Consider the following 72089-nt stretch of genomic DNA (forward strand, 5'->3'; position numbering starts at 1 on the left):
GGAAGTGTGGCGACATTCCGGAAATATTGTGCCCCTGCCGGAAGTGCGGCGAACATTCCTGAATTGTGGCAAGCTTGCCGAAAGTGTGGTGTCCTTGCCGGAAGTGTGGAGACTTTGCCGGAAGTTTTGCGAGATTGCCGGAAGTGCAGCGACCTTGCCGGAAGTGTGGCGAAATTTCCGGAAGTGTTGCATGCATTGCCGGACGTGTGGCGCCCTTGCCTGAAGTGCGGCGCCCTTTCCGGAAGTAAGGTGATCTTGACGGAAGCATGGGGCCCTTGCCAGAAGTATCGCGATCTTTCCGGAAGTATGGCGACCTTGCCGGAAGTATGGCGACATTGCCGGAATTATGGCGGCCTTGCCGGAAGTGCTGCGAACTTGCCGGTAGTGTGGCGACCTTGCCGGAGATGTTGCAGGCCTCGCCTGATATGTGGCGATTTTGCCGGAAGTGTGGCTACCTTGCCGGAAGTGTGTCATGCTTGCCGGAAGTGTGGCGAGCTTGCCGGAAGTGTGGTGGCCTTGCCGGAAGTGCGGCGACCTTGCCGAGAGACCTTGCCGGATGTGCGGCGACCTTGCCGGAAGTGTTGCATGCCTTGCATGATGTGTGTCGACCTTGCCGGAAGTGTGGCGACCTTGCCGGAAGTGCGGCGAACTTACCGGAAGTGTGGCGACCTTACCGGAAGTGATGCATGCCTTGCTTGATGTATGGCGATCCTACCGGAATTATGGCGACCTTGCCGGAAGTATGGCGCCCTTGCTGGAAGTATGGCGACCTTGCCGGAAGTGCGGCGACTTTGCCGGAAGTGTTGCATGCCTCGCATGATGTGTGTCAACCTTGCCGGAAGTGTGGCGACCTTGCCGGAAGTGCGGCGAATTTACCGGAAGTGTGGCGACCTTGCCGGAAGTGTTGCGACCTTGCCGGAAGTGTGGTGACTTTGCCAGAAGTATGGCGACCTCGCCGGAAGTGTGGCGAACTGGCCAGACGTGTGGCGCCCTTGTCGGAAGTGTGTCGCCCTTTCCGGAAGTGTTGCGACCTTGCCGGAAGTATGGCGACTTTGCCAGAATTATCGCGACCTTGCCGGAAGTGTGGCGACCTTTCCGGAAATATGGCGCCCCTGCCGGAAGTGCGGCGACATTGCCGGAAGGGCGGCGAACTTTCCGGAAGTGCGGCGACCTTGCCGGAAGTGTGGCGATGGAAGTGTGGCGACCTTGCCAGAAGTGTTGCATGCCTTGCTTGATGTATGGCGATCCTACCAGAATTATGGAGACCTTGCCGGAAGTATGGCGTCCTTGCCGGAAGCATGGCGACCTTGCCGGGAGTGTGGCGACATTGCCGGACGTGTGGCGCCCTTGCCGGAAGTGTGGCGCCCTTTCCGGAAGTGTTGCGACCTTGCCGGAAGTATGGCGACTTTGCCAGAAGTATCGCGACCTTGCCGGAAGTGTGGCGACCTTTCCAGAAAAATGGCGAACCTGCCGGAAGTGCGGCGACATTGCCGGAAGAGCGGCGAACTTTCCGGAAGTGCGGCGACCTTGCCGGAAGTGTGGCGACCTTGCCGGAAGTGTTGCATGCCTTGCGTGATGTGTGGCGACCGTGCCGGAAGTGTTGCGACCTTGCCGGAAGTGTGGAGACCTTGCCGGAAGTGCGGCGACCTTGCCGGAAGTATGGAGGCCTTGCCGGATGTGCGGCGACCGTGCCGGAAGTGTACCGACCTTGCCGGAAGTGCGGCGACCTTGCCGGGAGTATGGAGACCTTGCTGGATGTGCGGCGATCCTACCGGAATTATGGCGACCTTGCCGGAAGTATGGCATCCTTGCCGGAAGTATGGCGACCTCGCCGGAAGTGTGGCGACCTGGTCGGACGTGTGGCGTCCTTGTCGGAAGTGTGGCGCCCTTTCCGGAAGTGTTGCGACCTTGCCGGAAGTATGGCAACATTGCCAGAAGTATCGCGACCTTGCCGGAAGTGTGGCGACCTTTCCGGAAATATGGTGCCCCTGCCAGAAGTGCGGCGACATTGCCGGAAGGGCGGCGAACTTTCCGGAAGTGCGGCGACCTTGCCGGAAGTGTGGCGATGGAAGTGTTGCATGCTTTGCCTGATGTGTGGCGACCTTGCCGGAAGTGTGGCTACCTTGCCGGAAGTGTGGAGACTTTGCCTTGCCTGATGTGTGGCGACCTTGCCAGAAGTATCGCGACCTTGCCGGAAGTGTGGCGACATTTCCGGAAATATGGCGCCACTGCCGGAAGTGCGGCAACATTGCCAGAAGGGCGGCGAACTTTCCGGAAGTGAGGTGATCTTGACGGAAGCATGGGGCCCTTGCCGGAAGTATCGCGATCTTGCCGGAAGTATGACGACCTTGCCGGAAGTATGGCGACATTGCCGGAATTATGGCGACCTTGCCGGAAGTGCAGCGAACTTGCCGGTAGTGTGGCGACCTTGCCGGAGATGTTGCATGCCTCGCCTGATATGTGGCGATTTTGCTGGAAGTGTGGCTACCTTGCCGGAAGTGTGTCATGCTTGCCGGAAGTGTGGCGAGCTTGCTGGAAGTGTGGTGACCTTGCCGGAAGTGCGGCAACCTTGCCGGAAGTGCGGCGAACTTATCGGAAGTGTGGCGACCTTGCCGGAAGTGATGCATGCCTTGCTTGATGTATGGCGATCCTACCGGAATTATGGCGACCTTGCCGGAAGTATGGCGTCCTTGCCGGAAGTATGGCGACCTTGCCGGATGTGCGGCGACCTTGCCGGAAGTGTTGCATGCCTTGCATGATGTGTGTCGACCTTGCCGGAAGTGTGGCGACCTTGCCGGAAGTGCGGCGAATTTACCGGAAGTGTGGCGACCTTGCCGGAAGTGTTGCATGCCTTGCTTGATGTATGGCGATCCTACCGGAATTGTAGCGACCTTGCCGGAAGTATGGCGTCCTTGCCGGAAGTATGGCGACCTCGCCGGAAGTGTGGCGACCTTGCCGGACGTGTGGCGCCTTGCCGGAAGTGTGGCGCCCTTTCCGGAAGTGTTGCGACCTTGCCGGAAGTATGGCGACTTTGCCAGAAGTATCGCGACCTTGCCGGAAGTGTGGCGACCTTTCCGGAAATATGGCGCCCCTGCCGGAAGTGCGGCGAAATTACCGGATGTGCGGTGAACTTTCCGGAAGTGCGGCGACCTTGCCGGAAGTGTGGCGATGGAAGTGTTGCATGCCTTGCCTGATGTGTGGCGACCTTGCCGGAAGTGTGGCTACCTTGCCGGAAGTGTGGAGACTTTGCCTTGCCTGATGTGTGGCGACCTTGCCAGAAGTATCGCGACCTTGCCGGAAGTGTGGCGACCTTTCCGGAAATATGGCGCCCCTGCCGGAAGTGCGGCGACATTGCCGGAAGGGCGGCGAACTTTCCCGTAGTTGGCGAGCTTGCCGAAAGTGTGGTGTCCTTGCCGGAAGTGTGGAGACTTTGCCGGAAGTTTTGCGAGATTGCCGGAAGTGCAGCGACCTTGCCGGAAGTGTGGCGAAATTTCCGGAAGTGTTGCATGCATTGCATGATGTGTGGCGACCTTGCCGGAAGTGTGGCGACCTTGGCGGAGGTTTGACGACCTTTCCGGAAGTATCGCGACCTTGCCGGAAGTATGGCGACCTTGCCGGAAGTATGGCGACATTGACGGAAGTATGGCGGCATTGCCGGAAGTGCCGGAAGTGTGGCGCACTTGCTGGAATTGTGGCGCCCTTTCCGGAAATATGGAGACGTTGCCAGAAGTGCGGCGACCTTACTGGAAGTGTGGCGCCATTGCCGGACGTGTGGCGCCCTTGCCTGAAGTGCGGCGCCCTTTCCGGAAGTGAGGTGATCTTGACGGAAGCATGGGGCCCTTGCCGGAAGTATCGCGATCTTGCCGGAAGTATGGCGACCTTGCCGGAAGTATGGCGACATTGCCGGAATTATGGCGACCTTGCTGGAAGTGCAGCGAACTTGCCGGTAGTGTGGCGACCTTGCCGGAGATGTTGCATGCCTCGCCTGATATGTGGCGATTTTACCGGAAGTGTGGCTACCTTGCCGAAAGTGTGTCATGCTTGCCGGAAGTGTGGCGAGCTTGCCGGAAGTGCGGTGACCTTGCCGAGAGACCTTGCCGGATATGCGGCGACCTTGCCGGAAGTGTTGCATGCCTTGCATGATGTGTGTCGACCTTGCCGGAAGTGTGGCGACCTTGCCGGAAGTGCGGCGAACTTACCGGAAGTGTGGCGACCTTGCCGGAAGTGTTACATGCCTTGCTTGATGTATGGCGATCCTACCGGAATTATGGCGACCTTGCCGGAAGTATGGCGTCCTTGCCGGAAGTATGGCGACCTTGCCGGAAGTGCGGCGACTTTGCCGAGAGATCTTGCCGGATGTGCGGCGACCTTGCTGGAAGTGTTGCATGCCTTGCATGATGTGTGTCGACCATGCCGGAAGTGTGGCGACCTTGCCGGAAGTGCAGCGAATTTACCGGAAGTGTGGCGACCTTGCCGGAAGTGTTGCATGCCTTGCTTGATGTCTGGCGATCCTACCGGAATTATGGCGACCTTGCCGGAAGTATGGCGTCCTTGCCGGAAGCATGGCGACCTTGCCGGAAGTGTGGCGACCTTGCCGGACGTGTGGCGCCCTTACCGGAAGTGTGGCGCCCTTTCCGGAAGTATGGCGACCTCGCCGGATGTGTGGCGACCTGGCCGGACGTGTGGCGCCCTTGTCGGAAGTGTGGCGCCCTTTCCAGAAGTGTTGCGACCTTGCCGGAAGAATGGCGACTTTGCCAGAAGTATCGCGACCTTGCCGGAAGTGTGGCGACCTTTCCGGAAATATGGCGCCCCTGCCGGAAGTGCGGCGACATTGCCGGAAGGGCGTCGAACTTTCCGGAAGTGCGGCGACCTTGCCGGAAGTGTGGCGATGGAAGTGTTGCATGCCTTGCCTGATGTGTGGCGACCTTGCCAGAAGTATCGCGACCTTGCCGGAAGTGTGGCGAACTTTCTGGAAATATGGCACCCCTGCCGGAAGTGCGGCGACATTGCCGGAAGGGCGGCGAACTTTCCGGAAGTGTGGCGAGCTTGCCGAAAGTGTGGTGTCCTTGCCGGAAGTGTGGAGACTTTGCCGGAAGTTTTGCGAGATTGCCGGAAGTGCAGCGACCTTGCCGGAAGTGTGGCGAAATTTCCGGAAGTGTTGCATGCATTGCATGATGTGTGGCGACCTTGCCGGAAGTGTGGCGACCTTGCCGGAAATATGGCGACATTGACGGAAATATGGCGGCCTTGCCGGAAGTGCCGGAAGTGTGGCGCACTTGCTGGAATTGTGGCGCCCTTTCCGGAAATATGGAGACCTTGCCAGAAGTGCGGCGACCTTGCTGGAAGTGTGGCGCCATTGCCGGACGTGTGGCGCCCTTGCCTGAAGTGCGGCGCCCTTTCCGGAAGTAAGGTGATCTTGACGGAAGCATGGGGCCCTTGCCAGAAGTATCGCGATCTTTCCGGAAGTATGGCGACCTTGCCGGAAGTATGGCGACATTGCCGGAATTATGGCGGCCTTGCCGGAAGTGCTGCGAACTTGCCGGTAGTGTGGCGACCTTGCCGGAGATGTTGCAGGCCTCGCCTGATATGTGGCGATTTTGCCGGAAGTGTGGCTACCTTGCCGGAAGTGTGTCATGCTTGCCGGAAGTGTGGCGAGCTTGCCGGAAGTGTGGTGGCCTTGCCGGAAGTGCGGCGACCTTGCCGAGAGACCTTGCCGGATGTGCGGCGACCTTGCCGGAAGTGTTGCATGCCTTGCATGATGTGTGTCGACCTTGCCGGAAGTGTGGCGACCTTGCCGGAAGTGCGGCGAACTTACCGGAAGTGTGGCGACCTTACCGGAAGTGATGCATGCCTTGCTTGATGTATGGCGATCCTACCGGAATTATGGCGACCTTGCCGGAAGTATGGCGCCCTTGCCGGAAGTATGGCGACCTTGCCGGAAGTGCGGCGACTTTGCCGGAAGTGTTGCATGCCTCGCATGATGTGTGTCGACCTTGCCGGAAGTATGGCGACCTTGCCGGAAGTGCGGCGACTTTGCCGGAAGTGTTGCATGCCTCGCCTGATATGTGGCGATTTTGCCGGAAGTGTGGCTACCTTGCCGGAAGTGTGTCATGCTTGCCGGAAGTGTGGCGAGCTTGCTGGAAGTGTGGTGACCTTGCCGGAAGTGCGGCGACCTTGCCGAGAGACCTTGCCGGTTGTGCGGCGTCCTTGCCGGAAGCATGGCGACCTTGTCGGGAGTGTGGCGACATTGCCGGACGTGTGGCGCCCTTGCCGGAAGTGTGGCGCCCTTTCCGGAAGTGTTGCGACCTTGCCGGAAGTGCGGCGAATTTACCGGACGTGTGGCGACCTTGCCGGAAGTGTTGCGACCTTGCCGGAAGTGTGGTGACTTTGCCAGAAGTATGGCGACCTCGCCGGAAGTGTGGCGAACTAGCCAGACGTGTGGCGCCCTTGTCGGAAGTGTGTCGCCCTTTCCGGAAGTGTTGCGACCTTGCCGGAAGTATGGCGACTTTGCCAGAATTATCGCGACCTTGCCGGAAGTGTGGCGACCTTTCCGGAAATATGGCGCCCCTGCCGGAAGTGCGGCGACATTGCCGGAAGGGCGGCGAACTTTCCGGAAGTGCGGCGACCTTGCCGGAAGTGTGGCGATGGAAGTGTTGCATGCCTTGCCTGATGTGTGGCGACCTTGCCGGAAGTGTGGCTACCTTGCCAGAAGTGTGGAGACTTTGCCTTGCCTGATGTGTGGCGACCTTGCCAGAAGCATCGCGACCTTGCCGGAAGTGTGGCGACCTTTTCGGAAATATGGCGCCCCTGCCGGAAGTGCGGCGACATTGCCGGAAGGGCGGCGAACTTTCCGGAAGTGTGGCGAGCTTGCCGAAAGTGTGGTGTCCTTGCCGGAAGTGTGGAGACTTTTCCGGAAGTTTTGCGAGATTGCCGGAAGTGCAGCGACCTTGCTGGAAGTGTGGCGAAATTTCCGGAAGTGTTGCATGCATTGCATGATGTGTGGCGACCTTGCCGGAAATATGGAGACCTTGGCAGAAGTGCGGCGATGTTGCTGGAAGTGTGGCGCCATTGCCGGACGTGTGGCGCCCTTGCCGGAAGTGCGGCGCCCTTTCCGGAAGTGAGGTGATCTTGACGGGAGCATGGGGACCTTGCCGGAAGTATCGCGATCTTGCCGGAAGTATGGAGACCTTGCCGGAAGTGTGGCGACATTGCCGGAATTATGGCGACCTTGCCGGAAGTGCAGCGAACTTGCCGGTAGTGTGGCGACCTTGCCGGAGATGTTGCATGCCTCGCCTGATATGTGGCGATTTTGCCGGAAGTGTGGCTACCTTGCCGGAAGTGTGTCATGCTTGCCGGAAGTGTGGCGAGCTTGCTGGAAGTGTGGTGACCTTGCCGGAAGTGCGGCGACCTTGCCGAGAGACCTTGCCGGTTGTGCGGCGTCCTTGCCGGAAGCATTGCGACCTTGTCGGGAGTGTGGCGACATTGCCGGACGTGTGGCGCCCTTGCCGGAAGTGTGGCGCCCTTTCCGGAAGTGTTGCGACCTTGCCGGAAGTATGGCGACTTTGCCAGAAGAATCGCGACCTTGCCGGAAGTGTGGCGACCTTTCCGGAAAAATGGCGACCCTGTCGGAAGTGCGGCGACTTTGTCGGAAGTGCGGTGACCTTGCCGGAACTGCGGCGAATTTACCGGAAGTGTGGCGACCTTGCCAGAAGTGTTGCATGCCTTGCTTGATGTATGGCGATCCTACCAGAATTATGGAGACCTTGCCGGAAGTATGGCGTCCTTGCCGAAAGCATGGCGACCTTGCCGGGAGTGTGGCGACATTGCCGGACGTGTGGCGCCCTTGCCGGAAGTGTGGCGCCCTTTCCGGAAGTGTTGCGACCTTGCCGGAAGTATGGCGACTTTGCCAGAAGTATCGCGACCTTGCCGGAAGTGTGGCGACCTTTCCAGAAAAATGGCGAACCTGCCGGAAGTGCGGCGACATTGCCGGAAGAGCGGCGAACTTTCCGGAAGTGCGGCGACCTTGCCGGAAGTGTGGCGACCTTGCCGGAAGTGTTGCATGCCTTGCGTGATGTGTGGCGACCGTGCTGGAAGTGTGGCGACCTTGCCGGAAGTGTGGAGACCTTGCCGGAAGTGCGGCGACCTTGCCGGAAGTATGGAGGCCTTGCCGGATGTGCGGCGACCGTGCCGGAAGTGTACCGACCTTGCCGGAAGTGCGGCGACCTTGCCGGGAGTGTGGAGACCTTGCTGGATGTGCGGCGATCCTACCGGAATTATGGCGACCTTGCCGGAAGTATGGCGTCCTTGCCGGAAGTATGGCGACCTCGCCGGAAGTGTGGCGACCTGGTCGGACGTGTGGCGTCCTTGTCGGAAGTGTGGCGCCCTTTCCGGAAGTGTTGCGACCTTGCCGGAAGTATGGCAACATTGCCAGAAGTATCGCGACCTTGCCGGAAGTGTGGCGACCTTTCCGGAAATATGGCGCCCCTGCCAGAAGTGCGGCGACATTGCCGGAAGGGCGGCGAACTTTCCGGAAGTGCGGCGACCTTGCCGGAAGTGTGGCGATGGAAGTGTTGCATGCTTTGCCTGATGTGTGGCGACCTTGCCGGAAGTGTGGCTACCTTGCCGGAAGTGTGGAGACTTTGCCTTGCCTGATGTGTGGCGACCTTGCCAGAAGTATCGCGACCTTGCCGGAAGTGTGGCGACATTTCCGGAAATATGGCGCCACTGCCGGAAGTGCGGCAACATTGCCAGAAGGGCGGCGAACTTTCCGGAAGTGTGGCGAGCTTGCCGAAAGTGTGGTGTCCTTGCCGGAAGTGTGGAGACTTTTCCGGAAGTTTTGCGAGATTGCCGGAAGTGCAGCGACCTTGACGGAAGTGTGGCGAAATTTCCGGACGTGTTGCATGCATTGCCGGACGTGTGGCGCTCTTGCCTGAAGTGCGGCGCCCTTTCCGGAAGTGAGGTGATCTTGACGGAAGCATGGGTCCCTTGCCGGAAGTATCGCGATCTTGCCGGAAGTATGACGACCTTGCCGGAAGTATGGCGACATTGCCGGAATTATGGCGACCTTGCCGGAAGTGCAGCGAACTTGCCGGTAGTGTGGCGACCTTGCCGGAGATGTTGCATGTCTCGCCTGATATGTGGAAGTGTGGTGACCTTGCCGGAAGTGCGGCAACCTTGCCGGAAGTGCGGCGAACTTATCGGAAGTGTGGCGACCTTGCCGGAAGTGATGCATGCCTTGCTTGATGTATGGCGATCCTACCGGAATTATGGCGACCTTGCCGGAAGTATGGCGTCCTTGCCGGAAGTATGGCGACCTTGCCGGATGTGCGGCGACCTTGCCGGAAGTGTTGCATGCCTTGCATGATGTGTGTCGACCTTGCCGGAAGTGTGGCGACCTTGCCGGAAGTGCGGCGAATTTACCGGAAGTGTGGCGACCTTGCCGGAAGTGTTGCATGCCTTGCTTGATGTATGGCGATCCTACCGGAATTATAGCGACCTTGCCGGAAGTATGGCGTCCTTGCCGGAAGTATGGCGACCTCGCCGGAAGTGTGGCGACCTTGCCGGACGTGTGGCGCCTTGCCGGAAGTGTGGCGACTTTGCCAGAAGTATCGCGACCTTGCCGGAAGTGTGGCGACCTTTCCGGAAATATGGCGCCCCTGCCGGAAGTGCGGCGAAATTACCGGATGTGCGGTGAACTTTCCGGAAGTGCGGCGACCTTGCCGGAAGTGTGGCGATGGAAGTGTTGCATGCCTTGCCTGATGTGTGGCGACCTTGCCGGAAGTGTGGCTACCTTGCCGGAAGTGTGGAGACTTTGCCTTGCCTGATGTGTGGCGACCTTGCCAGAAGTATCGCGACCTTGCCGGAAGTGTGGCGACCTTTCCAGAAATATGGCGCCCCTGCCGGAAGTGCGGCGACATTGCCGGAAGGGCGGCGAACTTTCCCGTAGTGTGGCGAGCTTGCCGAAAGTGTGGTGTCCTTGCCGGAAGTGTGGAGACTTTGCCGGAAGTTTTGCGAGATTGCCGGAAGTGCAGCGACCTTGCCGGAAGTATGGCGAAATTTCCGGAAGTGTTGCATGCATTGCATGATGTGTGGCGACCTTGCCGGAAGTGTGGCGACCTTGGCGGAGGTTTGACGACCTTTCCGGAAGTATCGCGACCTTTCCGGAAGTATGGCGACCTTGCCGGAAGTATGGCGACATTGACGGAGGTATGGCGGCCTTGCCGGAAGTGCCGGAAGTGTGGCGCACTTGCTGGAATTGTGGCGCCCTTTCCGGAAATATGGAGACGTTGCCAGAAGTGCGGCGACCTTGCTGGAAGTGTGGCGCCATTGCCAGACGTGTGGCGCCCTTGCCTGAAGTGCGGCGCCCTTTCCGGAAGTGAGGTGATCTTGACGGAAGCATGGGGCCCTTGCCGGAAGTATCGCGAACTTGCCGGAAGTATGGCGACCTTGCCGGAAGTATGGCGACATTGCCGGAATTATGGCGACCTTGCTGGAAGTGCAGCGAACTTGCCGGTAGTGTGGCGACCTTGCCGGAGATGTTGCATGCCTCGCCTGATATGTGGCGATTTTACCGGAAGTGTGGCTACCTTGCCGAAAGTGTGTCATGCTTGCCGGAAGTGTGGCGAGCTTGCCGGAAGTGCGGTGACCTTGCCGAGAGACCTTGCCGGATATGCGGCGACCTTGCCGGAAGTGTTGCATGCCTTGCATGATGTGTGTCGACCTTGCCGGAAGTGTGGCGACCTTGCCGGAAGTGCGGCGAACTTACCGGAAGTGTGGCGACCTTGCCGGAAGTGTTACATGCCTTGCTTGATGTATGGCGATCCTACCGGAATTATGGCGACCTTGCCGGAAGTATGGCGTCCTTGCCGGAAGTATGGCGACCTTGCCGGAAGTGCGGCGACTTTGCCGAGAGACCTTGCCGGATGTGCGGCGACCTTGCTGGAAGTGTTGCATGCCTTGCATGATGTGTGTCGACCATGCCGGAAGTGTGGCGACCTTGCCGGAAGTGCAGCGAATTTACCGGAAGTGTGGCGACCTTGCCGGAAGTGTTGCATGCCTTGCTTGATGTCTGGCGATCCTACCGGAATTATGGCGACCTTGCCGGAAGTATGGCGTCCTTGCCGGAAGCATGGCGACCTTGCCGGAAGTATGGCGACCTCGCCGGATGTGTGGCGACCTGGCCGGACGTGTGGTGCCCTTGTCGGAAGTGTGGCGCCCTTTCCAGAAGTGTTGCGACCTTGCCGGAAGAATGGCGACTTTGCCAGAAGTATCGCGACCTTGCCGGAAGTGTGGCGACCTTTCCGGAAATATGGCGCCCCTGCCGGAAGTGCGGCGACATTGCCGGAAGGGCGTCGAACTTTCCGGAAGTGCGGCGACCTTGCCGGAAGTGTGGCGATGGAAGTGTTGCATGCCTTGCCTGATGTGTGGCGACCTTGCCAGAAGTATCGCGACCTTGCCGGAAGTGTGGCGAACTTTCTGGAAATATGGCACCCCTGCCGGAAGTGCGGCGACATTGCCGGAAGGGCGGCGAACTTTCCGGAAGTGTGGCGAGCTTGCCGAAAGTGTGGTGTCCTTGCCGGAAGTGTGGAGACTTTGCCGGAAGTTTTGCGAGATTGCCGGAAGTGCAGCGACCTTGCCAGAAGTGTGGCGAAATTTCCGGAAGTGTTGCATGCATTGCATGATGTGTGGCGACCTTGCCGGTAGTGTGGCGACCTTGCCGGAAATATGGCGACATTGACGGAAATATGGCGGCCTTGCCGGAAGTGCCGGAAGTGTGGCGCACTTGCTGGAATTGTGGCGCCCTTTCCGGAAATATGGAGACCTTGCCAGAAGTGCGGCGACCTTGCTGGAAGTGTGGCGCCATTGCCGGACGGGTGGCGCCCTTGCCTGAAGTGCGGCGCCCTTTCCGGAAGTGAGGTGATCTTGACGGAAGCATGGGGCCCTTGCCTGAAGTATCGCGATCTTGCCGGAAGTATGGCGACCTTGCCGGAAGTATGGCGACATTGCCGGAATTATGGCGACCTTGCCAGAAGTGCAGCAAACTTGCCGGTTGTGTGGCGACCTTGCCGGAGATGTTGCATGCCTCGCCTGATATGTGGCGATTTTGCCGGAAGTGTGGCTACCTTGCCGGAAGTGTGTCATGCTTGCCGGAAGTGTGGCGTGCTTGCCGGAAGTGTGGTGACCTTGCCGGAGGTGCGGCGACCTTGCCGAGAGACCTTGCCGGATGTGCGGCGACCTTGCCGGAAGTGTTGCATGCCTTGCATGATGTGTGTCGACCTTGCCGGAAGTGTGGCGACATTGCCGGAAGTGCGGCGTCCTTACCGGAAGTGTGGCGACCTTGCCGGAAGTGTTGCATGCCTTGCTTGATGTATGGCGATCCTATCGGAATTATGGCGACCTTGCCGGAAGTATGGCGTCCTTGCCGGAAGTATGGCGACCTTGCCGGAAGTGCGGCGACTTTGCCGAGAGACCTTGCCGGATGTGCGGCGACCTTGCCGGAAGTGTTGCATGCCTTGCATGATGTGTGTCGACCTTGCCGGAAGAGTGGTGACCTTGCCGGAAGTGTGGCGATGGAAGTGTTGCATGCCTTGCCTGATGTGTGACAACCCTGCCGGAAGTGTGGCTACCTTGCCGGATGTGTGGAGACTTTGCCGGAAGTGTGGCGAGCTTGCCGAAAGTGTGGTGTCCTTGCCAGAAGTGTGGAGACTTTGCCAGAAGTTTTGCGATATTGACGGAAGTGCAGGGACCTTGCCGGAAGTGTGGCGAAATTTCCGGAAGTGTTGCATGCATTGCATGATGTGTGGCGACCTTGCCCGAAGTGTGGCGACCTTGCCGGAGGTTTGACGACCTTGCCGGAAGTATCCCGACCTTGCCGGAAGTATGGCGTCCTTGCCGGAAGTATGGCGACATTGACGGAAGTATGGCGGCCTTGCTGGAAGTGCGGCGACCTTGCCGAGAGACCTTGCCGGATGTGCGGCGACCTTGCCGGAAGTGTTGCATGCCTTGCCGGAAGTGTGGCGACATTGCCGGAGATGTTGCATGCCTCGCCTGATATGTGGCGATTTTGCCGGAAGTGTGGCTACCTTGCCGGAAGTGTTGCATGCCTTGCTTGATGTATGGCGATCCTACCGGAATTATGGCGACCTTGCCGGAAGTATGGCGTCCTTGCCGGCAGCATGGCGACCTTGCCCTAAGTGTGGCGACCTTGCCGGACGTGTGGCGTCCTTGCCGGAAGTGTGGCGCCCTTTCCGGAAGTGTTGCGACCTTGCCGGAAGTATGGCGACTTTGCCAGAAGTATCGCGACCTTGCCGGAAGTGTGGCGACCTTTCCGGAAATATGGCGACCCTGTCGGAAGTGCGGCGACATTGCCGGAAGTGCGGCGAACATTCCGGAAGTGCAGCGACCTTGCTGGAAGTGTGGCGACCTTGCCGGAAGTGTTGCATGCCTTGCATGATGTGTGGCGATCCTACCGGAAGAATGGGGACCTTGCCGGAAGTGTGGCGACCTTGCCGGAAGTGTGGCGCCCTTGCGGGAAGTGTGGCCCCCTTTCCGGAAGTATGGCGACCTTGCCGGATGTGCGGCGACCGTGCCGGATGTATAGTGACCTTGCTGGAAGGGCGGCGACCTTGCCGGAAGTATCGCGACCTTGCCGGAAGTACCCTGCCCGAAGTATGGCGACCTTGCCGGAAGTGCGGCGAAATTGCCGGAAGTGCGGCGACCTTTCCGGAAGTGTGGCGTCCTTGCCGGAAGTGTTGCATGCCTTGCATGATGCCTGGCGACCTTGTCGGAAGTGTGGCGACCATGCCGGAAGTGTGGAGATTTTGCCGGAAGTGTGGCGAGCTTGCCGGAAGCATGGGGACCTTGCCGGAAGTATGGCGACATTGCCGGAAATATGGCGACCTTGCCGGAAATGTGGCGACCTTGCCGGAAGTGTGGCGAACTTGCCGGAAGCATGGGGACCTTGCCGGAAGTATGGCGACATTGCCGGAAATATGGCGACCTTGCCGGAAATGTGGCGACCTTGCCGGAAGTGTTGCATGCCTTGCATGATGTGTGGCGATCCTACCGGAAGAATGGCGACCTTGCCGGAAGTGTGGCGACCTTGCCGGAAGTGTGGCGCCCTTGCGGGAAGTGTGGCCCCCTTTCCGGAAGTATGGCGACCTTGCCGGATGTGCGGCGACCGGGCCGGAAGTATAGTGACCTTGCCGGAAGGGCGGCGACCTTGCCGGGAGTGTGGAGACCTTGCTGGATGTGCGGCGATCCTACCGGAATTATGGCGACCTTGCCGGAAGTATGGCGTCCTTGCCGGAAGTAAGGCGACCTCGCCGGAAGTGTGGCGACCTGGCCGGACGTGTGGCGCCCTTGCCGGAAGTGTGGCGCCCTTTCCGGAAGTGTTGCGACCTTGCCGGAGGTATGGCGACTTTGCCAGAAGTATCGCGACCTTGCCGGAAATGTGGCGACCTTTCCGGAAATATGGAGACCCTGCCGGAAGTGCGGCGACATTGCCGGAAGTGCGGCAAACATTCCGGAAGTGCAGCGACCTCGCTGGAAGTGTGGCGACCTTGCCGGAAGTGTTGCATGCCTTGCATGATGTGTGGCGACCGTGCCGGAAGTGTGGCGACCTTTGCCGGAAGTGTGGAGACCTTGTCGGAAGTGCGGCGACATTGCCGGAAGTATGGAGACCTTGCCGGATGTGCTGCGACCGTGAGGGGAGTATAGTGACCTTGCCGGAAGGGCGGCGACCTTGCCGGGAGTGTGGAGACCTTGCTGGATGTGCGGCGATCCTACCGGAATTATGGCGACCTTGCCGGAAGTATGGCGTCCTTGCCGGAAGTAAGGCGACCTCGCCGGAAGTGTGGCGACCTGGCCGGACGTGTGGCGCCCTTGTCGGAAGTGTGGTGCCCTTCCCGGAAGTGTTGCGACCTTGCCGGAGGTATGGCGACTTTGCCAGAAGTATCGCGACCTTTCCGGAAGTGTGGCGACCTTTCCGGAAATATGGTGCCCATCATTGCATGATGTGTGGCGACCTTGCCGGAAGTGTGGCGATCTTGCCGGAGGTTTGACGACCTTGCCGGAAGTATCGCAACCTTGCCGGAAGTATGGCGACCTTGCCGGAAGTATGGCGACATTGACGGAAGTATGGCGGCCTTGCCGGAAGTGTGGCGACCTTGCATGATGTGTGGCGATACTACCAGAAGTATGGCGACCTTGCCGGAAGTGTGGCAACCTTGCCGGAAGTGTGGCGCCCTTGCGGGAAGTGTGGCCCACTTTCCGGAAGTATGGCGACCTTGCCAGAAGTGCGGCGACCTTGCCAGAAGTGTGGCGACATTTCCGGACGTGTGGCGCCCTTGCCGTAAGTGTGGCGCCCTTTCCGGAAGTGAGGTGATCTTGCCGGAAGCATGGGGACCTTGCCGGAAGTAACGCGATCTTGCCGGAAGTATGACGACCTTGCCGGAAGTAGGGCGACATTGCCGGAATTATGGCGACATTGCCGGAATTATGGCGACCTTGCCGGAAGTGCGGCGAATTTGCCGGAAATGTGGCGCCCTTGCCGGAAGTGCAGCGCCCTTTCCGGAAGTGTTGCGACTTTGCTGGAAGTATGGCGACCTTGCCGGAAGTATCGTGACCTTGCCGGAAGTACCCTGCCCGAAGTATGGCGACCTTGCCGGAAGTGCGGCGACCTTTCCGGAAGTGTGGCGTCCTTGCCGGAAGTGTTGCATGCCTTGCATGATGCCTGGCGACCTTGTCGGAAGTGTGGCGACCATGCCGGAAGTGTGGAGACTTTGCCGGAAGTGTGGCGAGCTTGCTGGAAGTGTGGTGACCTTGCCGGAAGTGTGGCGAACTTCCCGGAAGCATGGGGACCTTGCCGGAAGTATCACGATCTTGCCGGAAGTATGGCGACCTTGCCGGAAGTGTGGCGAGTTTGCCGGAAGTGTGGTGACCTTGCCGGAAGTGTGGCGAACTTGCCGGAAGCATGGGGACCTTGCCGGAAGTATGGCGACATTGCCGGAAATATGGCGACCTTGCCGGAAGTGTTGCATGCCTTGCATGATGTGTGGCGATCCTACTGGAAGAATGGCGACCTTGCCGGAAGTGTGGCGACCTTGCCGGAAGTGTGGCGCCCTTGCGGGAAGTTTGGCCTCCTTTCCGGAAGTATGGCGACCTTGCCGGAAGTGTGGCGACCTTACCGGAAGTGTGGCGCCCTTGCGGGAAGTGTGGCCCCCTTTCCGGAAGTATGGCGACCTTGCCAGAAGTGCGGCGACCTTGCCGGAAGTGTGGCGACATTGCCGGACGTGTGGCGCCCTTGCCGTAAGTCTGGCGCCCTTGCCGGAAGTGAGGCGATCTTGCCGGAAGCATGGGGCCCTTGCCGGAAGTAACGCGATCTTGCCGGAAGAATGGCAACCTTGCCGGAAGTATGGCGATATTGCCGGAATTATGGCGACATTGCCGGAATTATGGCGACCTTGCCAGAAGTGCGGCGAACTTGCCGGAAGTGTGGCGCCCTTGCCGGAAGTGTAGCGACCTTGCAAGTGTTACGACTTTTGCTGGAAGTATGGCGACCTTGCCGGAAGTATTGCGACCTTGCCGGAAGTGTGGCGCCCTTGCCGGAAGTGTGGTGACCTTGCCGGAAGTTTGGCGAACTTGCCGGAAGCATGGGGACCTTGCCGGAAGTATGGCGACATTGCCGGAAGTGTGGCGACCTTGCCGGAAGTATGGCGACCTTGCTGGAAGGACCCTGCCTGAAGTATGGCGACCTTTCCGGAAGTGTTCCGACTTTTGCTGGAAGTATGGCGGCCTTGCCGGAAGTATCGCGACCTTGCCGGAAGTGTGGCGCCCTTGCCGGAAGTGTGGTGACCTTGCCGGAAGTGTGGTGACCTTGCCGGAAGCTTGGCGAACTTGCCGGAAGCATGGGGACCTTACCGGAAGTATAGCGACATTGCCGGAAGTGTGGCGACCTTGCCGGAACTTTTGCATGCCTTGCATGATGTGTGGCGATCCTACCGGAAGTATGGCGACATTTCCGGAAGTGTGGCGTCCTTGCCGGAAGTGTGGCCCCCTTTCCGGATGTAGGGTGACCTTGCCAGAAGTGCGGCGACCATGCCGGAAGTGTGACGACATTGCCGGACATGTGCCGCCCTTGCCGGAAGTGCTGCGACCTTGCCGGAAGTGTGGCGACCTTGCTGGAGGTGTTGCATGCCTTGCCTGGTATGCGGCGACTTTGCCGCAAGTGTCGCTACCTTGCCGGAAGTGTGTCATGCTTGCCGGAAGTGTGGTGAGCTTGCCGGAAGTGTGGTGACCTTGCCGGAAGTGCGGCTACCTTGCCAAGAGACCTTGCCGGATGTGCGGCGACCTTGCCGGAAGTGTTGCATGCCTTGCATGATGTGTGTCGACCTTACCGGAAGTCTGGCGACCTTGCCGGAAGTGTGGCGCCCTTGCCGGAAGTGTGGCCCCCTTTCCGGAAGTATGGCGACCTTGCCAGAAATGCGGCGACCATGCCGGAAGTGTGACGACCTTGCCGGACATGTGGCGCCCTTGCCGGAAGTGTGGCGCACTTTCTGGAAGTGAGGCGATCTTGCCGGAAGCATGGGGACCTTGCCGTAAGTAACGCGATCTTGCCAGAAGTATGGCGACCTTGCCGGAAGTATGGCGACATTGCCGGAATTATGGCGACCTTGCCGGAATTGCGGCGAACTTGCCGGAAGTGCTGCGACCTTGCCGGAAGTGTGGCGACCTTGCCGGAGGTGTTGCATGCCTTGCCTGATATGCGGCGACTTTGCCGCAAGTGTCGCTACCTTGCCGGAAGTGTGGCATGTTTGCCGGAAGTGTGGTGAGCTTGCCGGAAGTGTGGTGACCTTGCCGGAAGTGCGGATACCTTGCCGGAAGTGTTGCATGCCTTGCATGATGTGTGTCGACCTTACCGGAAGTCTGGCGACCTTGCCGGAAGTGTGGCGCCCTTGCCGGAAGTGTGTCCCCCTTTCCGGAAGTATGGCGACCTTGCCAGAAATGCGACGACCATGCCGGAAGTGTGACGACCTTGCCGGACATGTGGCACCCTTGCCGGAAGTGTGGCGCACTTTCCGGAAGTGAGGCGATCTTGCCGGAAGCATGGGGACCTTGCCGTAAGTAACGCGATCTTGCCAGAAGTATGGCGACCTTGCCGGAATTGCGGCGAACTTGCCGGAAGTGCTGCGACCTTGCCGGAAGTGTGGCGACCTTGCCGGAGGTGTTGCATGCCTTGCCTGATAAGCGGCGACTTTGCCGCAAGTGTCGCTACCTTGCCAGAAGTGTGGCATGTTTGCCGGAAGTGTGGTGAGCTTGCCAGAAGCATGGGGACCTTGCCGGAAGTATGGCGACATTGCCGGAAATATGGCGACCTTGCCGGAAGTGTGGCGACCTTGCCGGAAGTGTTGCATGCCTTGCATGATGTGTGGCGATACTACCAGAAGTATGGCGACCTTGCCGGAAATGTGGCGATCTTGCCGGAAGTGTGGCGCCCTTGCCGGAAGTATGGCGACATTGCTGGAATTATGGCGACCTTGCCGGAATTACGGCGAACTTGCCGTAAGTGCTGCGACCTTGCCGGAAGTGTGGCGACCTTGCCGGAGGTGTTGCATGCCTTGCCTGATATGCGGCGACTTTGCCGCAAGTGTCGCTACCTTGCCGGAAGTGTGGCATGTGTGGTGACCTTGCCGGAAGTGCGGATACCTTGCCTAGAGACCTTGCCGGATGTGCGGCGACCTTGCCGGAAGTGTTGCATGCCTTGCATGATGTGTGTCGACCTTACCGGAAGTCTGGCGACCTTGCCGGAAGTGTGGAGACTTTGCCGGAAGTGTAGCGAGCGTGCCGGAAGTGTGGCAACCTTGCCGGAAGTATGGCGACCTTTGCGGAAGTGCGGAGCCCTTGTCGGAAGTGTGGCGCCCTTACCGGAAGTGTGGCGATATTGTCGGAGGTATGACCACCTTGCCAGAAGTGTGACGACATTGCCGGAAGTGTGGCGCCTTTGTCGGAGGTTTGGCGACATTGCCGGATGTGTGGCGACCTTGCCGGAAGTGTGACGATATTGCCGGAAGTTTGGCGCCCTTTCCGGGAGTGAGGTGACATTGTCGGAAGCATGGCGACCTTGCCGGAAGTATCGCGACCTTGCCGGAGGTATGGCCACCTTGCCGGAGGTATGGCGACATTGCCAGAACTGTGGAGCCCTTGTCGGAAGTTTGGCACGCTTACCGGAAGTGTTGCATGCCTTGCCGGATGTGCGCGACCTTGCCGGAAGTGCGGCGACCTTGCCGGATGTGTGACAACTTTGCCGGATGTGTTGCATGCCTTGCATGATGTGTGGCGACCTTTCCGGAAGTGTGGCGACCTTGCCGGAAGTGTAGAGACTTTTCCGGAAGTGTGGCGAGCTTGCCGAAAGTGTGGTGACCTTGCTGGAAGTATCGCGACCTTGCCGGATGTGTGGCGACTTTGCCGGAAGTGTGGCGACCTTGCCGGATGTGTGGCGACCATGCCGGAAGTGAGCCGACCTTGCCGGAAGTGTGGCGACCTTGCCGGAAGTGTTGCATGCCTTGCCTGATGTGTGGCGACCTTGCCAGAAGTGTGGCTACCTTACCGGTAGTGTGGAGACTTTGCCGGAAGTGTGGCGACCTTGGCGGAAGTGTGGTGACCTTGCCGGAAGTGTGGCGACCTTGCCGGATGTGTGGCGACCATGCCGGAAGTGAGGCGACCTTGCCGGAAGTGTGGCGACCTTACCGGAAGTGTGGAGACTTTTTCCGGAAGTGTGGCGAGCTTGCCGAAAGTGTGGTGACCTTGCCGAAAGTGTGGTGACCTTGCCGGAAGTCTCGCGACCTTGCCGGATGTGTGGCGAACTTGCCGGAAGTGTGGCGACCTTGCCGGATGTGTGGCGACCATGCCGGAAGTGAGGCGACCTTGCCAGAAGTGTGGCTACCTTGCCGGAAGTGTGGAGCGTTTGCCGGAAGTGTGGCGACCTTTGCGGAAGTGTGGTGACCTTGCCGGAAGTGTGGCGACCTTGGCGGAAGTGTGGTGACCTTGCCGGAAGTGTGGCGACCTTGCCGGATGTGTGGCGACCATGCCGGAAGTGAGGCGACCTTGCCGGAAATGTGGCGCCCTTTCAAGTCAAGTCAAGTCAAGTCAAGTTTATTTGTCACATACACATACGAGATGTGCAGTGAAATGAAAGTGGCAATGCTCGCGGACTTTTGTGCAAAAAGACAAACAACCAAACAACCAAACAAACTAGAAACACAATCATAAACACACATATTCCGGAAGTGAGGCGACCTTGCCGGAAGCATGGGGACCTTGTCATAAGTATTGCGAACTTGCCGGAATTATGGCGACATTGCCGGAAGTATGGTGACCTTGCCAGAAGTGCGGCGAACTTGCGGAAGTGCGGCGACTTTGCCGGAAGTGTGGCTACCTTGCCGGAAGTGTGGCATGCCTTGCCGGAAGTGTGGCGGGCTTACCGGAAGTGTGGTGACCTTGTCGGAAGTGCGACGACCATGCCGAGAATCCTTGCCGGATGTGTTGCAAGCCTTGCATGATGTGTGTCGACCTGGCCGGAAGTGTGGTGACCTTGCCGGAAGTGTGGAGACTTTGCCGGAGGTGTAGTGAGAGTGCCGGAAGTGTGGTGACCTTGCCGGAAGTTTGGCGATATTGCCGGAAGTGTGGCGACCTTGCCGGAAGTATGGCGACTTTGCCGAATGTGTGGCGACCTTGCCGGAAGTGTGGAGACTTTGCCCGAAGTGTGGAGAGTTTGCCGGAAGTATCGCGACATTGCCGGAAGTACGCCGACTTTGCCGGAAGTATGGCTACATAGCTGGAAGTGTAGCGGCCTTGTCGGAAGTGTGGCGACCTGGCCGGAAATATGGCGACATTGCCGGATGTGTGGCGACCTTGCCGGAAGTATGGCGACATTTGCGGAAGTGTGGAGCCCTTGCCGGACGCGTGGCGCCCTTGTCGGAGGTTTGGCGACCTTGCCGGAGGTGTTGCATGCCTTGCCTGATATGTGGCGACTTTGCCGGAAGTGTGGCGACCTTGCAGGAAGTGTGGAGACTTTTCCGGAAGTGTGGCGTGCTTACCGTAAGTGTGGCGACCTTGCCGGAAGTATCGTGACATTGCCGGAAGTGTGGCGACCTTGCCAGAAGTGTGGAGACTTTGCCGGAAGTGTAGCGAGCGTGCCGGAAGTGTGGTGACGTTGCCGGAAGTGTTGCATGCCTTGCCTGTTGTGTGGCGACCTTGCCAGAAGTGTGGCTACCTTGCCGGAAGTGTGGAGACTTTGCCGGAAGTGTGGCGACCTTGGCGGAAGTGTGGTGACCTTGCCGGATTTGTGGCGACCTTGCCGGAAGTGTGACGACATTGCCGGATGTTTGGCGCCATTGCCGGAAGTGTGGCGCCATTTCTGGAAGTGAGTCGACCTTGTCGGAAGCATCGCGACCTTGCCGGAAGTATGGCGACCTTGCCGGAAGTGTGGCGACATTGCCGGAAGTATGGCGACCTTACCGGAAGTGTGGCAACCTTGCTGGCAGTGCAGCGACCTTGCCGGAATTGTGGCGACCATGCCGGAAGTGAGGCGACCTTGCCGGAAGTATAGCGACATTGCCGGAAGTATGGCGACCTTGCCGGGAGTGTGGCGACATTTGCGGAAGTGTGGAGCCCTTGCCGGAAGCGTGGCGCCCTTGTCGGAGGTTTGGAGACCTTACCGGAGGTTGCATGCCTTGCCTGTTATGTGGCGACTTTGCCGGAAGTGTGGCGACCTTTCCGGAAGTGTGGAGATATTTCCGGAAGTGTGGCGAGCTTGACGAAAGTGTGGCGACCTTGCCGGAAGTATCGCGACATTGCCGGAAGTGTGGCGACCTTGCGGGAAGTATGGCGACATTGCCCGAAGTATGGCGACCTTGCCGTAAGTGCGGCGAGCTTACCGGAAGTTTGGAGCACTTGTCGGAAGTGTGGCGTCTTTACCGGAAGTGTTGCATGCCCTGCATAATGTATGGCGACCTTTCCGGAAGTGTGGCGACCTTGCCGGAAGTGTTGCAGGCCTTACCGGAAGTATGGAGACCTTCCCGGAAATGTGGTGACCTTGCCGGAAGTATCGCGACATTGCCGGATGTGTGGCGAGCTTGCCGATAGTGTGGTGACCTTGCCGGAAGTGTGGCGAACTTGCCGGGAGTGTGGCGACCTGGCTGGAAGTGCGGCGACCTTGCCGGTAGTGCGGCGACCTTGCCGGAAGTATAGCGACATTGCCGGAAGTATGGCGACCTTGCCGGTAGTGTGGCAACCTTGCCGGATGTGTGACGACATTGCCGGAAGTGTGGCGCCCTTGCCGGAAGTGTGTCGCCCTTTCCGGAAGTGAGGCGACCTTGGCGGCAGCATGGCGACCTTGCCGGAAGTATCGCGACCTTGCAGGAAGTTTGGCGACCTTGCCGGAAGTATGGCGACATTGCCCGAAGTATGGCGACCTTGCCGGAAGTGCGGCGAGCCTACCGGAAGTTTGGAGCACTTGTCGGAAGTGTGGCGTCTTTACCGGAAGTGTTCCATGCCCTGCATGATGTATGGCGACCTTTCCGGAAGTGTGGCGACCTTGCCGGAAGTATGGAGGCCTTCCCGGAAGTGTGGTTACCTTGCCGGAAGAATCGCGACATTGCCGGATGTGTGGCGAGCTTGCCAGCAGTGTGGTGACCTTGCCGGATGTGTGGCGAATTTGCCGGGAGTGTGGCGACCTGGCCGGAAGTGCGGCGACCTTGCCGGATGTGCGGTGAGCTTACCGGAAGTTTGGAGCACTTGTCGGAAGTGTGGCCTCTTTACCGGAAGTGTTGCATGCCCTGCATGATGTATGGCGACCTTTCCGGAAGTGTGGCGAAATTGCTGGAAGTGCCGCGGCTTTGCCGGAAGTTTGGACACTTTGCCGGAAGTGTGGCGACCTTGCCGGAAGTGTGGAGACATTGCCGGAAGTGTGGCGACCTTGCCGGAAGTGTGGAGACTTTGCTGGAAGTGAGGCGAGCTTGCTGGAAGTATCGCGACATTGCCGGAAGTACGCCGACTTTGCCGGAAGTATGGCGACCTTGCCGGAAGTGCGGCGATCTTCCCGGAAGTGTGGCGACATTGCCAGATGTGTGGTGCCCTTGTCGGAAGTGTGGCGCCCTTGCCGGAAGTGTGGCGCCCTTTCAAGTCAAGTCAAGTCAAGTTTATATGTCACATACACATACGAGATGTGCAGTGAAATGAAAGTGGCAATGCTCACGGACTTTTGTGCAAAAAGACAAACAACCAAACAACCAAACAAACTAGAAACACAATCATAAACACACATATTCCGGAAGTGAGGCGACCTTGCAGGAAGCATGGGGACCTTGTCGGAAGTATCGCGATCTTGCCGGAAGTATGGCGACATTGCTGGAAGTATGGCGACCTTGCCAGAAGTGCGGAGAACTTAACGGAAGTGCGGCGACTTTGCCGAAAGTGTGGCGACCTTTCCGGAAGTATCGCGACATTGCCGGAAGTGTGGCGACCTTGCCAGAAGTGTGGAAACTTTGCCGGAAGTATAGCGAGCGTGCCGGAAGTGTGGTGACCTTGCCGGAAGTTTGGCGATATTGCCGGAAGTGTGGCGACCTTGTCGGAGGTTTGGCGACATTGCCGGATCTGTGGCGACCTTGCCGGAAGTGTGACGATATTGCCGGATGTTTGGCGCCCTTGCCGGATGTGTGGTGCCATTTCCGGAAGTGAGGCGACCTTGTCGTAAGCATGGCGACCTTGCCGGAAGTTTCGCAACCTTGCCGGAAGTATGGCGACCTTGCCGGAAGTATGGCGACATTGCCGGAAGTATGGCGACATTGCCGGAAGTATGGCGACCTTGCCGGAAGTGCGGCGACCTTGCTGGCAATGCAGCGACCTTGACGGAATTGTGGCGACCATGCCGGACGTGAGGCGACCTTGCCGGAAGTATAGCGACATTGCCGGAAGTATGGCGACCTTGCCGGAAGTGTGGCAACCTTGCCGGATGTGTGACGACATTGCCGGAAGTGTGGCGCCCTTGCCGGAAGTGTGGCGCCCTTTCCGGAAGTGAGGCGACCTTGGCGGAAGCATGGCGACCTTGCCGGAAGTATCGCGACCTTGCCGGAAGTTTGGCGACCTTGCCGGAAGTATGGCGACATTGCCCGAAGTATGGCGACCTTGCCGGAAGTGCGGTGAGCTTAGCGGATGTTTGGAGCACTTGTCGGAAGTGTGGCGTCTTTACCGGAAGTGTTACATGCCCTGCATGATGTATGGCGACCTTTCCGGAAGTGTGGCGACCTTGCCGGAAGTGTTGCATGCCTTGCATGATGTGTGGCGACCTTGCCGGAAGTATGGAAACCTTCCCGGAAGTATGATGACCTTGCCGGAAGTATCGCGACATTGCCGGATGTGTGGCGAGCTTGCCGGTAGTGTGGTGACCTTGCCGGAAGTGTGGCGAACTTGCCGGGAGTGTGGCGACCTTGCCGGAAGTGCGGCGAACTTGAAGGAAGTGCGGCGACATTGCCGGAAGTGCGGCGACCTTGCCGGAAGCGCGGCGAAATTGCTGGAAGTGCCGCGGCTTTGCTGGAAGTTTGGAGACCTTGCAGGAAGTATGGCGACCTTGCCGGAAGTATGGCGACATTGCCGGAAGTATGGCGACCTTGACAGAAGTGCGGCGACCTTGCTGGCAGTGCAGCGACCTTGCCGGTATTGTGGCGACCATGCCGGAAGTGAGGCGACCTTGCCGGAAGTATAGCGACATTGCCGGAAGTATGGCGACTTGCCGGAAGTGTGGCTACCTTGACGGATGTGTGACGACATTGCCGGAAGTGTGGCGCCCTTGCCGGAATTGTGGCGCTCTTTCCGGAAGTGAGGCGACCTTGGCGGAAGCATGGCGACCTTGCCGGAAGTGTGGAGACCATGCTGGAAGTGTGGTGACCTTGCCGAAAGTGTGGCGACCTTGCCGAAAGTGTGGAGACTTTGCTGGAAGTGTGGCGAGCTTGCCGGAAGTATTGCAACATTGCCGGAAGTACGCCGACTTTGCCGGAAGTATGGCAACCTTGCCAAAAGTGTGGCGACCTTGCCGGAAGTGTGGCGCCCTTGCCGGATGTGTGGCGCCATTTCTGGAAGTGAGGCGACCTTGTCGGAAGCATGGCGACCTTGCCGGAAGTATCGCGACCTTGCCGGAAGTATGGTGACCTTGCCGGAAGTATGGCGACATTGCCGGAAGTATGGCAACCTTGCCGGAAATGCAGCGACCTTGCCGGAAGTGTGGCGACCTTGCCGGAAATGGGGCCACCTTGTCGGAAGGGTGGCGACCTTGCCGGAAGTATAGCGACATTGCCGGAAGTATGGCGACCTTGCCGGAAGTGTGGCAACCTTGCCGGATGTGTGACGACATTGCCGGAAGTGTGGCGCCCTTGCCGGAAGTGTGGCGCCCTTTCCGGAAGTGAGGCGACCTTGGCGGAAGCATGGCGACCTTGCCGGAAGTGCGGCGAGCTTACCGGAAGTTTGGAGCACTTGTCGGAAGTGTGGCGTCTTTACCGGAAGTGTTGCATGCCCTGCATGATGTATGGCGACCTTTCCGGAAGTGTGGCGACCTTGCCGGAAGTGTTGCATGCATTGCATGATGTGTGGCGACCTTGCCAGAAGTGTGGCGACCTTGCCAGAAGTGTGGCGACCTTGCCGGAAGGATGGAGACCTTCCCGGAAGTGTGGTGACCTTGCCGGAAGTATCGCGACATTGCCGGATGTGTGGCGAGCTTGCCGGTAGTGTGGTGACCTTGCCGGAAGTGTGGCGAACTTGCCGGGAGTGTGGCGACCTTGCCGGAAGTGTGGCGAACTTGAAGGAAGTGCGGCGACATTGCCGGAAGTGCGGCGACCTTTCTGGAAGCGCGGCGAAATTGCTGGAAGTGCCGCGGCTTTGCCGGAAGTTTGGAGACCTTGCCGGAAGTATGGCGACCTTCCGTTTTTTTTTTCCCGTTTTGTGTTCAACTGGTAGTGGTCTCTGCGCTACTTGTACCTTAGAATGAAGATCTGGCAAGACATGGGTTAATTGCTGTGCATAATAATCAGTTAATTACTGGGGGCCTGTAGGTGAAACTTCCACACTTGAGTCGCACCACCAGTGGTCTGTGGTCACCCTCAGTTCATAGCATCCTTCCCACAGCTCGCAGTCACCCAGCCCTGCGTCACCTGCAAATCTGCCAATGCCACCATCGCCATCACATTGCATTACATCGACTTACTCAGTTTCTCGCAGATCTGATGGCTATCAATGTCCCAAGATAGGCGAACAATAGCGACATGTCCATCGTAATCTATCCTAGAAAGGGATTTCTTAAAAGAAAGAAGTTAACGTTTTATCTTTTAGGCACTATACTGACAATCTTACAGTGGTGAAAGTGAACCCACGCATGTCTCCCCTCCACCTTCTCTGCGGTAGGGGTTGTTCGAAGGACCTGGTAATGTCTTTCCCACCGAATGTCCTGTCCTCTTCCTCATCCAATTCCTGATTATTACACAAGTACCAGGTTTAATTTTAGAAATAGTGGTTCTATTGTACATCCTTCAATGCCCTGGTTAACGATATAATATAATTAGTCATTTCCATTGCCATGTGATGAAAGTGAACAGCCTTCGGAGTATTAACAAACAAAAGTTTGAACAATTTTTCGTTCCCTGCAGTCATAACAGCAAAAACAAAACACACAGACACACACAACATCCAGCACAGTGAATCTCCAAACACCTCCTTACTGTGATGGAAGGCAAAAGTCCTATCCCAGAAAGCTTGTCCCAAGAGAAATACAAGCCACATGACCTTGTGAAGTATCTCAGCAAGCAATGTAATAGCAATTAGCTCTTTCATGCCTTGTGATTCATTTTGGCCAAAAATTTCACACAAAACAATTAAATTCTCACAACACAAAATTTGCACATCAAAATAAATTCCACAATAGACCTACACAAAGCAGTATTTAGAACCACAGAAGTTAACAATGCAAAATACTCCAAATCTGAAGAATCTGAGTGCGCCCCTTTAATTGACAGCACTGAATCACATCAGAATTCTCAGTGGAATCAGTGGAATCAGTGGAGAAAAAAAAATGCTGTAAAAACAGTCAAACTGCTGCTTCGAGGCGATTGATGTTAAAGCCCCAGACATTGCCATTGTTTAAAGGAACATACACAACTATTGTTTCAAACACGAAGCTCTATAAACATTTATAACAAATAACACATTTGCACATTTTTCTCTTAATGATCCAAAAACACACATTCCACATGACTACAAGTTGCAACACAGTTATCAAAGACTTCAAACCTGATTCGTTTTTTATCATACAACAAGAATTAAAAAAAAAAACTATTTACACCAAGGGACCCCATGCATTTCAGTCTCTTAAAGGAACCCATACACATACACAAAATAATATACGAAAGCCATTTACAAAAGCAGTTCATACTATATTTACTTCAAAGACGTCTCTTTGTAATCTACTTTCCCTTTTTCTGACAAAACCCTTTTTTTCTCACCAAAAACTTGGTTTAAAAAAATCTACAAGAAAGATTTTACAAGCCACAATGTTTTATTAGCTCAGGCATTGCTCTGGGAGGACTGAGGTCTCAATTGTGGTTATACAGTCTTTAAATTGTGAAAGCCTGTTGAGACGAGAAAATTAAGTTGGAAATAAAACACGTTACAGCATTTTTCCTTCAACCATAAATCTTCACAATGATAGGCAGCGGGGTAGGATGGTCCAATTCCCTGTCAGGCTGTGATTGGACATGATCCAAATCGTGAATGGTCAGATTTCCCGTCACTCAAAGCCTGGCCACAACCACTGAAGGAGTGACCAATCAGACTCCTCTTTTTCAAAATCTGGCCACACCCAATAAGGTCTTCAAATTCCACAGACACAGACCCACATTCTCATTCTAGGCTTAGCAATGCAAGGTTGCCTGCCGTTCTGTTGCTCTGTGCCAAAAGCTATTCAAATCTGGAAGGCAGGTTTGTTTTAACTCTCAATGTTGAATTTAATACTGTTTCTCTTCTTCTTCTGCCTCAGTCCTTACTCCCTTCCTCTTCTTCGTCTGCCTTAATCAGGTAATGCTTAATTCTGTCCGAATTTCCCCGCCAATTTCCCTTATTTTGCTTTGTCAGGAAAAGGGATCCCAGGTATGGCGACCTGGCTGGAAGTGCGGCGACCTTGCCGGTAGTGCGGCGACCTTGCCGGAAGTATAGCGACATTGCCGGAAGTATGGCGACCTTGCCGGTAGTGTGGCAACCTTGCCGGATGTGTGACGACATTGCCGGAAGTGTGGCGCCCTTGCCGGAAGTGTGTCGCCCTTTCCGGAAGTGAGGCGACCTTGGCGGCAGCATGGCGACCTTGCCGGAAGTATCGCGACCTTGCAGGAAGTTTGGCGACCTTGCCGGTAGTATGGCGACATTGCCCGAAGTATGGCGACCTTGCCGGAAGTGCGGCGAGCTTACCGGAAGTTTGGAGCACTTGTCGGAAGTGTGGCGTCTTTACCGGAAGTGTTGCATGCCCTGCATGATGTATGGCGACCTTTCCGGAAGTGTGGCGACCTTGCCGGAAGTATGGAGGCCTTCCCGGAAGTGTGGTTACCTTGCCGGAAGTATCGCGACATTGCCGGATGTGTGGCGAGCTTGCCAGTAGTGTGGTGACCTTGCCGGAAGTGTGGCGAATTTGCCGGGAGTGTTGCATGCCCTGCATGATGTATGGCGACCTTTCCGGAAGTGTGGTGAAATTGCTGGAAGTGCCGCGGCTTTGCCGGAAGTTTGGACACTTTGCCGGAAGTGTGGCGACCTTGCCGGATGTGTGGAGACATTGCCGGAAGTGTGGCGACCTTGCCGGAAGTGTGGAGACTTTGCTGGAAGTGAGGCGAGCTTGCTGGAAGTATCGCGACATTGCCGGAAGTACGCCGACTTTGCCGGAAGTATGGCGACCTTGCCGGAAGTGCGGCGATCTTCCCGGAAGTGTGGCGACATTGCCGGATGTGTGGCGCCCTTGCCGGAAGTGTGGTGCCCTTGCCGGAAGTGTGGCGCCCTTTCAAGTCAAGTCAAGTCAAGTTTATATGTCACATACACATACGAGATGTGCAGTGAAATGAAAGTGGCAATGCTCACGGACTTTTGTGCAAAAAGACAAACAACCAAACAACCAAACAAACTAGAAACACAATCATAAACACACATATTCCGGAAGTGAGGCGACCTTGCAGGAAGCATGGGGACCTTGTCGGAAGTATCGCGATCTTGCCGGAAGTATGGCGACATTGCTGGAAGTATGGCGACCTTGCCAGAAGTGCGGAGAACTTGACGGAAGTGCGGCGACTTTGCCGAAAGTGTGGCGACCTTTCCGGAAGTATCGCGACATTGCCGGAAGTGTGGCGACCTTTCCAGAAGTGTGGAGACTTTGCCGGAAGTATAGCGAGCGTGCCGGAAGTGTGGTGACCTTGCCGGAAGTTTGGCGATATTGCCGGAAGTGTGGCGACCTTGTCGGAGGTTTGGCGACATTGCCAGATCTGTGGCGACCTTGCCGGAAGTGTGACGATATTGCCGGATGTTTGGCGCCCTTGCCGGATGTGTGGCGCCATTTCCGGAAGTGAGGCGACCTTGTCGTAAGCATGGCGACCTTGCCGGAAGTATCGCAACCTTGCCGGAAGTATGGCGACCTTGCCGGAAGTATGGCGACATTGCCGGAAGTATGGCGACATTGCCGGAAGTATGGCGACCTTGCCGGAAGTGCGGCGACCTTGCTGGCAATGCAGCGACCTTGACGGAATTGTGGCGACCATGCCGGATGTGAGGCGACCTTGCCGGAAGTATAGCGACATTGCCGGAAGTATGGCGACCTTGCCGGAAGTGTGGCAACCTTGCCGGATGTGTGACGACATTGCCGGAAGTGTGGCGCCCTTGCCGGAAGTCTGGCGCCCTTTCCGGAAGTGAGGCGACCTTGGCGGAAGCATGGCGACCTTGCCGGAAGTATCGCGACCTTGCCGGAAGTTTGGCGACCTTGCCGGAAGTATGGCGACATTGCCCGAAGTATGGCGACCTTGCCGGAAGTGCGGTGAGCTTAGCGGATGTTTGGAGCACTTGTCGGAAGTGTGGTGTCTTTACCGGAAGTGTTACATGCCCTGCATGATGTATGGCGACCTTTCCGGAAGTGTGGCGACCTTGCCGGAAGTGTTGCATGCCTTGCATGATGTGTGGCGACCTTGCCGGAAGTATGGAGACCTTCCCGGAAGTATGGTGACCTTGCCGGAAGTATCGCGACATTGCCGGATGTGTGGCGAGCTTGCCGGTAGTGTGGTGACCTTGCCGGAAGTGTGGTGAACTTGCCGGGAGTGTGGCGACCTTGCCGGAAGTGCGGCGAACTTGAAGGAAGTGCGGCGACATTGCCGGAAGTGCGGCGACCTTGCCGGAAGCGCGGCGAAATTGCTGGAAGTGCCGCGGCTTTGCTGGAAGTTTGGAGAACTTGCCGGAAGTATGGCGACCTTGCCGGAAGTATGGCGACATTGCCGGAAGTATGGCGACCTTGACAGAAGTGCGGCGACCTTGCTGGCAGTGCAGCGACCTTGCCGGTATTGTGGCGACCATGCCGGAAGTGAGGCGACCTTGCCGGAAGTATAGCGACATTGCCGGAAGTATGGCGACTTGCCGGAAGTGTGGCTACCTTGCCGGATGTGTGACGACATTGCCGGAAGTGTGGCGCCCTTGCCGGAATTGTGGCGCCCTTTCCGGAAGTGAGGCGACCTTGGCGGAAGCATGGCGACCTTGCCGGAAGTGTGGAGACCATGCTGGAAGTGTGGTGACCTTGCCGAAAGTGTGGTGACCTTGCCGGAAGTGTGGAGACTTTGCTGGAAGTGTGGCGAGCTTGCCGGAAGTATTGCAACATTGCCGGAAGTACGCCGACTTTGCCGGAAGTATGGCAACCTTGCCAAAAGTGTGGCGACCTTGCCGGAAGTGTGGCGCCCTTGCCGGATGTGTGGCGCCATTTCCGGAAGTGAGGCGACCTTGTCGGAAGCATGGCGACCTTGCCGGAAGTATCGAGACCTTGCCGGAAGTATGGTGACCTTTCCGGAAGTATGGCGACATTGCCGGAAGTATGGCAACCTTGCCGGAAATGCAGCGACCTTGCCGGAAGTGTGGCGACCTTGCCGGAAATGGGGCCACCTTGTCGGAAGGGTGGCGACCTTGCCGGAAGTATAGCGACATTGCCGGAAGTATGGCGACCTTGCCGGAAGTGTGGCAACCTTGCCGGATGTGTGACGACATTGCCGGAAGTGTGGCGCCCTTGCCGGAAGTGTGGCGCCCTTTCCGGAAGTGAGCCGACCTTGGCGGAAGCATGGCGACCTTGCCGGAAGTGCGGCGAGCTTACCGGAAGTTTGGAGCACTTGTCGGAAGTGTGGCGTCTTTACCGGAAGTGTTGCATGCCCTGCATGATGTATGGCGACCTTTCCGGAAGTGTGGCGACCTTGCCGGAAGTGTTGCATGCATTGCATGATGTGTGGCGACCTTGCCAGAAGTGTGGCGACCTTGCCGGAAGGATGGAGACCTTCCCGGAAGTGTGGTGACCTTGCCGGAAGTATCGCGACATTGCCGGATGTGTGGCGAGCTTGCCAGTAGTGTGGTGACCTTGCCGGAAGTGTGGCGAACTTGCCGGGAGTGTGGCGACCTTGCCGGAAGTGTGGCGAACTTGAAGGAAGTGCGGCGACATTGCCGGAAGTGCGGCGACCTTTCCGGAAGCGCGGCGAAATTGCTGGAAGTGCCGCGGCTTTGCCGGAAGTTTGGAGACCTTGCCGGAAGTATGGCGACCTTCCGTTTTTTTTTTCCCGTTTTGTGTTCAACTGGCAGTGGTCTCTGCGCTTCTTGTACCTTAGAATGAAGACCTGGCAAGACATGGGTTAATTGCTGTGCATAATAATCAGTTAATTACTGGGGGCCTGTAGGTGAAACTTCCACACTTGAGTCGCACCACCAGTGGGTACGTAGCCTGTGGTCACCCTAAGTTCATAGCATCCTTCCCACAGCTCGCAGTCACCCAGCAAATTTGCCAATGCCACCATCGCCATCACATTGCATTACATCAGCATACTTGGTTTCTCGCAGATCTGATGGCTATTAATGTCCCAGGATAGGCAAACAATAGCGACATGTCCATCGCAATCTATCCTAGAAAGAGATTTCTTAAGAGAAAGAAGTTAACGTTTTATCTTTTAGGCACCATCATGACAATCTTACAGTGGTGAAAGTGAACTGACGCATGTCTCCCCTCCACCTTTTCTGTGGTAGGGGTTGTTAGAAGGATCTGGTAATGCCTTTCCCACCAAATGTCCAGTCTCTTCCCCATCCAATTACTGATTATTACACAAGTACTAGGTTTAATTTTAGAAATAGTGGTTCTATTGTACATCCTTCAATGCCCTGGTTAACGATATAATATAATTAGTCATTTCCATTGCCATGTGATGAAAGTGAACAGCCTTCGGAGTATTAACAAACAAAAGTTTGAACAATTTTTCGTTCCCTGCAGTCATAACAGCAAAAACAAAACACACAGACACACACAACATCCAGCACTTGAGGAGTTTATATACGTACAGATATAAAACCAATTGCATGATGTAATGTACAAAAAACCATCAGCCACCTCCAAATATGGAGTTGTTTTTCACTTTGCCAAAAGCCAGCCATCCCAAATGGCATCCTCTGGGCCCCTTCTTATCTGATTAACCTCTTGAACTTGCATAAAAAACCTTGCAAAGAGAGCTGCGAACTATTCAACTTAAGTTTAAAAAAACCCTTGTTACGATGGGAGTTGTCCATATCCCATCATGCATTACAATTGGCCTTTTATAACAAAGCTTAATATGACAACAATTAATTAATAACTAACTCTTTCAATAAAGTTCAGTAAAGTCCGATGAAAGATAGTCCGATGATCTCCAATGGATTAAAGATAGTCCAAGGGAGTCCAATAATGTACATTTGTTTAAAAAAAGTTTTACAATAGACAGTTAAATAGTAATTTGTTTTTATTTTGCTTACTTGGATGGGCTTGTCAAACAGCAATTTTACATCATCCATCGATGATTTTACGATATCACCAGTCTTCTTGAGACGTTCCAAAAGATTCATTGTATCAGCTGAAGCGTGTCCACGCTAAGGCTGTCAGTAAATAATTATAAAGAGAGGAAAGGTATTTGAGAATGACTCAAATGCTGCAAGGTTGGGTTATTGTGGGATGAGGAAGTGGGGAACGAAGGAGAAAGGAGAAGTGGCGCATATATCATAACAGTATAACTTGGTAAATGATTGAATTCAGATCAGCTTCCATTAGGCTGGTTCTATACACACCAGTAACTATTTGTCCAGTGAATAATAGTTCAATAATAGTGAACAAGAGCTCAGCAGCATCTCCACCCCCTCCGGAGACTAAGGAAAGCAGGTCTTCCTACTGTTCATCTAAGGACCTTCTACAGGGGCACCATTGAGAGTATATTGACCTACTGCATCACTTCCTGGTTTGGGAGCTGCAAGGCTTATGAGCAAAACCAACAACAGGATAGTGAAGACCGCCAGCAGGATCATTGGTGCCCCACTCCCTTTCCTGTTGGAGATCTATAAGAAGTGGAGCATCAGCAGAGCCATCTCCATTATCAATGACCCCCATCATCCTTCACACCACATCTTCCCAATTCTGCCATCTGGGAAGAGGTACAGGAGCAACAGCTGCAAAACCAGCAGGATGCTACACAGCTTCTTCCCACAGGCAATAAGACTGATTAACGGACTGTGTCCCCTCCCCATATATCATACACCAACACATCTAACCTCGCCCATACTTTGGCAGCTAGGCACCTGTCAAAGTAAAGCAACTGTTCGGTCTGTATGTCTGTTTTTATTTCAATTTTTAGGCCTATTTTTAGATATGGTAATTAAATTTTTTTTAAAGCTATATAACCATATAATAACCATATAACAATTACAGCACGGAAACAGGCCATCTCGACCCTTCTAGTCCGTGCCGAACACATAATCTCCCCTAGTCCCATATACCTGCGCTCAGACCATAACCCTCCATTCCTTTCCCATCCATATAACTATCCAATTTATTTTTAAATGATAAAAACGAACCTGCCTCCACCACCTTCACTGGAAGCTCATTCCACACAGCTACCACTCTCTGAGTAAAGAAGTTCCCCCTCATGTTACCCCTAAACTTCAGTCCCTTAATTCTCAAGTCATGTCCCCTTGTTTGAATCTTCCCTACTCTCAGTGGGAAAAGCTTTTCCACGTCAACTGTCTATCCCTCTCATAATTTTAAAAACCTCTATCAAGTCCCCCCTTAACCTTCTGCGCTCCAAAGAATAAAGCCCTAACTTGTTCAACCTTTCTCTGTAACTTAGTTGCTGAAACCCAGGCAACATTCTAGTAAATCTCCTCTGTACTCTCTCTATTTTGTTGACATCCTTCAATTAGGCGACCAAAATTGTACACCATACTCCAGAATTGGCCTCACCAATGCCTTGTACAATTTTAACATTACATCCCAACTTCTATACACAATGCTCTGATTTATAAAGGCCAGCACACCAAAAGCTTTCTTTACCACCCTATCTACATGAGATTCCACTTTCAGGGAACTGTGCACAGTTATTCCCAGATCCCTCTGTTCACCTACATTCTTCAATTCCCTACCATTTACCATGTACGTCCTATTTTGATTTGTCCTGCCAAGATGTAGCACCTCACACTTATCAGCATTAAACTCCATCTGCCATCTTTCAGCCCACTCTTCCAACTGGCATAAATCTCTCTGTAGACTTTGAAACTCTACTTCATTACCCGCAACCCCACCTATCTTAGTATCATCTGCATACTTACTAATCCAATTTACCACACCATCGGCCAGATCATTGATGTACATGACAAACAACAGTGGACCCAACACAGATCCCTGTGGCACCCCACTCGTCACTGGCCTCCAACCTGACAAACAAGCATCCACCATTACTCTCTGGCATCTCCCATTCAGCCACTGTTGAATCCATCTTGCTACTCCACCATTAATACCCAACCATTGAACCTTCTTAACCAACCTTCCATGAGGAACCTTGTCAAAGGCCTTACTGAAGTCCATATACACAACATCCACTGCTTTACCCTCATCAATTTCCCGAGTAACATCTTCAACAATTTTATTAACCGCGCTGATGGGAACTGATCGAGAAACAATTTTTTCGTTCGTTTCATCTGTGTATGTAAGTACTCAGTTAAAATGACTTTAAAGTAAATACTTAATACTGAAGGTACACAAAAATGCTGGAGAAACTCAGCGGGTGCAGCAGCATCTATGGAGCGAAGGAAATAGGCAATGTTTCGGGCCGAAACCCTTCTTCAGACTTTCTCCAGCATTTTTGTGTACCTTAGATTTTCCAGTTCCTTCTTGAACACTGAATACTGAATACTGAATTGAAATTGTTCTATGGAGATATTTAAACTTTTGTATTCCATTATCCTTTAAATCAGCCAGAGAACCCTGGCAATCTTCCTTTCCCTTTCAGGCATGCTGCAAGTATAAGTGGCTTTGCAATTTGTTTTGTTTTTAAACGATCACCAGATGTTGCACTTTTAAACAAGATTTAAGATTTAGATAGGAAATTCATTGTGCTATTCCCTGAACACTGCTGTTGCTAAATCTGTATTTCTTCTTATAAATATCACCGAGTCCATCTCGACCAGCGATCACCCTTTCACACTAGTTCTATGCTATCCCACTTTCTCATCTACTCCCATCACTCTCTGGGCAATTTTACGGAGGGCAATTAACCCTCACGCTCGCACATCTTTGGGACTGTGGAAGTAAAATTAATATCCTTCCTTATTTAATTTTGATTGGAATTGAACAAGGTAACGAAAGGGTGTATTGGTGGTGACAATTGGAAATCTCTCGCGTGACCAGGTAAAGAGGAAATTCATGGGAAACGGCAAAGTAAGATTATATGTATTACTTCCTGTCTGGGAATGTGTTGAAGGGTGGATGGTAAATGTAAACATGGAATAGTACAGCTGATAACAAAGTGTGTTTACTCTTCTATTTACTCCCCCTATTGCTAGTAGCATAGATACGTTGCAGTAAATGGGAGGCTTATGATTGGCTTGGAATGGGGGTGGTGATGTGAGCCGCTTGAACGGTGAGATAGAATAATGTCAAGATGCTGTTGTATTGTGTTTGACTTGTATTAATAATCTGTTATTGAATAAGATTAACACAAGCGAAAAGTATGTTATGATTAATGAAATAATTGGTACCCATGTAGTAGATGGTATATTTTCGAATGATATTAAACAAAAGTAAACAAAAGTTGTTTACTGTGTGAAGTCAGAGAACTGGTGAGCAGTTTATATTGCAGCCATCTCTCCATAAATTTCTCGAAGCAAATCTGCAAAGTCTCCAATTTTCATTTTCCATTAATTTCCCTCTAAATTAATTTCTTCCACAGAATTTGGCGTAGTCAGCAGGATCCCAACTGCAGCGGGATTCTAATGAATACAAGGGGAAATAAAAGGGAATGATAAGATAGCCTCTTCAGAAAGAGAGACGGAGGGTTTCCCAGAAAGAAGGGAGAACCCCCTTCTGGTGCGCGCAGAGTGTATAGAATATTATAAGATATTGTCCGCGGAAACTTAACTTTTGTTGTACAGACTTGAGAAAAGAATATGGGAGACAACAGTAGCCAATCGGAGAAATCTGATCCTACAGATAGAGGGAGGACTGAGGAAAAGGAACAGCTGGTCCAGGAGTGAAAGGTACAGATAAGAAAGAACATTGCCAAGGTGATAAAAAAAAGACCAAAAGACACTGGGAAAAGGTAGGCAAATGTGGTAATAAAAAAAGTACAGCGATGACCAATGTCCTGTAAATATAACCATATAACCATATAACCATATAACAATTACAGCACGGAAACAGGCCATCTCGACCCTTCTAGTCCGTGCCGAACACATAATCTCCCCTAGTCCCATATACCTGCGCTCAGACCATAACCCTCCATTCCTTTCCCATCCATATAATTATCCAATTTAATTTAATAAATTATCCAAATCTTTATGGTATTCTAGCAGATCAATCAAATGGAAATTGGCAAGATAGAGGAAGTTATAAGCTATCTTTGTCCTACTCATCTCTCAAAAAAGAAATGGGTTTGCGAGATGGGAGCACAATTAATATTTGCCAAGGAAGTTATTAGTGATAGCTGGAGTGATAAGTGTAACTTTAAAATTGATGGAAATAATAAGGAGATGGACGGGGATGGAGAAGAGAGGTGGAAAGGTGTTAAGCAGAAAGAGGGAAATGAGGGACCTGTGCCTAAAATACCAAAGCAAGTGGCAGCAATATGGTGATTGGAGAGCAGATGATGATGACCAGACTCGGGAAAATGAGTCCCTCACTCACTGGTTGGCCCATAGAGGAAAGGAGGCAATAAGAGGGGGGCAAGAAAACATAGTAATATCATGGAGGTGGTGCGATGTTTGCAAAACAAAGATGAGGCGATCCCAAATTTTATAGCCCAATTTAAGAGTAAGTGGGAGGAACATGCCGGAGTGCCCCTAGCTTAAAATGGGCCTCTAGCTGTTCAAACTTTAGTAAATTGTTTGCTGCCCTGACAGGCTCAAGCTTATTAATTGATTAACCAAGATTGGCAAATTAAGTCATGGGGAAAATGTGATCACAGCGTTTGTGAACATGACAGAGGAAGGGAACAATGACAATTAAAAGATACAACACAAGGTGTGGAAAGATGGAGATGTGGAAAGAAAGGGCATTGGGCTCGAGATTGCAGATGTTCCTCACAACTACAGAAAGGAAACGCCTAACAGGGAAGGTGTCTAGCCCCTTACAGATATTTTTATAATCTCTAGAACGGCCAAACTCCCGTTACTGGGAAGATAAGCTCTGTGCAAACTGGGAGCAGTCTTATATTGTACTGCAGACGGTATGTTTATGGAACTCCCTCAAATGCAGACACATCAATTGCTAAATTTAATTAAGGAGAAAGAACAAGGGCAAAAGATGCCTATCCAATATTGTTGGCAATTAAATAGCAATCCGTACAGTCAATTGGTTAATCAAACCCATTGTGCTCCGCAAGGAGTGCAGGATTCAAAAAGCCATTATTTACAGTATCTTGTTGAAACCAGCCAAGAACATAAGCAAACGCATTGCACTGCATTATATACACGCCTCCTTAATCCCGGATACCAGGAAATAGTCCAACCCTGGTTGAATATACTCAAACAATTAACAGTGACCCCTTATTTGTTCTTTGGGGTCCCGGGATTAGGAATAATGGTTCACCTCTCTCAAAACCCAAAAAGATCGATTTGAGATGGGTGATACTCCCGAGTCACATTTGACTGTAGCTACTAGACTTCCAGCAACAGCAAAAGAAATAGACGAAATTATAAAAAAGCTGAAGGACCGTCAATTGATGTTTTAAACGCAAAGTCCATGTAATACTCCAATTCTGCCAATCCCAAAAGTGGGAAGACCACTTTTGTCTAAGACCCGAGAGCGATTAACAAAATAGTGATCCCTATTGTTCCTTTAGTACATGACATCAATATTATTCAGTCATATATACCGGCAGAAACTGACACCTTGACACAGGCAGTAATTGACCCATGTTCAGCCTTTTTCTCCATACGCCTGCATAAAAACAGCCAGTTCCTGTTTGCTTTTACCTCCAAAGACCTGGACTAGGCTTCCCCAGGGGTATACTGAAAGCTCAGTATACCCCTGCAGCAGCAGTGAAAAATGATCTGGAGGAACGTCAATTATCAGAGAGGTCTACTTTGATCCAACATGTTGATGACCTTTTGGTAGCCTTTGGTAACAGGTTGTAAAGAAGACTCAATTGCTGCAACATTTGGCAGGAAGCGGGCATAAATTATCCCTGGAAATATTACAGTTCTGCCAGCCTAGTGTACAGTATCTGGGATTCCAGCTGCAGGAAGGTAGAAGGAGAGTGGAAGAGACAGAATAAAAGCAATAGAGAACGTCCGGGTCCTGAAGGCAAAGAAGGACATTCTCTCCTTCTTAGGCATGGTGGGTTACTGCAGACAATGGATTTGTGTCTACAGAGAACTAGATGCAGCATTGCGTTCAGCCACCTTGAGGACTGATCCCTCCAGAGTAGCATGGACTGCAGAAAGAAACCAGGCATTTAGAAATCTAAAGAACGCTATGGTTACTGCTCCGGCGCTGGATATAAAAAAATCCCTTTCAACTCTATGTAAATGAATCAAAGGGGTTTGTGACTGGGGTCCTGGCTCAAGAACATGGAGGGGGAAAAAGACCGGTAGCCACTTCAGGAAAATAATTCCTGGAGCAAAGCAGGGTGTTTTCAAGACCTCATTGTCTGGGTTCACCCTGATAGTCAGGTAGGCTCACGTGGGAAAAGGGTATCCACCAGGTATATCAGTCATAATTGATAAGGTTGCAAGAACATGTCTGCTGTGTCAACAAAATAGAGGGAAGACACCATATAACCATATAACAATTACAGCACGGAAACAGGCCATCTCGGCCCTACAAGTCCGTGCCGAACAATTATTTTTCCTTAGTCCCACCTGCCTGCACTCATAGCATAACCCTCCATTCCCTTCTCATCCATATGCCTATCCAATTTATTTTTAAATGATACCATTGAACCTGCCTCCACCACTTCCACTGGAAGCTCATTCCACACCGCTACCACTCTCTGAGTAAAGAAGTTCCCCCTCATGTTACCCCTAAACTTCTGTCCCTTAATTCTGAAGTCATGTCCTCTTGTTTGAATCTTCCCTATTCCCAAAGGGAAAAGCTTGTCCACATCAACTCTGTCTATCCCTCTCATCATTTTAAAGACCTCTATCAAGTCCTCCCTTAACCTTCTGCGCTCCAGAGAATAAAGACCTAATTTACTCAACCTTTCTCTGTAACTTAGTTGTTGGAACCCAGGCAACATTCTAGTAAATCTCCTCTGTACTCTCTCTATTTTGTTGACATCCTTCCTATAATTGGGCGACCAAAATTGTACACCATACTCCAGATTTGGTCTCACCAATGCCTTGTACAATTTTAACATTACATCCCAGCTTCTATACTCATATACACCTGCAGAATTTGGTCACCAACCACAACCTGAAATGCTTTTTGAGAATTTGCAAATTGATTTTGTACATATGCCAGCAGCAAAATGTTTTAAGTACATTCTGGTCATAGTTGATATGTTCTCCAGATGGGTGGAAGCACATCCCACAAGGAGGGATGATGCAAGGACGGTAGTCAATATTTTAATGAAAGAAATAATATCTAGATTCTGGATACTTATGGGAATAAACAGTGATAGAGGAACTCATTTCACCAGTAAATTAATTCAGAACTTGTCGAAGGCTCTTGGGTTCCAGTGGAAGTTATACATACCATATCACCCACAGTCTTCAGCCAGACTTCCGGTGGCGCCATGAAGTGGTGAAGGCGCAGCATTGAGCTCCGCTCCCGCTAAAATCGGTAAAATCGCGTTAACAGCCGTATTTAAAGTCGGGACCGATTTAAAAACACTCACCGGGGCTGCTTGGCGTCGCGGGAGTGACGTCATCAGAAAGCATCGAGAAAATCGGAGTTTTAACGGGACCTTTAGATGAGAAAAGGAAAACACTCGGGGACCCAAGAAAGCTACTATCAGACTCCAGCTTGAAGAAGACTTGGAAACTCTTCAAATAACAACTGAAAGCTCAGAAGAAGAGTTTGATCCTCAACAAGCAATATCCGAAATGGCTACAAGAGGAGATACAAAAGAAAAGGAGAAAGAGAAAGAGATGAAGCAATGGGAACAAACGGTAAGATCTAATCTTACTAGAGATCTTACGAAAGATCTCACTAAGGAATTCTCCAAAATGCTTGCTAGTATGAATACTACACTGGAGAACAATCTCTCTAAACTGGAGGTTAGCTTGTCTAAGAAAATTGACACTGCCTGTGATGGCGGAACTTCTCTAGACACTAAACCAGACAGGCTTATCTGTCAGGAAAGTGCTTTCAACGACAGAGCCCTGGTTTCACCTTGAACATGTTGAAGTAAAGCGATAAGATTCGAAAAAAACTCAAAAGAAAATATGGACTTAAGAAAAGTTTTAATTAATCAGTGTATACTTAATGTAAAGGATTAACTAACCATATAAACTTTATATTACTAATCGTCGTTTGGGCTTATATACTAATATTAAACTAATATGACTAACTAACGTATTAACTAATGGAGTTTGGGGGATTAGGGGCCTTTAGAGGGTTAGATGGTTATTACTAACAGTTAAAGAATTTTAATATAACCATATAACAATTACAGCACGAAAACAGGCCATCTCGGCCCTACAAGTCCGTGCCGAACAACTTTTTCCCCTTAGTCCTACCTGCCTGCACTCATACCATAACCCTCCATTCCCTTCTCATCCATATGCCTATCCAATTTATTTTTAAATGATACCAACGAACCTGCCTCCACCACTTCCACTGGAAGCTCATTCCACACCGCTACCACTCTCTGAGTAAAGAAGTTCCCCCTCATGTTACCCCTAAACTTCTGTCCCTTAATTCTGAAGTCATGTCCTCTTGTTTGAATCTTCCCTTTTCTCAAAGGGAAAAGCTGATCCACATCAACTCTGTCTATCCCTCTCATCATTTTAAAGACCTCTATCATGTCCCCCCTTAACCTTCTGCGCTCCAGAGAATAAAGACCTAACTTATTCAACCTTTCTCTGTAACTTAGTTGTTGAAACCCAGGCAACATTCTAGTAAATCTCCTCTGTACTCTCTCTATTTTGTTGACATCCTTCCTATAATTGGGCGACCAAAATTGTACACCATACTCCAGATTTTGTCTCACCAATGCCTTGTACAATTTTAACATTACATCCCAGCTTCTATACTCAATGCTCTGATTTATAAAGGCTAGCATACCAAAAGCTTTCGTTACCACCCTATCTATATGAGATTCTACCTTCAAGGAACTATGCACGGTTATTCCCAGATCCCTCTGTTCAACTGTATTCTTCAATTCCCTACCATTTACCATGTACGTCCTATTTTGATTTGTCCTGCCAAGGTGTAGCACCTCACATTTATCAGCATTAAATTCCATCTGCCATCTTTCAGCCCATTCTTCCAAATGGCCTAAATCACTCTGTAGACTTTGGAAATCCTCTTCATTATCCACAACACTATCTTGGTATCATCTGCATACTTACTAATCCGATTTACCACACCTTCATCCAGATCATTGATGTACATGACAAACAACTAAGGACCCAACACCGATCCCTGAGGCACCCCACTAGTCACCTGCCTCCAACCCGACAAACAACCATCCACCAATACCCTCTGGCTTCTCCCATTCAGCCACTGTTGAATCCACCTTGCTACTCCTGGAGGTCAATATAGCTGAAAGGAAATGAAATATAATTTAGGATGTATACCAATTCATAACAATGAATGAAAATGGATATAAGAATAGTATAACATCATAAGCCTGTGGGGAAAAAGGGGGGCGTTAATGATTTGGAAAAGTTCCAGAGGTTTGGGCTGGAAGATGGTTGCACTTATGATAAAGACATTTAACCCTTGAAACAGGCTGGTAATTAAGATGAATAACCCTGGGTACAGGGACAAGGTCTATTCCTATGTTTTATGATTCCATGGCTCTATGATACTGAGTAAGCATTATAGAAGGTTTAAAGCCTGGGTACATAAGAGAATATTTGAAATAGTACAGAGGCCGATAACTCTCTAGTGATGAAACTTCTTTTGTTCTATTCGGCCTGATTGGATAAATTGTTTTAAAATGTTTTAATGATTTTTTTTATATATTAAGAGGAAACGGCATGCAGTCGTCTATGACATCTTACCTAGGGGGCTGAGCTCAATGTATAACTCCAACTACGGAGGTCAATCAATTTTTGGCCATCATAGATGGCATCTCGAATTTAAGGTATCACCTTTTTGATACCTTGAGGTCACCTTTTTTTTAAATTCACTTTTATGTGGTTCACTCAATAATTTTTCTTTTTTTCTTCACTATCTTTCAATACACTTTCCTTTTTTTCTCATGGAGGTGTAATAGACGGAGGAGATGTAATATGACGTCAGAAGTACGAGACGATCTCCCCACACCCAAAATCCTGAGGTATTTAACTGCACCACATGAATCAAAATCACCAAAGCTAATTAACAATGCAAGACAATAGGGGAAAAAAAAAGAATGGAGGAATCACATTCTGTAGTTGGAATATTAGGGGTGCGAATGACCCAATTAAGAGGGGCAAGATTCTGGCCCAGTTAAATTCTTTAAAGGTGGACATAGCTTTTCTGCAAAAAACTCATACGAAACCACAAACACAGATGAGACTGAGGGCAAACTGGATAGGTCAAACTTATCACTCGTCATTTACTTCTAAAGCTAGAGGAACAGTTATTATTATTCGGAAAGGTATACCATTCATATTAAAGAATACTATCTATATTACTAAAAGTCTGATCTTGACCGCTTTTGGCCCACTATTCTGCGATTTCCGAGAGAACGCCGCTGCCTACGGCCATCATTTTTGGCCACCTCGCTCAGAGTCCCCCTCCGCCTTCCGGGACTGGAGGATTTTTCCTATCGATGAAAAATCAGAGATATATTAATGTTTTTAAAAAAATCACCATTCTCTCTGCTGCCCCTGCTGGAGGGAGGGGGAGAGACTATAAAACCAGGAGGTAGTGTGCCTCACTCACTCTGCAAGATGGATGAAGCCAAAGGGTCACGTCTCTCTCTCTGAATAACACAAGGCTACTCAACTGTGAATCCCCTTAATGTGGTTCGAAAGTGAAAATATGGTTTGTTTGAAGTAAAAAGGGACTGCCTGCAAATGGTTGTTTGGGTGATTTGGCGAAGTTAAAAGGCACTACTTACTGCAAATGCGGCTTGGGTTCTTTGGCATGACGTTGAAAGACACTACTTACTGCAAATGGCGGCTTGGGTGATTAGGCTTGAAGTTGAAAGGCACTACTTACTGCAAATGGCGGCTTGGGTGCTTTGGCTTGAAGTTAAAAGGCACTAACTGCAAATGGTGGCTTGGGTGCTATGGCTTGAAGTTAAAAGGCATTACTTACTGCAAATGGTGGCTTGGGTGCTTTGGCTTGAAGTTGAAAGGCACTACTTACTGCAAATGGCGGCTTGGGTGCTTTGGCTTGAAGTTGAAAGGCACTACTTAATGCAAATGGCAGCTTGGGTGCTTTGGCTTGAAGTTGAAAGGCACTACTTACTGCAAATGCGGCGGGTTCTTTGGCATGAAGTTGAAAGGCACTACTTACTGCAAATGGTGGCTTGGGTGCTTAGGCTTGAAGTTGAAAGGCACTACTTACTGCAAATGGCGGCTTGGGTGCTTAGGCCTGAAGTTGAAAGGCACTACTTACTGCAAATGGCGGCTTGGATGCTTTGGTTTGAAGTTGAAAGGCACTACTTACTGCAAATGGCGGCTTGGGTGCTTTGGCTTGAAGTTGAAAGGCACTACTTACTGCAAATGGCGGCATGGGTGCTTTGGCTTGAAGTTGAAAGGCACTACTTACTGCAAATGCGGCTTGGGTTCTTTGGCATGAAGTTGAAAGGCACTACTTACTGCAAATGGCGGCTTGGGTGCTTAGGCTTGAAGTTGAAAGGCACTACTTACTGCAAATGGCGGCTTGGGTGCTTAGGCTTGAAGTTGAAAGGCACTACTTACTGCAAATGGCGGCTTGGGTGCTTTGGCTTGAAGTTAAAAAGCACTACTGCAAATCCATTTATTTCCTGTTTTCACTGTATATTGATTTTAGATAAAACGCTACCACTTACGGCTGTCCGTTTTGGCCATCTTACTTAGTCCCCTTCCGCTGAGCAGGTGCAGAGAATTCTTCCTATCAATGAAAAATAAATGTGTTATTAGTGTATAACATTTTTTGAGAATCTCTCCTGTCAATCACGCCATGAAGGCCACACCTTTTCCGGTGGGAGGGGGAGGGGTTATAAAACCCGGAAGTGTGGATGTGGCTCAGTCTCTTTATGATAGGCGAGGGAAGATGTCACGATTCTGTCTGAGCTGTGAATCAACTGAACACACTGAATGTCTATGAACTGTGAGTTTGGTGTTTTGTGTGGTTGTATGGTTGTTTCACCCTGCATGAAATGGTATGAAGCCGCATTTGAATTTGGTGGCCTTGCACCCTACTTGAAAGGGAATGAAACTGCACTTGAATTTGGTGGCCTTGCACCCTGCTTGAAGTGGAATGAAACTGCACTTGAATTTTGTGGCCTTGCACCCTGCTGAAAGTGGTATGAAACTGCACTTGAATTTGGTGGCCTTGGATCCAGCTTGTAGTGGTATGAAACTGCACTTGAATTTGGTGGCCGTGCACCCTGCTTGAAGTGGTATGAAACTGCACTTGAATTCGGTGGCCTTGCACCCAGTTTGAAGTGGTTGGAAACTGCACTTGAATTCGGTGGCCTTGCACCCGGCTTGAAGTGGTGGGAAACTGCACTTGACTTCGGTGGCCTTGCACCCTGCATGAAGTGGTAGGAAACTGCACTTGACTTCGGTGGCCTTGCACCCTGCTTGAAGTGGTAGGAAACTGCACTTTAATTTGGTGGCCTTGCACCCTGCTCAAAGTGGTAAGAAACTGCACTTGAATTTGGTGGCCTTGCACTCTGTTTGAAATGGTGGGGAAATGGATTTGAATTTGGTGGCCTTGCACCCTGCTTGAAATGGAATTTCAAGGAATAGCCATGAGTCAACTGCCAGCCCACCAGCCATGAGTGAGATGCCAGCAGATCAGGCTTGAGGGACTGAGCTACCACCCCAAGAACCCATACCAATGCTCCAGAAAGCCCCCCCCCCCCCACTGGCCAGCAATATTGGATTTGGTGGAGAGGTGGAATATTGCATCGGGGGACCAGCCCTCCCGTATGAACATGGGACCCAACGGGTCCCACTTAGTCTAGTATCTGGTAAAGAAGGAAGGTACACTATAGTGGCGGGAGAAATCTACTCTACACCATTGACTCTGATAAATATCTATGCTCCAAATTTTGATAACCCCCAATTTTTCAAGAAAATTACGAATATAATAGATGAGTATAATTACCAAAATGTAATATTAGGGGGGGACTTTAACCATGTTATAGATTCATATTTAGACAAATCAATAAAACTAAGGAAGGGCAGCGTCAAATCCAAGACTAGTGAATTTTTATACACATATATAAAAAACACTAATATAACAGATGTATGGAGAATAGTTAAGAAGGGAATATTCGTTCTACTCATCGGTACACAAAACTTACTCAAGTGTTATTAGTAATCTTGTTAGTGGATACAAAATTAATCCCATACACGATTAATCCTAAATATCATAATAGTAATATTTCTGATCACTTCCCGTTGACTTTTACTTTAAAAGTTGAGGGAATGCCAGGTATAAAATCTTTTTGGAGATTTAATACACAAATAGCTAATAACCCACAAGGTTACGAGTATTTAAAACAACAAATTATTTTTTTTTTGAGACAAACGAGACACCAGGTATTTCACCATCTTTATTATGGGAAACTTTCAAGGCATTCATCCGTGGAGTTATAATTTCATATCAAAGTTTTCAAAATAAAAAGAATACGACAGAACAATGGACGTTAGAAAAGGAAATTAAACTATTAGAATTAGATAACGCAAAAGATCCAACTACAGATAAACATAATAAGATTACAATATTGAAATTTAAACTTAATCGAATATTATCAGCAAAGATTATTTCAGATTACAAAACAGGTACATTTTGAATTTGGCGATAAACCTCATAAACGTCTAGCGCGACAATTGAAGAAGCAACAAAAGGAAAATACTATTATTAAAATCAAATCAGAGAATGGAGAACTATTAACTCTACCCAAGGATATTAATAAAAGGTTAGCTCAATTCTAGCAAAACTTATATACATCTAAAACTAAAATAGAAGACAATAAAATTATAAATTTTTTAGATAATTGTAATCTGCCAAAATTGGATATCTTAGAACACGAGGAATTAGGAGCTCAGATTACGTGAAGAAATAAGAGAAACAAAAAAAGAACTGAAAAATGGGAAGACGCCAGGACCAAACGGTTTTAATAATGAATTTAATAAAAGATTTCAGGAATTAATGGTCCCAAGATTACTTAAATTATACACGTATGCCTTTACCGAAAATAAATTACCAGAAACACTAGCAGAATCTACAATCACGCTTATACCAAAAAAAGATATAGATTTAGGAGATCCGGGCTCATATAGAGCCATATCACTTTTAAATACAGATCAGAATATTTTAGCAAAGACTTTAGCAAGAAGATTGAGTGAATATATTAATAAATTGATAAACGGGGGTTATACCTAATAGACAATCATCTAATAATCTGAGACAACTTTTTAATATAATGTATTCACATAAAACGGAAAAGGAAGACTTATCAGTTATATCTTTGGATGCAGAGAAAGCATTTGATCAGGTAGAGTGGCAGTATTTATACATAGTACTCCAAAAATGTAATATCGGAGATAATTTTATTAGATGGGTAAAATTACTAGATGATGGCAAGAATATTAACTAATAATTTGTTATCTCCGAAAAATTTCAATTATCAAGGGGCAATAGGCAGGGATGTGTTTTATAACCATATAACCATATAGCAATTACATCACGGAAACAGGCCATCTCGGCCCTACAAGTCCGTGCCGAACAACTTTTTTCCCACCTGCCTGCACTCATACCATAACCCTCCATTCCCTTCTCATCCATATGCCTATCCAATTTATTTTTAAATGATACCAACGAACCTGCCTCCACCACTTCCACTGGAAGCTCATTCCACACCGCTACCACTCTCTGAGTAAAGAAGTTCCCCCTCATGTTACCCCTAAACTTCTGTCCCTTAATTCTGAAGTCATGTCCTCTTGTTTGAATCTTCCCTTTTCTCAAAGGGAGAAGCTGATCCACATCAACTCTGTCTATCCCTCTCATCATTTTAAAGACCTCTATCATGTCCCCCCTTAACCTTTTGCGCTCCAGAGAATATCACCCCTGCTATTTGCCCTTATGATAGAGCCTCTGGCTGAAAGGATAAGAACACATCCGAATATTCAGGGATATAATACTAATGACTCTAATAACAAAATGTCATTATATGCGGATGATATACTTTTATATATTACAAATTCACAAACGAGTATCCCGAATTTATTAAATTTAATAGAGGAATTTGGTTCTTTTTCTGGATATAGAATAAACTCGAACAAAAGTGAAATCATGTCACTAAAACCGCAGAAAGCGAATCACCTATTAAAATTTCCATTTAAAATTGCAACGGAAAAATTCAAGTATCTGGGTATTCAAGTTACTAGAAGATATAAATCATTATTTAACGCAAATTTTACTCCGTTATTAAATAAAATGAATGCTCTGATTAAATTTTGGAAAACGCTCCCATTATCATTAATTGGCAGAATAAACGCTATAAAAATGATAGTTCTACCACAAATAATATACTTATTTCAATCCATACCAATATACTGTATATACCAAAACATTAAAAAAAAAATTAGATTCTAATATTACCAATTTTTTCTGGGACTATAAAACACATAGAATCAAAAGAAACCACCTGTGCAAACCTAAAGAGGTAGGGGGACTTGCACTGCATAATTTTTTATATTATTATTGGGCAGTGCATATTAAGAATATAATTTATTGGTTGGATAGTCCTTCTCAACAGATGGAATGGATAAGAATGGAGAAAGATTTAGGAGCGGTCCTCTTCTCCCCGATAAAATGTAATAACACACTATATAAGAAGAATCCAATTATACATAATATAATACGAATTTGGAAACAAATAAAATTAACTTTAAAATTAAGAAAATTATCAGTACTAACACCAATAATGAATAACCCGGTATTTAAACCATCTCTTATAGATAAAAGTCAAGTCAAGTCAAGTTTATTCATCACATACACATACGAGATGTGCAGTGAAATGAAAAGTGGCAATGCTCGCGGACTTTGTGCAAAAAGACAAACAAACAACCAACCAAACAAACTATAAACACAATCATAAACACACACATATTATTTTACATATTCAATATTGGAAGGAAAAACGTTCAGTAAATTTAGTCCCTGGTGAGATAGGAGTTTACAGTCCGAATGGCCTCTGGGAAGAAACTCCTTCTCAACCTCTCCGTTCTCACTGCATGGCAACGGAGGCATTTGCCTGACCATAGCAGCTGGAACAGTCCGTTGCATGGGTGGAAGGGGTCTCCCATGATTTTATTGGCTCTGGAGTTGCACCTCCTGTTGTATAGTTCCTGCAGGGGGGCAAGTGAAGTTCCCATAGTGCGTTCGGCTGAACGCACTACTCTCTGCAGAGCCTTCTTGTCCTGGGCAGAGCAATTCCCAAACCAGATGGTAATATTTCCGGACAAGATGCTTTCCACAGCCGCTGAGTAGAAGCACTCGAGGATCCTCGGAGACACTCTGAATTTCCTCAATTGCCTGAGGTGGTAAAGGTGCTGCCTTGTCTTACTCACGTGCTGCGGCGTGTGATGTCCATGTCAGATCCTCAGAGATGTGGACTCCCAGATATTTAAAACAGCTCACCCTATCCACAGTATCCCCATTTATCGTCAATGGAGTGTACGTCCTCGGATGATGTGCCCTCCTAAAGTCCACGATCAGCTCCTTAGTTTTTTTGATGTTCAAGAGGATGCTGTTGTCCTGGCACCAGAGTGCTAGATCAGCCGCCTCCTCCCGGTAGGCCTTCTCATCGTTGTCTGAGATCAGGCCCACCACCACAGTGTAGACAATGGGAAAGATTAGGAATTAAAAAGGTAGGTGACATGTATGAAATGGGAAATTTATTATCATTTCAACAATTAAAATTAAAATTTAAACTGAATAACAACCAATACTTTAAATATTTACAGATATGTGACTTTATGAAGAAATATATACCTAGATTTCAGAGTATAATGATAGACCCACTGGAAGAAGCAATGAATATTAAGGCGGACTCACAAAAATTAATATCATATCTATATAATAGTATTCTAAACAGAGAATTACCATCAACAGAGGCAATTAGAGAAGACTGGGGAAACGAATTAATGATAAAAATGTCAAAAGAAACATGGGAAAAGTATTTGATATATATACATAAATGTTCGATTAATGCTAGACACAATTTAATGCAATTTAAAATATTACATAGATTATATTATTCAAAAACTAGGTTGAATAAATTCTACCCAAATATTTCTCCCATCTGTGATAAATGTCTTTCTCAAAATGCCAATATCACACTCTTTTGTTTCTTGCACAAAACTTTATAAATTTAGGTGTGATATATTTGATATATTCACTAATCTATTTAAGATAAAAATGGAACCTAATCCTGAAATGATTATATTTGGACTAATGGGAGACGGGAACAAATTAAATATACCCCAGAATTAATTTTTTAATTATGGTTTAATAACAGCAAAAACACTTATACTTAAATTTTGGAAAAATGCTACAATACCAACATTTAAAATGTGGACCAGTAATATGTTGGACACAGCCCACTTGGAAGAAATGAGACTCCTAATAGACAAACAAGACCAATTCTTAACGAGTTGGTCTCCATTTATTGATTTCTTGGATTCATGTGGTGCAAGAGTATCGTAAAAATTTAAAGTTTCAGGTATGGGTGAAAGATGTTCAAGAATATAAAAAAGCATCTCCTTGTGGTGATTGGACAATCTCCCTCCTGCTTCACTTTCTTACTTATTTCTTTTCTTTACTATTTCCTTTTCTCTCTTTTTTTTCACACACACTAGACTTTCCTCTATTCTTTACTATCTCTTTTTTTCTTTTCTCTTAAAAAAAAGAAAAGGAAGTTGTACAGAAAATGTATTATGATAACATAATTTTGAGAACCTGTAAAAAGGTACCACTGTATTGTACTTACTTCTAATAAATAAATAAAATAAAATAAAATACCCACAGTCTTCAGGAATGGTAGAAAGATAAATGGAGAAATATGCTTAAGCCATGTGAAACAGTTGGTAACATTTATGAGAAAGTTAAGCAGGCACAGGTCCCTCCAGCAGAAAGAAATATGCACCCGTTCAAACCAGGAGATCAGGTTTCTGTGCGAGCAATGAATAAAGATTCTTCCTCTCCTAGATGGAAAGGACCATATTTAGTGCTACTACCAACATGAACAGCAGTAAAAGTAAAAGAAAAACCCGATTGGGTACATGCTACCAGAAGTGAACTGCATCACTCAGACGGAACTCGAATAAAAGAAAATACAAGAACTAAAATGTTGCAGTGATAAAAAAGAGTATTAAAATGTAGATATATTCCTTATTAACTATCTTTGTAGTATTAAATACTTAAGAATGTACTAACATTGTGTGGGATCAGCGAGGATACGAGGGTGGTGAGGAATCTAGATAGTTACAAGAAACAGGAGAAAGGTAGAAGTTGGTGTGAAATCCAACGAACAACTTCCACACAGAAAACAGTGACTCGCTGCTCTAACCATATAACCATATAACCATATAACAATTACAGCACGGAAACAGGCCATCTCGACCCTTCTAGTCCGTGCCGAACACATAATCTCCCCTAGTCCCATATACCTGCGCTCAGACCATAACCCTCCATTCCTTTCCCATCCATATAACTATCCAATTTATTTTTAAATGATAAAAACGAACCTGCCTCCACCACCTTCACTGGAAGCTCATAACATAAACAAGCTTCCTTATCTGATTAGAATGTTGGGTTTGTGCCCATATTCCTTCGCATGCATAAAGGGCCTGTCCCACGAGCATGCGACCTGCATGCGGCAAGCGCGACCAAACCGGAAGCGGGGGCCGCGCGGAGGTCGAGTGAGTGACGTGTAGTTTGAGCGCAGTCCGCGGGAAGTTTGCACAATCAATTAAATCATACTCAATGCTCTGATTTATAAAGGCCAGCACACCAAAAGCTTTCTCTACCACCCCATCTACATGAGATTCCACCTTCAGTGAACTGCACAGTTATTCCTAGATCCCTCTGTTCAACTGCATTCCGCAATTTGCTACCATTTACCATGTAGGTCCTATTTTGATTTGTCCTGCCAAGATGTAGCACCTCACACTTATCAGCATTAAGCTCCATCCACCAGCTTTCAGCCCACTCTTCCAAATGGCCTAAATATCTCTGTAGACTGAAAATCTACTTAATTATCCACAACATCACCTATTTTAGTATCATCTGCATACTTACTAATCCAATTTACCACAACATCATCCAGATCATTGATGTACATGACAAACAACAGTGGACCCAACACAGATCCCTGAGGCACCCCACTAGTCACCGGACTCCAACCTGACAAACAACCATCTACCATTACTCTCTGGCATCTCCCATTCAGCCACTGTTGAATACATCTTGCTACTCCACCATTAATACCCAACAATTGAACCTTCTTAACCAACCTTCCATGAGGAACCTTGTCAAAGGCCTTACTGAAGTCCATATAGACAACATCCACTGCTTTACCGTCATAATTTCCCTAGTAACCTCTTCAAAAAATTCAAGAAGATTAGTCAAACATGACGTTCCAGGCACAAATCCATGTTGACTGTTCCTAATCAAACCCTGTTTATCTAGATGCTTATATATATTATCTCTAAGTATCCTTTCCATTAATTTGCCCACCACTGACGTCAAACTAACAGGTCTATAATTGCAAGGTTTACTCTTAGAACACTTTTTATACAATGGAACAACTTGCGCAGTACGCCAATCCTCCGGCACTATTCCCGTTTCAATGACATTTGAAATATTGCTGTCATAGCCCCTGCTATTTCTACACTAACTTCCCTCAATGTCCTAGGGAATATCCTGTCAGGACCTGGAGACGTATCCACTTTTATATTTTTCCAAAGTGTCAGTACTTCCTCTTCTTTGAATCTCATAGTTTCCATAGCTACTCTACTTGTTTCCCTTACCTCACATAATTCAATATCCTTCTCCTTGGTGAATACCGAAGAAAAGAAATTGTTCAATATAACCATATAACAATTACAGCACGGAAACAGGCCATCTCGGCCCTTCTAGTCCGTGTCGAACACTTATTCTCTCCTAGTCCCATCTACCTGCACTCAGACCATAACCTTCCATTCCTTTCCCGTCCATATAACTATCCAATTTATTTTTAAATGATAAAATCGAACCTGCCTCCACCACCTCCACTGGAAGCTCATTCCACACAGCTACCACTCTCCGAGTAAAGAAGTTCCCCCTCATGTTACCCCTAAACTTCTGTCCCTTAATTCTCAACTCATGTCCTCTTGTTTGAATCTTCCCTACCCTCAATGGGAAAAGCTTATCCACGTCAACTCTGTCTATCCCTCTCATCTTTTTAAACACCTCTATCAAGTCCCCCTTAACCTTCTGCGCTCCAAAGAATAAAGACATGTTCAACCTTTCTCTGTAACTTAGTTGCTGAAACCCAGGCAACATTCTAGTAAATATCCTTTGTACTCTCTCTATTTTGTTGACATCCTTCCTATAATTAGGCGACCAAAATTGTACACCATACTCCGGAATTGGCCTCACCAATGCCTTGTACACTTTTAACATTACATCCCAACTTCTATACTTAATGCTCTGATTTATAAAGGCCAGCACACCTAAAGCTTTCTTTACCACCCCATCTACATGAGATTCCACCTTCATGGAACTGCACACTAGATCCCTCTGTTCAACTGCATTCCTTAATTCGCTACCATTTACCATATACGTCCTATTTTGATTTGTCCAGCCAAGATGTAGCACCTCACACTTATCAGCATTAAACTCCATCTGCCATCTTTCAGCCCACTCTTCCAAATGGCCTAAATCTCTCTGTAGACTTTGAAAATCTACTTCATTATCCACAACATCACCTATCTTAGTATCATCTGCATACTTACTAATCCAATTTACCACAACATCATCCAGATCATTGATGTACATGACAAACAACAGTGGATCCAAAACAGATCCCTGAGGCACCCCACTAGTCACCGGCCTCCAACGTGACAAACAACCTCCAAAGAATAAAGACCTAACCTGTTCAACCTTTCTCAGTAACTTAGTTGCTGACACGCAGGGAACATTCTAGTAAATTTCCCCTGTACTCTCTCTATTTTATCTCTCTATAATATCTCCCCCATCTCTTTCGGCTCTGCAGATAGCTGTCCACTTTGACTCTCTAATGGCCCAATTTGATCCCTCGTTATCCTTTTGCTTTTAGCTTTTCATATTTCTTTCTTAAGATTCTTTTTACATTCTTTATACTCCTCAAGCACCTCATTTACTCCATGCTGCCTATAATTTTGTAGATCTCTCTCTTTTTCCGAACCAAGTGACCAATTTCCCTTGAAAACGATGGCTCTTTTCAATTTTTATTATTTCCTTTCAACCGAACAGGGACATAAAGATTCTGTACTCTTAAAATTTCACCTTTAAATGTCTTCCATTTCTCTTCTACATCCTTCCCATAAAACAAAATGTCCCAATTCACTCCTTTTAAATCCTTTCGCATCTCCTCAAAGTTAGCCTTTCTCCAATCAAAAATCTCAACCCTGGGTCCAGTTCTGACCCTCTCCATAATTATATTGAAACTAATGGTATTGTGATCACTGGTCCCGAAGTGATCCCCAACGCATACCTCCGCCACCTGACCTGTTTCATTTCCTAACAGGAGGTCCAGCACTACCCCTTCTGTAGTAGGTACTATGTATTGCTGCAAAAAAACTATCCTGCACACATTTTACAAACTCCAAACCATCCAGCCGATTTACAGAATGTGTTTCCCAGTCTATGTGTGGAATATACTTCCTTATTTAATTTTGATTGGAATTGAACAACGAATGGGTGTATTGGAGGTGACAATTGGAAATCTCTCGCGTGACCAGGTAAAGAAGAAATTCGTGGGAAACGGCAAAGTAAGATTAGACATGTTACTTCCTGTCTGGGAATGTGTTGAAGGGTGGATGGTAAATGTAAACGTGAAATAGTACAGCTGATAACAAAGCTTGTTTACTCTGTGAGGAGTTACAGTTGATCACCCGCGCCCCCTACTGCTAGGTTGATACGTTGCAGTAAATGGGAGGCTTATGATTGGGTTGGAATGGACATGGTGATGTGGGCCGCTTGAATGGTGAGATAGAATAGTTAAGATGCTGTTGTATTGTTTGACTTGTATTAATCATCTGTTGTTGAATAAGATTAACACAAGCGAAAAGTATGTTATGACTAATGAATTAATTGGTACCCATGTAATAGATAGTATATTTTCGTAGAATATTATCAAACAAAAGTAAACAAAGGTTGTTTACCGCACAGTATAACTGTCGGCTAATTCTGCTGTGAAGTCAGAGAACTGGTGAGCAGTTTTACTGCAGCCATATCCATGATATGCAATAAAATCTCGAAGCAAATCTGCAAAGTCTCCACTTTCCATTAATTTCCCTCTAAATTAATTTCTTCCACAGGGACGCAAGAGGAAATTCAGAGGAAACGGTTGCGATCACAGGGAGAACGTGTAAACTCCACACAGACAGCACCTGGGGTCAGGGTCAAACCTGGTCTCTGGCGCTGTAAGACTGCAGCTCTTCTAGCTGTGCCACTGTGATGCCCTGATTTAAAACTCATGTTAATGTGATAACATTGGGCATTTGTCTATTATGCGCCTTATTGGGCAGTACAGAGTACTATTCAGCTTTCATTCAGTAGAAATAGTTCTCGTTATTTTGCAAAAATCAGCGTTGCTAATACAAGGTAGAAAGAAAATAAATTCAAATGGTCTGCTTACCCTCCTGCTTTTGAAATGCTTTCCAAGTCACCTGGACGATTCAGAAAATCTGGATGGAACTTTTCAACTTCCTTTCCCATTTAAAATAAAAAAATAATTAGATAAACAAATGAAAGTAATAACATGATAAAATGCAACACCTGGAAGATATTACCTCTAAAATGCGATGCAACAATGATGCGTGACTGGTTGGCTTTTGTCTCAGTAAGTTTGAGTAGGGTATTTATTTTGAAACCCACGGCATCGCCCATGTGACTGCCCGGGCAGAGAATGAGAAACAGGAAACCTATAAAAATTAATGCAATGAGCAATACCTGCAATAATATCAAACACAGATTGCATTATTCTTTTCATAATATTGCACCCAATCGGGGTCAAACCATGTTTCAATCATATTTTGAACACAAATTCCATGTTAGGGAAAAATAGATGTTTGCAAAAGCAGATAAAAGCGAAAAACAAACAATAGTTGGTAATACAGCCCTATTACAATACATACAATACAATACAATTCAATTTATTGTCATTTGGACCCCTTGAGGTCCAAACGAAATGTCGTTTCTGCAGCCATACATTACAAACAAATAGACCCAAGACACAACATAATTTACATAAACATCCATCACATTGCTGTGATGGAAGGCCAAAAAAACTTATCTCTCCACTGCACTCCCCCCCCCCCCCCCGATGTCAGAGTCAAAGTCAAAGCCCCCGGCGGGCGATGGCGATTGTCCCGTGGCCATTAAAGCCATGCCGGGTGATGTAAGGTCGCACACCGGGTCTTGGTGTTAGAGCCCCCGGCGTGCGCTCGCAATCCCGCGGCCATTCCAAGCCGCGCGGGGCGATGGTGTAAGGCCCCGCTCCAGGAGCTCTTCAACCCCGCAACTCGGGCGGGAGAAGTCGCCGTTGCGGAAGCCCCGAAAAGCGGTCTCCCTCCAGGGACCCGCGGGCTCCCGGTGTCACTGTCCGCCAAACCCGCAGTTGCAGCCTCCGAAACTCTGGAGGTCGGGCCGCAGCAGCGTCCACCACAGCTCCACCCGCTCTGGATTCGGCCAGCTCCGCGACGGTGAGGTGAGTAGTCGGCACCACAGCCCCCGGTCTTCCTGTTGGAGGCCGCTCCTCGTTGCAGCCCCAACGACAACGGAGACCCGACAAAGAAAAGGTCGGGTCTCCCGTGCAGGGAGAGATTTAAAAGTTACCCCCTCCCCCCCACACCACCCCCACCCCCCCACACACATACCCCAACAAAAAATAACAAAAACTACATAAAAACATAGACATAAAATAATAAAAACGCAGACGGACTGCAGAGGCCGCTGCTGACGAAAGTCGCGCCGCCCACCGATGGAGAAATGTTTCCCCTCCCCCGCACAATGGTCTACTTATAACAGCAAACCTGCTAGAATGTCATGTTATGTATAGTGAGACTAATAAAACTTGTGGACTGAGCATAAGCAGTGAAACTGAGAAATACTGACAATTTAGTTTAATTTAGTGATACAGCGTGGAAACTGGCTCTTTGGCCCCACTGAGTTCACGGTGACCAGTTGACCCATAACTACTCTACATGCAAAGGGCAATTAATGGAAGCTAATTAACCGACTAACCTGCTTGACATAGGGGTGTAGGAGGAAACCGGAGGACGCGGAGAAAATCATCGCAGAGACAGGGAGAGCGTACAAACTCCGTACAGACAGGATTGAACTCGGGTCTCTGGCGCTGCCAGAGACCCGAGTAACTCTACCGTTCCACTACTGAGCTGACCCCAGAAATAGTGATTTCTCCCTCATCACTAGATATACTTCTCCAGTATATTCAAGGAAATTCAATGACCATAGATGCAGAGGGGATAGAGCATGGAAACTCGCTCTTTGGCCAATCATATGCACGCTGATCCTTTTGCTCAAATAGATGACTGCCATTTGGCTGCATTGGGATTGTATCCTTTCAGCTGTGTCAATTTAACCATCTGTTTAACTGCCTTTCAAAAGCAATAATTGTATCTGGTTCAACCAGCTCTGGCAGCATGTTTATCAACCAATTCTGACCACCATTCTAGTCGGGCTGAGAGCATGTTTCCATGCTGTATTACTGTACGACTCCATTCAAAGATATGGTAGCATTAGAAAGAGTGCAGAAGAAATTCACCAAGATGTTGTCTGGAATGGAGAGTTTTAGATACACAGAGAGATTGAATAGGCTGGGATTGTTCTTGATGAATCCTATCTGTGCATTTTCTCTCTAAAATTCTCCTATCCATGCATTTGTGTAAAGGCCTTGCAGACGTAACTGTTTCAGTGTCTACCAATCGACTCTGGCAGCTTGCTCCATGTATTCACTGTATTCTATGTGAAAATCTCCTGTAAACCTTGACACAAAGTGTTGGAGGAATTCATTGGGTCAGGCAGTATCTCTTGAAAACATGGATAGGAGACGTTTTAGGCCGGGACCCGTCTTCAGACCGATTGTGGTGGGGTGGGGGGGGGGGGGTAAAGAGCTGCAAGAGAGGAAAGGCACAACAAAGTTTGGCAAGTGATAGGTAGATACACGTTAGGGAGGCTGCTTGACCCACTGAGTTACTCCAGCACAGTATGTTTAAAACCCCCCCAAAAAACAGCACTTGCAGTTCCATGTTTCTCCTAAATCTTCCTTCTCTCTCCTTAAACCTGTGCCCTCAAATTTTAAAACTCCACTACCCTGGGAAAAATATGGAGGCAGACTAATCTATCAATGCCACATGGTTTTATAAACCATTATAAGAATTCTTAGTCTTCTTCGCTCCAGAAAAAAATAGTCCAAGTTTATTCAATCTCTTCAGTAGTTAACTGGCTTATTCCGGATACATTGTTGAATAAAGGAACATCATTAACTATCCCCCAGGCTGCTGGTACTTTGCCTGCGGCCAATGAAGATGCAAAATTCAACTCCAAGCGGTAAGTGTAAAAAGCCTGGTTTCACTTTCACTTTCAGGTCGCTTTCTTCCGGGAGACTTGTGCTGTGTGCCAGACAAGTTTAGAATTGAGAAAGTGCATAAAGGCAAGGGGAGGCGTACCACAGGTAAAACTCGAGAGGACCGCGGGTCTGCGAATAGCGGGCGCCCGATTAAGGAGTCGGTGACAGGGAGGCCAGCGACTACAGAAGAGGTTACTCAAAGTACCGTTGCAGTGCCTTTAGGGTGCAAGGCCACGAAAAAATCTGTTCGGCCAGTAGAATCTGAGGAGTCAGACCAGGAGGTTTATCCGCCTCAGACAGACATTATGTCTACTCGGATCGCAGATCTAGAATTCCTCATGGGGAAAATGATTTATCAGGACCCACTCCCGGAAGAGTACAGCCCGCGTTGGCCTACGGGAGAGCCAGCGCAGGGAGTGCCTGGAAAAGGTCCGGCTCAGCGATGGCCTACAGGAGAGCCAGCGCTAGTCATGTCTGAGGAAAGATAGTTTATGCGTTGGCCTACAGGAGAGCCAGCGCTAGTCATGTCTGAGGAAAGACAGTTTATGCATTGGCCTACAGGAGAGCCAGCGCCAGCAGCACATGAAAAATGGCTGCCTATGTGTGGGCCTACGGGAGAGCCCGCGAGGGGAGCACCTGCAAAAAGGTTTACTATGCGTGGGCCTACGGCAGAGCCAGCGCTGGAAACACCTGAAGCAGGGATACCAGACCGCCCCCACTATGAGGAGGAATATATTACGGGGCAGCAAGATTCGGATGACGAATCTTATGAGGACCAAAGCCTAATAACAGAGCCCAGAATACCAGGTCTGGCCCAAAAAATTGCCATTCCCAGACTGAAAGGGGAACCTTTGGGAGAAGAAATAGCAATGACAATAAATTACTTGCTCTCCCATCAGCTCCAGAAACTGACTATGGACGAGACTCAAAAAAATATGAAACCCCGCAGAATTGCGCACTGCTAGCAGTCCCAGTATGTTTGACTAATCTTCTTGAATTTTTTGAAGAGGTTACTCGGGAAATTTATGAGGGTAAATCAGTGGATGTTGTCTATATGGACTTCAGTAAGGCCTTTGACAAGGTTACTCATGGAAGGTTGGTTAAGAAGGTTCAATTGTTGGGTATTAATGGTGGTAGCAAGGTTGATTCAACAGTGGCTGAATGGGAGATGCCAGAGAGTAATGGTGGATGGCTGTTTGTCAGGTTGGAGGCCAGTGACTAGTTGGGTGCCACAGGGATTTGTGGTGGGTCCTCTGTTGTTTGTCATGTACATCAATGATCTGGATGATGGTGTGGTAAATTAGTAAGTATGCAGATGATACTAAGATAGGTGGTGTTCTGGATAATGAAGTAGATTTTCAAAGTCTACAGAGAGATTTAGGCAATTTGGAAGAGTGGGCTGAAAGATGGCAGATGGAGTTTAATGCTGATAAGTGTGAGGTGCTACATCTTGGCAGGACAAATCAAAATAGGACGTAAATGGTAAATGGTAGTGAATTGCGGAATGCAGTTGAACAGAGGGATCTAGGAATAACTGTGCATAGTTCCCTGAAGGTGGAATCTCATGTAGATAGGGTGGTAAATAAATATTTTGGTGTGCTGGCCTTTATAAATCAGAGCATTGAGTATAGAAGTTGGGATGTAAGTTCGGCACGGACTAGAAGGGTCGAGATGGCCTATTTCCGTGCTGTAATTGTTATATGGTAATGTTAAAATTGTACAAGGCATTGGTGAGGCCAATTCTGGAGTATGGTGTACAATTTTGGTCACCTAATTATAAGAAGGATGTCAACAAAATAGAGAGAGTACAGAAGAGATTTACTAGAATGTTGCCTGGGTTTACAGAGAAAGGTTGAACAAGTTAGGTCTTTATTCTTTGGAGCGCAGAAGGTTAAGAGGGGACTTGATAGAGGTCTTTAAAATGATGAGAGGGATAGACAGAGTTGACGTGGATAAGCTTTTCCCATTGAGAGTAGGGAAGATGACAAGAGGACATGACTTGAGAATTAAGGGACAGAAGTTTAGGGGTAACATGAGGGGGAACTTCTTTACTCAGAGAGTGGTAGCTGTGTGGAATGAGCTTCCAGTGGAAGTGGTGGAGGCAGGTTCGATTTTATCATTTAAAAATAAATTGGATAGGTATATGGATGGGAAAGGAGTGGAGGGTTATGGTCCGAGTGCAGGTAGATGGGACTAGGGGAGAATAAGTGTTCGGCACAGACTAGAAGGGCCGAGATTGCCTGTTTCCGTGCTGTAATTGTTATATGTTATATGGTTATATGATTATAGAAACGCCTTAACAGGTCAACACAACTTGCGAGATTAAACTGTATTAAAAGTCACCTGAATTATTCAGATTCAAACTTTATTGTCATTGTGCAGTGTACAGTACAGAGACAACGAAATGCATCTCCCTAGAAGGGCGACATAGAATATGAGCAATAAATAAATATATTTACGTGCATATGGGCAATTTTCACCACCGTCTGCAGTGCTTTCCGGTCGGAGACAGAGCAGTTGCCATACCATACTGTGATACGTCAAGAACTGCTCTCACCACAAGTTGTCCCTCAAGCTCCTATTAAATCTTTCTTAATCCTCACCTTAAACCCATGTCGTCTGGTTTTGGATTCCCCTGCTCTGGCTAAAAGGCTATCTGCATTTACACTATCTATTCCTGTCATGATCTTGTACACCTCTACAACCAATTCTGCAGTTGTATACTGCAACCCGAGCAGAGCCATATTTATTGACATACTCCATTTGATTTACCTTGACAAGCAGTTTTAATTAATTCTGCTCTCGGACAGAGCATTTGCAGGGTTACAGTGACCTCTTTACATCGAATCATGCAGTTAATCCTGAGCTGGTAGCTGTGGCACAGCAATGAATAGAGAATGGGGCTGTGAGTGTTAAATTGAACAGAATGTGTCAAAGACAAACAAATGTAGCATTAGAATCTATTTCGTCCCATTTGAAAGCTACCAAGACAAAAAAACAGGACCCAATACTGGATAGCAATGAAACAGTTATAACTACATTAACTCTTTTTGGTTAGGTTGACATCTAAAAATAAAACTGTTTGGTAAGGAACTAAAAATTAAAACAAAGCATGTAGAAAATGTCAGGAACACATTATTTCAGATCTGGTTGAATGAAGGGAATTTTACTAAAATCAACATAATTGATGCGTATGGGTACAATGAAATACAATATTTTGATCTTGTTCTATTTGGCTAATTCATCAGTAAAATGGATTGAACAGGGGCCAAAATTATAAATTGATATGTGGAAACCATATTGTTATAGAGATCAATATGTCATTAATCTCACTTAAAACATTTACTGCATTTTAAAGAAATTGATTAGAGTAGATTAGATTCGATTCCTTTATTGTCATTCGGACCTTTCGGTCTGAACTAAATTTTGTTTCCCTGCAGTCATACACATAATAAAAAATGACAAAAACACACAATCAACACAAATTTAACATCCACCACAGTGAGTTCACCAAACACCTCCTCACTGTGGTGGAAGGCAAAATCTTAAAGTCTCTGTCTCTTCCCTCTTTGTTCTCCCTCTGCGCTGAGGCGATCCAGGCTCCAGACGTTGTGACCCCACCGGGTGATGGTAAATCCCGCGGCTCAACCGTGGTTCAACCGTGAACGGGCCGGTTCAAACTCCGCAGGTGGTCCCTGCCGCCGCCACAGCTCCGAGGCCAAGTCGGGTCTCTGCTGCTGCCGCCACGGTTCCGGGGCCGTGTTGGGTCTCCGCTGCCGCTGCCGCCGCCGCCGCCGCCGCCGCCGCCACAGCTCTGAGGCCGAGTCGGGTCTCTGCTGCCGCTGCCTCCGCCACAGCTCCGGGGCCGAGTCGGGTCTCTGCTGCCGCTGCTGCCGCCACCACAGCTCCGAGGCCGAGTCGGGTCTCCACTGCCGCCGCCGCCGTTACAGCTCCGGGGCCGAGTCGGGTCTCCGCTGCAGCTGCTGCCGCTGCTGCCGCCGCCGCAGCTCCGAGGCCGAGTCGGGTCTCCGCTGCCGCTGCTTAATGGACAGCTTGCCCACCACCACCACCACCACCACCACCAACCCATCATCTCCATCCACACTCCTCCTACTGTGACACCACCCTTCTCATTTCATCTTCATAGGTCATTGGAGCAGAATTAGTCAATATAAGCAAGACAGCACTTAGGGAGCGGCAGTGAGGTAGCGGCCTTGTGAGGGAAGTGCCCTGTGAGAAAGGTGTGAGTCTTTGGCTCGAGAGTCTTCAACGAGGAGGCTGAGGAGAGGAGGCTACACAAAACGCTGGAGAGGGAGAGACAAAAGAAGGAGATGTCAGGCAAGCGATTCGGTGTGATGCTTGCAGTATGTGGGAGGTCAAGGACACTGTTGGTGCCTCTGGCTGCTACAAATGTGAGAAGTGCATCCAGGTACAGCTCCTGAAGGACGGTGTTGGGGAACTGGAGTAGCAAGTGGATGACCTCAGGTTCGTCCGAGAAACTGAGTCGTTCCTCGACAAATCCTACAGTAAGATTGTTACACCTAAGGTACTGGAAGAGAGAAGTGGGTGACGGTAAGAAAGCGAGGGAAGCATGGAATGCAAACGTCCCCGGGTGTTGTACCTCTTGTGAACAGGTTCACCCACTTAGAAGCTGTCGGGACAGAAGACTGAGCGACGGACTGACTTGCGAGGCAAAAAGGGCTGTTGAGCCAAAACCAAAGAGGCCAACGTCAGGCAACGCCATTGTAGTTGGAGACTCCATTGTGAGAGGTACGGACAGGGGTTTCTGCGGCAAAAGATTGGATTCGAGGATGGTGTACTGCCTTCCTGGTGCCAGGATCTAGGATGTCACAGACAGAGTGCATAAAATCCTCAAGGGCGAAGGTGAGCAGCCGGAAGTGGTAGTGCATGTCGGCACAAACGATGTCGGAAAGAAGGGGATGAATATTTTGCAGCGCGACTTTAGAGAGCTCGGAAAAATGCTGAAAAGCAGGTCCTCCAGGGTTGTTATCTCCGGTTTGCTTCCAGTTCCTCGTGCTGGCGAGAGCAGGAACAGGGAGATACGGGACCTGAATATGTGGCTGAGGAACAGGTGCACGGGGCAGGGATTTAGATTCTTAGATCACTGGGATCTGTTTTGGAGTAAGGGGGAACTACAAAAGGGATGGATTGCATCTTAACAGGTGGGGGACTAGCATTCTGGCAGGCAGGTTTGCCACTGCTACACGGATGGTTTTAAACTGAATAAGGGAGGTGGGGTGTCAAATGGGATAGTCAAGGATGGAGTTAAAGGGAAAGAGTGTAAAGGGACGGTTAATGACCCCAGAATTAACGGGAAAGGAAGCTCACAAAGGGATAGGAGAGTGTAATAGGGATTGATGTGAAAGGTGAGATGCGTAAGGAATTAAAAGTATTGTATACAAATACGAGAAGTATAAGAAGTAAAGTAGATGAGCTTGAGGCTCAGTTAGAGGTTGGTAGATATGAAATTGTGGGGATTACTGAGACGTGGCTGCAAGAGGATCGGGCCTGGGAACTTAATATTCAGGGTTATACATCTTATAGAAAGGACAGGCGGGTGGGCAGAGGAGGGGGGGTAGCTCTGCTGGTGAGGGATGGAATACAGTCCCTCGTGAGGGAAGACATAGGGACTGACGAGGTAGAATCACTGCCGTCGCCGCTGCTGCCGCCACCACAGCTCCGAGGCCGCCAGCTCCGCCATTAGGCCTCGGCGCAGACGGAGACGGGGACGGGGAACACGACAGAAAAAAGTCGCATCCCCGGAAGGAAGAGACCAAAACAAAGTCAATAATACAATTCAATATGACCTGACATTTGGAAAAATATAATCTAAGATCCATATGGAATAATTTAGATATGATAATAACTCTAACTTTTATGGAACTTCCAGCCAACATCTTAGTGATATTGGGCCGCCTAACATTGGGGCTATTTACTCGTGTTGCTTTTTTGTTGATATTATCAGCATGCTGTACATCAAGCGTAACAAAAGTACAAGTAGTACATTTTCATTTAGTAGTTATAAGGATAAGGTATTTATCTTTATTCTTTATATTCTTTATATTCATGAATAGAGTTTTACTATAAATAACAAAAGTTAAGATGTACCCTCAATTCAGTGAGAATTCGAACATGGTAGAGATTTGAGCAGGGACTTTAGTAGATTTAGAGATAAAGTTTAAACAAATTGCAACGTTGTTACTTTTTCTACAGCTGGTTGTTTATGTACATTAGCTTATTCTCTCGAAGATAAGACACAAAATGCTGGAGTAACTCAGTGGGTCAGGCAGCATCTCCGAAGAAAAACAATAGGTGACGTTTAAGGTCAGAACCCTGTCTGCCTGACCCTAGATCAAGGTCAGTTCATTCTCACACGTACCAATTAAGGTACAGTGAAATTCGATTTACCATACAGCCATACTACAAACAAAGCAAGACGCACAACTACATAAAAGTTAACATAAAGATCTACCACAGTAGATTCCTTACATTCCTCACTGTGATGGAAGGCAATAAAGTCCACTCTTCTTCCTCTTTACTCTCCCACAGTCGGGGCAGCCGAACCATCCGCATTTCGGGCGATCGAAGCTCCCGCAGCCGGTGATCGAAGCCCCCACGTCGGGGCAATCGAAGTTCCTGTGTTGGGGCGATCGAAGGTCCTAAGGCTTGAAGCTCCCTAGTCGGTCTCTAACCATGATGTTAAAGTCCGTAGGCTGCCGCAGGCTGGAAGTCCAAGGTCGATCCCCGACAGGGATCGCGAGCTCCACGTTGTTAAGTCTGCAGGCTGGTGCGGGCTGGAAGTCCAAGGTCGATCCCCGACAGGGATCGCGAGCTCCACGTTGTTAAGTCTGCAGGCTGCCGCAGGCTGGAAGTCCAAGGTCGATCCCCGACAGGGATCGCGAGCTCCACGTTGTTAAGTTCGCAGGCTGCCGCCGTTGGAGCTCCCTGAAGTCGGTCTCCAGCAAAGCCCGCCAACTCCATGATGTTAGGCCGCAGTGGGGACGGAGATATGACATGGAGGGGGGAACAAATCGCATCTCCGTCCAGGTAAGAGATTATAAACCCCAAACCCCCCACATAAAACAAGCTAAAGAACATTAAAACATACATTTATCACATACTATCAAACAACAAAGGAGGGACCGACAGACTGTTGGCGAGGCAGTTATTGCTGGTGTCACCCTGTGGTTACTAGCATTTTGTGGGTTCCGTCCCGAAACATCAACTATTCCTTTTCTCCAGAGAAGCTGCCTGACAGCAATGCACGTATATCGTAGATGTCTAAACCAGCATCTGAAGTTCATTCTTACACAGGTTCTTCTTTCCTGCCCCTTTCTCTTTTTTCTGATTATTTCATGAAATTCCTTCCTGTGTAATTCCATTGACTGGTGGCATTAAAATTTTAAGAATCGGAGTGCCTTTAAAATAATTTCCCATGATTGATGACCAGTTTCAAATGACAATAATGAGTTGCACTTCTAGATAAGTAGTTAGTTGGATAATTAGCAAATCTATCATGTATATCCAAGCTACATAACAGAAATTTACAGAAGCATGAAACTGTACACACAAGTGACATCATGACACATACCATGGAATACCAAGGAGCACAAGATAGAAATGATCAGCACTCGCTAATTTTTCCTTTTCTCCTTCATAGGCCTTTATATTTTCTACCTACAGATTAACAAATAAATAAAATTGTTATGAATGATGAAAAGGGACACTAAACACTGGTATTTCCCATCTTCCATACTTCCCTCATGATTCTCTGGCAGTAGTTTCTGGAGTTGCTTCAAACACTCCATACCAAATTTGGATCGGTCCCCAATTTTCATCATGCCGGCCACTTCTTCATTGGAACTAGCAGAACATTGTAAATGGAACCATTATTACATTAAAACTATGAGAAAGGAAATAGTTCCAAGCATCAAACTTTTAGCGAGCACTTGTTATCGGTAAGAGGCTGAACTGTGCTACTGGCTTTGGTCAACATTTCCATAGGGATCCACAAGCCTTCAGCTGGTCTACAGTAAATAGACTAATATTTAAAAGACATTTAGACAGGTACATGGAGAGGAAAGGTTTAGAGGGATACGAGCCAAATGTGAGCATGTGGTACAAGTGTAGACGGGGCACCTTGGTCAGCATGGGCAGGTTGGACTGAACGGCCCACTTCCGTGCTGTAAGACTCTATAACAAGACCCTTAAGGGCCTATCCCACTTAGGCGACTTTTTCGGCGACAGTCACTGTTGTGGCGTGACGCCGAGAAACTGGCTCCCTACGACAATGTCCACGACAGGCTGCCACCTTGTTGACATCAACTGGCGTCCCAATTCTTCACGACAAGCAACGCCAACCCACGACAGCCTACGACAATATAGACGACATGGTACGACAGCCGAGGTCAACCTATATCAGTCCACGACAAACTACGACCCTGATGGCGTCAACTGAAAACAGGTGGAGCAGTGCACTTTTTTCCAAATGGCGAAACGTGATTTCTCGTGACGCCGATAAAGTCATCGGTTGGCATAGCATGACGTAGGCTGCCGCCACGAATTCACCGAAATCAGCACCTGGCGACAGCCAACGTCAGATGGTGTCAACCTGGCGACAGCCTACGCCAACCTATGACTGCAGCTACACTAGGAGAAGTCACGCAACGTCAAGCTAACTGTCACCGAGAGGTTTTGAACAAAACCAACCGGAAACAAGAAAAAGGCCACGACACTAGAGGCAACAGCTCATGACAATACAGGCGTCACGCCGCATCACCCCGCGACCATGTGACGACAACCTATTTTCCAGCTGTTTCCGAAAAAGTCACCTAAGTGGGACAGGTCCTTAAGCCAACTAAGAATGTTGTTTAATTACTTAATATTTGAAACATAACCAGCACAATTAACGGTTTAATGTTACTTTATTGTCACATGTACCAAGGAAACAGTGAAATTATTTTTTGTATACAGTCCACTACAAGTATCGCTATACATAAGCACTTAGATACATGTTAGATAAGCATCTTAGATATTTCTACTGTACGTGTATAGTAGTAGTACAATTAACAAAGTAATACAATTAACTATATATTAGTAACAGTTACTTTTAACGTAACTCACCATCCGAATTGCTTTAAGAATATGTTCAGATTAAGGCTTTTCCTCGAGTCTCGGAATGTGAACTGTCAGAAATAACACCCTTAAATCATTATCTTGATTCTTCTTTTGTTCCCGCAACAAGTTTAGTACATTTTTGATCGATTTTGAATATTTTATTTACCTCCTTAGGTTCCTGTTTTCTAACTTTCTCCTCTTTCTTTTTTGGGTGTGACACAGGAAAGCAGAAGAGTTGTTCAATACTGGTATAATTAGGATTCAAAGATGGGTCAGCAGTTCGGTGGATGGATGACCATAAATAATTAGTCTCTGAGGAAGAAAGCAGTAAGGGAGAAAGCAATAAGGGAGAAAGAAATCAAGATTTTCCTATTCACACTGGGTAGAATTGAAATATTGAGAAAATAATGCATGTTCTCTTAACGCTAGTTACTTTATCTTACGTAAGGTATACAAGTCCCTGAACAAAATGGCAAGCAACTTTTATACTGATCTCCTGAAACAGTGTGTTGAAAATACAGCCAAATAAATTAATGGACAGCTTGCCCACCACCACCACCACCAACCCATCATCTCCATCCACACTCCTCCTACTGTGACGCCACCCTTCTCATTTCATCTTCATAGGTCATTGGAGCAGAATTAGTCAATATAAGCAAGACAGCACTTAGGGAGCGGCAGTGAGGTAGCGGTCTTGTGAGGGAAGTGCCCTGTGAAGGTGAGGGAAGTGCCCTGTGAAATCTCAAGAAGGTCATGCCGAACTTCTACCAACACATCACGTGTGCCACCAGGGGGGAGAGAACTTTGGACCACTGCTACACACCGTTCAGGAAAGGCTACAAGGCCGTTTCACTCCCTCCCCTAGGAAAATCTGACCACGCTGCCATTTTCCTGTTGCCGGAGTATAAACAGAGGATAGGTTCAAAGGTTCAAAGGTTCAAAGGTTGATTTATTGTCACATACACCTAGATGTAGTGAAATTCCTTTTGCCAATGCAGCACATAAAAAAGAATACAAACATAACAATAATAAATAGCTTTAACATAAAAACATCCCCCCACAATGGTTCCCATTATGGGGGAAGGCACAAAGTCCAGTCCCATCCCCAATGTCCACCCATAGTCGGGCCTATTGAGGCCTCCACAGTTGCCTCTACGGAGGCCCGATGTTCCAGGCCGTCCTCGCCGGGAGATGATGTTCCGGCGTCGGGAGAGTCCTCTCAGCGGCATGGGAACCCTGGAACGGCCGCCTCCCTACTTGAGACCGTGGCTTCCGGAGCCGACAAGGCCGCGCCGAATGGAGCTCAACTGGCGATCTCGTCGCGAGATCCCAGGCTCCCGATGTAAAGTTTCAGCGCCGCCGCCCGCAGCTCCGCGATGTTTTTAACGCCGGTCCCAGCTCACCGGAGTTCCAGCGTGGCGACTCAGGCAAGGCACCGCCCGCCCCGCAATGGCGCTCCAGCGCTGCACCGCCGTCCTCACACCCGCAGCTCCGCCGCCGCCGATGCCGGTGCCGCCGCCGCCGATGCCGGTGCCGCCGCCGCCGATGCCGAGGCTCCGGGCGGTCCCCTCGCTCTTCAGACCCGCAGCTCCACAGCCGCCGCAGCCGATGCTCCGGGCGGTCCCCTCAGGAAATACCGCTCCAGGCCCGCTGGTAGGCCGCGAGGACGGGTCGAAAGTGCAGCCCGGAGAAAAGCTGCATCTCCGACCAGGTAGGGACCCTGAAAATTAGTTTCCCCCTTCCACCCCCCCCTCCCCACACATATAAAAGCTAGAACTCCTTAAAAACAAAACACTAAACTAACTAAAAATAAGAAAAAAGAAATGAAAAACAGACAGCTGCAGGCTAGGCAGCCAAACCCCCTACAGGTTGGCGCCAAACATAGTTCGGGAAGCGGTAGAGACGAAGGACGTAAAGCGGGGTCCGACCAGTCAGAGGCCATGCTGCAAGATGCACTGAGTGATGTCGACTGGAATATGTTCGAAGCAAGTTCCAATGACGTCAGTGAGTTCGCGGAAGCAGTCACGGACTTCATCGCAACAGTAACCGACAACATCGTCCCCACGGTAAGGGTAAGCACCTTTCCAAACCAATAACACTGGGTAGACAGGTCTGTTCGTGTGGCCCTGAATGCTCGCACCATTGCCTACAACTCGGGCCTGGCATCAGGAAACATGGACGTCTACAAGGCAGAGTCCTACCGACTGCGAAGGGCGGTGAAGGACGCAAAGAGGAGGTACAGAGACAAGATGGAGTTACAGATGGAGCAGCAGGACACCAGAAGCCTGTGGCAGGGGCTACGGATTGTAACCAACTACCGGAGCACCCCTCCCTCATCCGCAAGTGCCGGCACCTCCCTAGCTGATGACCTGAACTCCTTTTACGCTCGTTTCGAGAGGGGCAACACCACCCCAGGTCTGCCGACTATCGACAATACCGCCAGCGGGCTGGCTACCGAAGCTGAAGGGAGGAATGTGCACACATTCTCGCTGTCCGAGCACGACGTGAGGAGGGCTCTGACACGGGTGAACATGAGAAAAGCTGCAGGCCCCGATGGCATCTCGGGGCGAGTACTCAAGTCCTGTGCTACGCAGCTAGCTCCAGTGCTCACTACATTATTCAACCTCTCCCTGGACAAGTCCGTGGTCCCTGCCTGCTTCAAAAAATCTATCATTGTACCGGTACCTACAAATGCCTCCCCAGCCTGTCTGAATGACTACCGTCCGGTGGCCCTTACCTCGGTAGTCATGAAATGCTTTGAGAGGCTGGTGAAGAAACACATCTGCGCCTTCCTCCCTCGGAACATGGACCCGTTGCAGTTCGCATACCGTCCGAACAGATCCACGGACGATGCGGTCTCCCAGGTCTTGCACACCGCTCTCTCCCATCTGGACAGCCAGAAGGGGGGCTACGTGAGGGTGCTGTTCATAGACTACAGTTCAGCCTTCAACACGATAGTCCCCACCAGACTGGCCGGGAAGCTAATGGAATTGGGGCTCAACACCTCCCTGTGTGCCTGGGTCCTGGACTTTCTCACCGCCAGGCCACAGGTAGTCAAGATGGGAGGGAATACATCGAAGTCCCTCACCCTGAGCACAGGATCGCCCCAGGGTTGCGTCCTCAGCCCCCTATTGTACTCCCTGTACACACATGCCTGTGTGGCTAGGTTCAGCTCCAACTCAATAATTAAGTTTGCTGATGACACTGTGGTGGTGGGCCTGATCTCAGACAATGATGAGAAGGCCTACCGGGAGGAGGTGGCTGATCTAGCACTCTGGTGCCAGGATAACAGCCTCCTCTTGAACATAAAAAAAGCGAAGGAGCTGATCATGGACTTTAGGAGGGCACATCATCCGAGGACATACACTCCATTGAGGATAAATGGGGATCCTGTGGATAGGGTGAACTGTTTTAAATATCTGGGAGTCCACATCTCCGAGGATATGACATGGGCATCACACGCCTCAGCACTCGTGAGTAAGGCAAGGCAGCGCCTTTACCACCTCAGGCAATTGAGGAAATTCAGAGTGTCTCCGGGGATCCTCCAGTGCTTCTACGCAGCGGTGGTGGAAAGCATCTTGTCCGGGAACATTACCATCTGGTTTGGGAATTGCTCTGCCAAGGACAAGAAGGCTCTGCAGAGAGTAGTGCATTCGGCCGAACGCACTATGGGAACTTCACTTGCCCCCCTGCAGGAACTATACATCAGGAGGTGCAACTCCAGAGTCAACAATATCATGAGAGACCCCTTCCACCCCTGCAACGGACTGTTCCAGCTGCTACGGTCAGGCAAATGCCTCCGTTGCCATGCGGTGAGAACAGAGAGGTTGAGAAGGAGTTTCTTCCCAGAGGCCATTCGGACTGTAAACGCCTATCTCACCAGGGACTAACTCTACTGAACGTTTTTCCTTCCATTATTTATTATGTAAAGGTGTATGTGTGTTTATGATTGTGTTTATAGTTTGTTTGGTTGTTTGTCTT

At 49.4% G+C, this 72089-nt stretch overlaps 1 long non-coding RNA gene across 1 annotated transcript; it reads left to right on the top strand.

Annotated features, from left to right (window-relative positions):
• The first annotated feature begins 35771 nt into the window (after positions 1-35771).
• Positions 35772-55243, top strand: LOC116988070. The gene is made up of 3 exons (XR_004415853.1): positions 35772-35965; positions 51561-51563; positions 55090-55243. It is a non-coding gene; the product is annotated as an uncharacterized LOC116988070 (long non-coding RNA).
• Positions 55244-72089: the final 16846 nt, after the last annotated feature.

This window comes from Amblyraja radiata, chromosome 26 (genome assembly GCF_010909765.2).
Source record: "Amblyraja radiata isolate CabotCenter1 chromosome 26, sAmbRad1.1.pri, whole genome shotgun sequence".
Classification (NCBI taxonomy): Eukaryota; Metazoa; Chordata; class Chondrichthyes; order Rajiformes; family Rajidae; genus Amblyraja; species Amblyraja radiata.